The sequence below is a fragment of the Amblyomma americanum genome, chromosome 3, assembly GCF_052857255.1.
Source record: "Amblyomma americanum isolate KBUSLIRL-KWMA chromosome 3, ASM5285725v1, whole genome shotgun sequence".
Classification (NCBI taxonomy): Eukaryota; Metazoa; Arthropoda; class Arachnida; order Ixodida; family Ixodidae; genus Amblyomma; species Amblyomma americanum.
Genome location: NC_135499.1, coordinates 79,454,350 through 79,526,438, shown reverse-complemented (window position 1 = coordinate 79,526,438; position 72,089 = coordinate 79,454,350). Strand labels below are relative to the sequence as shown.

At 46.1% G+C, this 72,089-nt stretch overlaps 1 long non-coding RNA gene across 1 annotated transcript; it reads left to right on the top strand.

Annotated features, from left to right (window-relative positions):
• Positions 1-20,502: 20,502 nt before the first annotated feature.
• On the top strand, positions 20,503-56,649 carry LOC144123100 (uncharacterized). The gene is made up of 4 exons (XR_013313004.1): positions 20,503-20,577; positions 21,606-21,689; positions 55,893-55,998; positions 56,516-56,649. It is a non-coding gene; the product is annotated as an uncharacterized LOC144123100 (long non-coding RNA).
• The last annotated feature ends 15,440 nt before the right edge of the window (positions 56,650-72,089 follow it).

The window sequence follows — 72,089 nt, the reverse complement described above, 5'->3', positions numbered from 1 at the left end:
TCTTAATGAGTGACGTTATCATACGCCCCTTTAACATCTAGAAACAACGCCGCCGCCATGTGCTTCAGATGCTTCTGATGTTGAACGGATGACACCAAGTCAGTGATGCTATCAATAGACAAACGTCCTCCCCAGAACCCGGACATTACATCTGGGTATATGTGGTAGCGCTCCAGATACCACTCAGTTCGCGGAAGTGTCATCCTTTCCATTAGTTTCTCCATGCAACTTGCCTATGCAACTGAACGGTACGATGCTAGGTCCATCGGCGATTCTCCGGGTTTAAGGACTGGAACCAGACGACTTGATTTTCACGCGCCCGGAATTGTACCCGCCCACAATGATGAGTTTAAGTGGTCTATAAGAGCACGTCGAGCTTCGTGACCAAGGTTTGCAAGTGCAGAGTATCTTAATTCATCAGACCCCGTCGATGAAGACCGTCTGCAACCAGTCATGGCGGCGTCTAGTACTGCCATGAAGGAAAAATTATCCATTCGCGATTCCCTTGAGCCCCGCCACGGTGACTCAGTGGTTAGGGCGCTCGACTACTGATCCGGAGTTCCCGGGTTCGAACCCGACCGCGGCGGCTGCGTTTTTATGGAGGAAAAACGCTAAGGCGCCCGAGTGCTGTGCGATGTCAGTGCACGTTAAAGATCCCCAGGTGGTCGAAATTATTCCGGAGCCCTCCACTACGGCACCTATTATTCCTTTCTTCTTTCACTCCCTCCTTTATCCCTTCCCTTACGGCGCGGTTCAGGTGTCCAAAGATATATGAGACAGATACTGCGCCATTTCCTTTCCCCAAAAAACCAATTATTATTATTATTCCCTTGATCCAGCCACTGCGCAGCAATTCAAAGTTGTGCATGCCTTCCTGGGGACTGCTATTATTGAGCAAAAATCACCGATCTCTGCTTCGCTACGTCCTTGGTAAAATGCGCGAGACTTGAATGGTTGGAGCTGCTGAGGAGATATTCGTAGACCACGCACCACACTCCAAATGCGCAAGAGAGGCTTCCCAGGATCCAGCGATCCACAGACAACCTTCCAATAGTAAGCCTGGAAAATTTAAATTCTGAGCTGGAATTTCTTCTGCGTGCACCTTGCAGCCCCTAAGTCGATCAGCGACTTTGTGCGTCTGTATCTTCCTTCTGCTCTTCGTCGAAATGATAGAAGTCTGTGAACTTTTGCATTGGAGCGAAGAAGCCTATCGCGTCTCCCATAGCCTCCTTCATTTGCTCTTCAATACCTGCTGTAATGTCTTCGCTGTATGCATCTGCTATAAGGGTTTTAAACATCGACCAGTGTGTGTTGCAAACTGTTCGCAGCAAGACCAGGAACGATAATATATGTGGGGATGTGGTCACTTCCACGTGTTTCTACATCGACAAACCACCGGGGGTGTCTCGCAAGGCACCGAGAAACGAACACCAAGTCAAGACAGCTGCTGTAAGACAGCCCGCGAATGTAAGTTGGAGAAGCATCGTTAAGGGCATTTTAGGTCGCGGTCAGAAGCGAAACAGACAAGATTTCTTCCTTTCAAATTCATCCGGATGCCTCCCCGCATGGCGTGATGCGCATAAAGTCACCAGGGACGATCTAAGGCCCAGGTGTTACAGCCAGCAAGTCCCTCAGTCAGATGGTGTCAAACCGTGTTGTAGGAGATAAGTACGCGCCCACAAGCGTAAACGTCAGGGTGCGCATTTTTACCGTTAGACAGACGTAATGGTTATTGTTGTGAGGGGGAACCGTATGGTGCACATCAGTAAGCTCCCTTTGGATGTAAACAATGATCTTGCTGTTTCCCCTGTGCGTGTATGATACAAACGCTTTCATAGCCAGAAATTCGGATGGGCTTTTGTATATTGGGCTCACGAATATCAAAAATTGGAAATCTTTATTTATAGACTTATTCGGGAATGTCTGAAATGCGGGAATTGAGTCCACGAGCATTCCACTGGAAACTTGAGGCTTTTCGGACTTGGCTTTCAAATGGAAATGCTAGGATAGCCACTGTGTCTGCTACTGGAAAGCTGCAAGCCTAGGACTAGATTTTGCGCGTCGATTACCTGCAATACATTGTGCTGCTGGCGAGTGAAGGCTAGACAGCATCACACGCATGGCGTTCATAAGGGACCACCTCAAGGTGGTGATCACCTGCGCTTCCTCACCTAGGGCTGGATCTCTGCCTTGGGTTCACTCAGCTGTAGACGTAGGACAGTGGGGCGTGGTGCCTGCTCAGACACCGAGGTCGAGTGCGGCTGCGGCAGCACTCCTTCCGTCTTGAACAGTTAGTGGGTTTACATTAATCGCTGGAGTCGGAGGACAAGTAGCAGGAGCGATGGGGGCTTCTCTGCTGCTGCCAGCCGCTTGTCTAGTAGATCGTCGGCGACGAAAACGGCGCCGACACACCATAGCTGCGGCCTCTCTGTGCGTCGAATGGTCTCTCAAAATTTGCTTCAGCCCCGCCCGTTCTTTCTTCAGGCGGGGACAGACTTTTGAAGAAGCTTCATGAGGGCCATGGCACCTGGCGCACTTCAAGACAGTAGCGCGGCAAATGTCACCGCTTTGTGGCTCAGAGCAGCGCGGGAACGTTATGCTGTTATTAAAAACACCACTGACATGCCCACTTTTCATGCACTTCCGACAATGAAACCGCTTCGGGACGAATGGGCGAAGTGCATGTCGAAAGTGGCCAACCTTCACATGCGATGGAGTAGTGGTATTTAAAATTGAGCTTGACGCACCTTGACTGGCCGAGGCGCTTAACCTTGGTTATTTCGATGCTGTTCGTCGCAGGTTCAACGAGCATCGGCCGGTCTGAGTCAGAGATTGTCTCGTCGACCCGGTAAATGACGCCAGTGGTTCTGCCATTGTTTTCAAGAACAAGAGAGGGGACGGTCTGCGAAATTCTTGATGGCGGCTACATTATCCAAACACTCCGCTCCGTTACATCGATGGCAAAGAGATTTCCTTCAGCTGTTGATCATGAAGTCCTGGATAACCCCTCGGACGCGAGCCTCGAGGAACATCGACGTAGCTTGTCTGTTCAACAGGTGTAGGTTGTCGGTAGGCGTTTCAGGCTCATACAAGGCTGTATGTGCCGATGCACCACGAGTCGTTTTGACGGTAGATGTACTTGATGAGGAAGAGTCCTCATTCTTACGCAGTCTTCTCTTGTACTTCTTGCTCATCCCTGGGGCGAACCCGTCGTCCGCCGAGGAGTCCTCAATTGTAGCTGAGTGCAGCACGGTGGCCTGGCTGCTTGCCTCGCTTGGTTGGTAGAAGCGCTACCTCTGGGCGGCTGCCGCCAACCCACCGGGTTCCAGAGGAGGCCTGACGTCCTCCACTTCCATCACCGTCACGAAGAGAGAGCGGCGCCTTCCTGATTCTGCGAAAAAACGATAAAACTTTAGAGGCAAAGAGATAGCGTTCTGCTCTGGAACGACCTCGCCTTCGTCGTTCATAGGAATAGTTCAGTGACACGTTTATTTGTGATACATCCCAGTACTGATTCAACATTGCTGGTGGCGAATGTTGAGTCACCATTTTAATACCCGCCGCGGTGGCTCAGTGGTTAGGGCGCTCGACTACTGATCCGGAGTTCCCGGGTTCGAACCCGACCGCGACGGCTGCGTTTTTATGGAGGAAAAACGCTAAGGCGCCCGTGTGCTGTGCGATGTCAGTGCACGTTATAGATCCCCAGGTGGTCGAAATTATTCCGGAGCCCTCCACTACGGCACCTATTTCTTCCTTTCTTCTTTCACTCCCTCCTTTATCCCTTCCCATACGGCGCGGTTCAGGTGTCCAACGATATATGAGACAAATACTGCGCCATTTCCTTTCCACAAAAACCAATTATTATTATTATTATCACCATTTTACCGTAATTAGTTCATAATGATGGAGCTTTACGAAGTGATTGATTACAAAATCAGTGGTTACTGAAAGCTTTTCGTTGCCAATTTTCGCCAATGATATACCAACGCTGGCCCGTTATTGGCGTGCTGCTTGGGTATTGTATGTACACAGTAATTTCGGCACGTACATGTTTTGCGCATTATTGATCTTAACAGTATGAAAAAATGGTGTTGTCTGTTCTGAGAATGACACAATTCAACCTCGCGGAAGGCTCGTATCTGGAGGAGGAAAATTTTGCAGTATTGTTGCCCCATATTAAAACCCAATAACACGGGTGGGAATGGAAAAGAGCATAATAAATCACTCATTTTATTCCACTTGGAAGAAATGACGACACCGGTTTATTACCCCCAAAGCCATGCTTAATTTTGATCAAATGTAGTTGCCATGATCATTCAAAGACATATGATCGGAAAAAATCACCCCAAGTGATTTGACACCATTTTCTATGACTACCACATACGGTCCCAAAATAATGGTCTTTGGCACATCAACTGAGTAGCCGCAAGCCCGAAATAGTACGCATTTCGTTTTCCATTCATTCAGAATCAGCGAAATGTTTTGCACCAATGTTGCAGTTTACAACAAAAATCTCATTCTTTTGCTTCAATTTCCCAGAATTCTTTCCGCGAGAAAAAAAAAACGATACAGTCTTCCGCGTAAATAACGAAGGGGCATTTATCGTGTAGTTTTACAATGTCACTCAAACAATACAGAAACAAAATAGGCCGAAGGATACTTCCTTGCGGAACACCTGCTTCTATACGCCTGAGCCGCAATTTGTTAGTACTTATGTCAGCAAGCTGGAACGGTCTTCAAGATAAGAGTGCATCTGTTTTTGAGCAGTTCCTCTAAACCCATATCTCTCATATTTATCTATCAAAACTGTATTATTCACGCAATCGAAGGCATTACCAAAGTCTAGGTATAGTCAAAGAACCAATAATTTGTCTTCAAAGTTTCTTAGTATCATTTCTTTTCACGCCAGCAATGCTATTTTTGTTGTATGGTTCTTTCGAAAGCCCCGAAAAATGGAAGGCACCACAAATAATAATCACAGAGAATCAATGTAATTCATATGCTGATAAGCATTAGTATAAGTTTTCCCCCAGGAGAGAACTGCCGCTGATGGGTTCAGACGGTTCGAGCGAGTGGAATGATACAGTCCTTCAATCACCGCGTGACGTGTCGGGTCCTCTCTCCAGTCTTACCTCCTCTTGAATCAGATTAGCGACCGCGGTGTGGCCCCCGCCACCCTTCCTCTCCCACCTTCTTCTTACTTGTTCCTCGGTGTTCAACCGTGGAAGCGCAGAGAGGAATTTCCCTCTCTACACTTATCCTTCTGCCAACCGAGGCTTAACATGTCAATGCAATCAACAACGCGGGACACGTATTGTTATAACTGGCTTCGTAATTCTTGCGCATTAAAGCTCTTGTCATTCTATTATCCCGATCGGGATTGAGACCAGCTTCGGCGCAAACGTTGCAGCTTCGTTTGCCGATGCTTTAGACTACTTTGCCGCAGCGTCTCTCGCAACGTGTTGCGAGGGGTGGCCTCTCAAGCTGCGTGTTCGAAAACATTGTCTTCCTCATCTTGTATCCACTAATTTTGCGTTTCAGAATGCTGGCGCCTTGGCCAGCGCTGAAGCCTTGAATTTAATCTGGTTGAAGCAAGAGGCAAAAGCAGATGCTTAAGTCACAAACGGTGGCTTTATGTATGAGTGCTCAATGACGTGAAGGAGGCGAATGAGGCGAATCGCATTAATAACGCCAATCAAGAGCGCCTGATTGCTTTGGCATGTCCTACAGCGAAGCTATATATCACACTAGAATACCTTCACCGCTGCACGCGGCGACGCATGAGCACCAAATGCAGCGAAGAAAGAAGAGCGCGCTGTCGAGCTGATAAAAGCGACTGATCGTGGAGGTTCCGCAATAAATGTGGCTATCATACTCGGTGCGAAACCCGAATAGGACCAAACAAAAACGTTGCACGCTTAGGCCTCACTATATCTGACCCTTTACTGGAGAGCGCCTACCATTTATGAGACATCTAAAACGCGCTACTCGTTTCTGCCAATACATATTTAATGTATTCAATGCAATCGAGCTTACATATAACGAATTTGACGGTCTGCCGGACTCTATTCGTTACATTTGAAATTCGTTGTAAGTGGACTTCTCATCTTAGAGGCAACAATACCAAGGAAGAAAAAAAAGGCGTTTGTTTCTTCAATAACTGAACGTTTGCTTGTTTTATTCTTCAAAGCTAGCCCTATCAGTACACTTTCCTAGCTCTTCAGTGTGGTCTGTGCGCTTAACCAGAAGCTTGCTACCCACGAGGTGCCTAATATTGCGATATAAATAACCCTATTCAGAGCGCTGACGATAACCGAGGGTAGGCCGGCCTTCTCCGCCATCATCTTGATCAGATTCACTGTAGTCGCGGAGTGCTTGTATTTCACGTAAACTACATGCCGGGCTCTGTGATGTGTCATCATTTGCACCAATGAAGTCATTTGAGGCAAAATCAGTTCCTACCAGGTTGGAACCAAAGATGCGTTACCACAAATACACAAACGCAGGGTACTGTTAGTGTTGGACGGTGGCTCGTGTCTGGCTCCATACGAGCCATCTTAGCCACAAATTTGTGGGGCACTCCGCACTCGATTCTCTTCGCGCAACCTTAATAATTTTTACAGTGGCGGACAAAGAAATCTGACTCCGGAGACTGGCGTCTGGCCGCTCGATTGATATGAAGATGCCGTGGACTAGGTACCTCAGATTGGAGACCTTGGGCGCGCGAATAATGCCCATGTCCAGTGGCTTGGTCATGAATGTCGCATTCTATGGAAACAAGTTTTCTGCACCTTAGGGAAGTTAATTAACAATGGACATCTTCATTGCCACGCGGGCAGGCTTTCCGTGTCGAAATAGAACAGGTTGGCATACAGTCTGTCGACATACCACCCGGGATAGTAGCCCTTGATATTCGGGCGATAAAGCATCCTTACAGGCTGCAATCCTTGACAAATTTCAAGGATGCAGTGACGGAGATACCAAACCGCACATGCACGGAAAAAGTATCCAACGGCAATGTCTGCGCGCAGAAGCATGGCAGAATGCTGTCGTCCGATCAAGCAGGCGACGGCCACATGACCTGCTACGTCAGCAAAGACTGACGCGTAACTATCATCCGAACTTTTTAAGTCGCTGCCATTGGTGGTTCTGCGACCGCTTGCAGCAGTTTCGCTTTCATTTACCGTTACACGTCTCTCAAGCCAACCACCCATGTCCTGCAACTTTAAACGCTTTGCAGAGCCGGAACCTACTTCCTGAGAGACCTTTAAGCCTTTTCGACACCCCTACGATTAGCCGGTGGATATCAACAGGTTCAATTCACCCTTTTTTAGCGTTCTTTTTTTGTGCGGATGTGGGGAAAGGAAGGCGCTTTCCGACCTCCGCTCGCTTGCGGAAAGTGCGAGTTTATCGATTGGAGGCGAGAGTTTACGGTGCCTCCTCAATCGTGACGACCAAGTGGTGCGGCCGCAAATGTTCGCTTTTTCTGAGACGCAGCGTCATTTGACTAATACATAATTTGACGGTAGCACTGCCTTCGTTCTTAACAACCGATAGCTCGTTGCAGCTGCGGGCGTCATAAGTGGGCTCGCCTGTAACTATAGACAGCGAGCTAGACTGGAAATTTCAAGAAGTGGTAACACGTTGTACGATAAATATGCGAAGGCACACAGCTTTGCGAATGCGTTCCTTGTTAATGCACGCCTGGCGCGGTTTCATTCAGTGCACTCAACGATTCACGACTACCTGTTTACGCCTAGATAAGCCAAAACGATTTCTCTAAAAGACCGCGCACAGAATCTACGACGTGGACAATATCCTGCGGAGAAGCAAATTTATAGCTTATGTAGTTCACACTGGCAAGGTGTGGATTGCCCGCGCCCGCCGCCGGATGGATTTTCATATATATGATACGCCGAAATTCATTCCCTGACAAAATAATAAAATAAAAATGAGCACAAATAAAACATAGAATGAAATAATAAAATAAAAGAAAAAGTAACCAGTAGTCAAGAGAAAATATAAAATAGATAAACAAATAAATTGAATAAACCAGCAAACAAAGAAGCAAAAATAAAATTATAAACCTAAGCATAAATAAAAGTAAAGAATGTCAGAAAGCACTGTGTGAACTGCAGGAAGATTTCTAGCAAGAAATGTAACAAATTGCTGAAAAACTACAGAAAAATTGTGCAAGTAATTGCACATAAGAAGCTTTCGCAATGCAATCAGATTCGGCAGAATTCTGACGAGCCTACGTCAATTATTTTTCATATCAGGTAGCGGAGTCAAAAACTTTAAAGGACACCTAAGATGCGCCTTAATGGTTTGACACTATAGGGTCAATGTGTCCTTTACTATCCTTGGGCGCACTCTGCATATCGTTTCGAACACACATGCACTGTTGTTTCTTTCACCACCACGCTTAACCTACCTTTGAGAGCATTAGAGACCGATAGCATTAGAGATCTCTCCCGTGCAAGAAGTCATTCTTTGTCGCCTATGTTCAGCCTACATGCCCATATACGCGGAATCGGTCAGTTGAATTTTTGCATTCGCAGATCGCGTGCGGTCCCCATGCCAATGCCGGCTCAGTGCTTAAGCGATGCGCCACTGCCCCACTAAGTTGCTATTCAAATGCAGCCCCCGGCGAGGATTGTGATACAAAGGTCGCTCTCCCCGGGCATCCTCTTGCGACCAATCATTAATATATTAGCCACATGACACGGTGAGTGGTTTGCTCACAATCCGGTCACGTGGTTTGGATGGCAGATGGGCTGCCTTCTTTCCTTTGCTCACAATCCGGTGGGCAGGTTCTGATGACGCAAGGAGGTCACATGGCTTAGGTGGCAGGTGGGCTGCCTTCTTTGCTTTGCTCACATCCGGTGGGCAGGTTGTGATGACGCAGGAACGTCACGTGGCTTAGGCGGCAGGTGGGTTGCCTTCTTTGCTTTGCTCACAATCCGGTGGGCAGGTTGTGATGACGCAAGAAGGTCACGTGGCTTAAGTGGCAGGTGGGCTGCCTTCTTTTCTTTGCTCACAATCCGGTGGGCAGGTTGTGATGACGCAAGAAGATCACGTGGCTTAGGTGGCAGGTGGACTGCCTTCTTTCCTTTGCTCACAATCCAGTGGGCAGGTTTTGATGACGCAAGAAGGTCGCATGGCTTAGGTGGCAGGTGGGCTGCCTTCTTTGCTTCGCTCACAATCCGGTGGGCAGGTTGTGATGACGCAAGAAGGTCACATGGCTTAGGTGGCAGGTGGGCTGTCTTCTTTGCTTTGCTCACAATCTGGTGGGCAGGCTGTGATGACGCAAGAAGGTCACGTGGCTTAGGTGGTAGGTGGGCTGCCTTCTTTGCTTTGCTCACAATCCGGTGGGCAGGTTGTGAGGCCGCAAGAAGGTCACGTGCCTTAGGTGGCAGGTTGGCTGCCTTCTTTGCTTCGCTCACAATCCGGTGGGCAGGTTGTGATGACGCAAGAAGGTCACATGGCTTATGTGGCAGGTGGGCTGTCTTCTTTGCTTTGCTCACAATCTGGTGGGCAGGCTGTGATGACGCAAGAAGGTCACGTGGCTTAGGTGGTAGGTGGGCTGCCTTCTTTGCTTTGCTCACAATCCGGTGGGCAGGTTGTGAGGCCGCAAGAAGGTCACGTGCCTTAGGTGGCAGGTTGGCTGCCTTCTTTGCTTCGCTCACAATCCGGTGGGCAGGTTGTGATGACGCAAGAAGGTCGCATGGCTTAGGTGGCAGGTGGGCTGCCTTCTTTGCTTTGCTCACAATCTGGTGGGCAGGCTGTGATGACGCAAGAAGGTCACGTGGCTTAGGTGGCAGGTGGGCTGCCTTCTTTGCTTTGCTCACAATCCGATGGGCAGGTTGTGATGACGCAAGAAGGTCCCATGGCTTAAGTGGCAGGTGGGCTGCCTTCTTTCCTCGACACGCCAACTCTGTGCTGCCGCTGAACAGGATCTTTAACGCTGTCGCGTTAGCAGGATCTCTGACCAACTAGCAGGCGTCATTATCGGCAGCAGTTTCTTTGAGGAGCCTGACAAAGAACAAACGTTGTCCTTGTGTGTCGGCTAGACATGAGAAATGGCCGCAGCGTCTGTACGACGGTTGGCACAAAGGACCACAGTTTCGTTGTACCGCTGATGTACCCGATGGGAACGCTCGGAGACAGCGTCAGTGAAGGCCCAACGCCGGCACAGAAACGAGGCTTGAACTGGCGAGATTATTACTTGCTTCAGGCACCGGTGTAGCTTTTGGGAGCCAGGTGGCTCTGCCCGAATTCCAGTAAGAATACCTTTGCCCCGATAGTTCTTCGGGAGACTTCCTATCACTCGACCAATGAGCTCATGTACAGTGCTACGATGGGCAGGTTGCCCCTGCACCTCGAAGCTGGTGGATTACCCACTTTTTCACGACATTGACGGACGGGCGTCGGCTATGCTCGTTGATGGGCTCTCGAATGCTATTGAAATAAAACCATCTGTGTTGCAAAAGGCCAGCACGGGTGGTGTACACCACTGTAGCGAGTAAACGAACGAGACCTTGGGCTCAGGGGATCGGTCACCGAGAGGTGGTCGCTGAAGCAGGAATGAGTTGAGGCAGAGAAAACAATGATATATGCGCGTGGTTATATAGAAAACTAGGAGGTGTTGATAAAGTAGTGATTACGGCCGTTAATATCGTTGCGGGTAGAATGTATTGAGATATTTACGATTGTACAATGTACAAGGATAGCGTCAGCCGGTATAACCGCGATCAGCGCCCAGGAGAGAGACATGTCCGTCTTCAACGCCCGCCTTCTGATCCTAGTATCTATGTTCGTACTAGTTCACTGCCCGCTGCATAATCCTCAGCAGCAAAGCCGACGTTCCAGTGTTAGGCTGACCATGTATGAGCGACGTGGTAGGCTTTAAGGCGGCTTGCATGAAGGATGTCAGCAACGGGAATGGACTACGGCGAGAAAGCAACAGAAAAAATTTCATAACACTGATCAAGTGCGTAGCACAAGGTAAGGGCCGCTGCAGTGGCAAAGATTCCTAAAGAGATCGACGCGGCGAGAACGAGACCACATGAAGAAAAGTGACCTCAACGAAGGGGAAGTAGACTTTATTGTGTCGGCGGTTGTAGGCGCACTTCTGAGAAGACACGTACGCTGCACCGTCTGTTGGCTATTTGGTAGGTCTGAATGGTGTAGGCGATGCTGTCACGTGCGTGAGCTGTCCTAGGTACTGCAGAAGACGGCATGAGCGTTTAGAAGGAAAAGGCGGTAGACCTACCAAACTAAACATCGGAAGTGGTATAGCCCATTTTATCTTGATTTGAGAAATTTATGCAAATGTCACACAAGCTAAGGCAGTGTTCCCGTCTCGGTTGTCAGGTAAGAGACACATAGACAGCCTGTTAGTGAAAATTCCGTTGTGCCACTAGGCAAGCCTGTAGGTTTTTGAATGATGCACTGTCGTGAGTTCATACTGCATCGAACACGACTGTGGGTAGAAAATAGCGGTCGCAGCCGGCGAGTAATTTTTCTGAGGGTCATGGTAAGGATTGGCGCATTCTTTTAATGCTGTCCTTTGGATTTTGCTTACCACAGCTGTCCAAAATGAGGAAATGGGAAAAAAACCTGCGACATCGCAACTCCATATTTCTCCGGCAAAAATTTTGAAAATTACAAAATTGTAAGAAACTCTTATGCAAATTTTGAACGTAGTGGTCCATTCTTCTGGCATGTATTAAAGTTTTTCTTTTAAATTGTTTCCATCGATTGCATCGAACAGTACAGACTGCCATAAAAAAGCAATAGGGAACACTTTTGACGGCAGCAAAAACGTTATAGATAAGAAATACAAGACTGCCATTTGGGGATCTGGGGATATATTGATTGTTATAGTGAAATTTTACATCATATGAAAAAATTGCGTTCATAAACTGTTTTCCGCTCAAAAATTATTTTCCTCAGAATTGCTGGGTATATTAGCGCAGCTTGTCTACAAAGCCCCGAGTTATAGCGCACCGAGTACGGTATTCAGCTGGGACAGCCATCGATTCGTTGCAGGTTGGAAAGCCACAAAAGCACGAACAAAGGGGAGGCAAAGACGATAAAAAACGTTCCATTAAAAACGTTCCAAGAAGCCGGCAAGCAATGCCTTGTCCTACGCTGACACAGGTCGCGCGTGGACACATAACCTCAGATGGTACAATGTAAAATAGACCAAAAGAAATGAACCGTGACCAACGTGTATGTGCGGGACACTTCGAGATGCCCAGCTGTCGGCAGATCATGCAGTTTTTCATTGAGGAGGAGCATGGCCACTATGAAAAAGACGACCAGTGGCGCAGACCCGTCAGGCCGAAGGCTGCTAAGGCAGAGTATACCGCCCTCAGGAACAATGAATGAACTTCATTTGCAGAACTGAGACCATCAGTGAGGAGTCGTGTTGATATGTGCTTGAGCTGTTTGTCGGGTATGTTCAGCAGAAAAGAGTCAAGAAAGACGGAGGGGACGGTAACAGTTTCGCCAGAGTCAGGCAGCTCGAAAAGGTGGCGACACAGGAAGTCGGTTTTTTGTGGGAGATGCCCAGACTTTTATGGCACGATGTATGAATGCTCATAGGAAGGCAGCGCCCAGTGACCAAGGCGGCCCGTATGGTCCTTCAGTAAAGGAGAGGCAAAAAAACTCGGCCGCCTAGATAAGGCTGAGACATTGGCGCTCAGTTATTGCAACTGCGCTCGGTGATATAAACAAGGCGGATTGGATAAGAATTTAAGTGCTCTTCACTATTTGGCCTTTGGTCCAGCCTGCCACCGAATCCTTAATAGCAGACGCCTCTCAGAACTTCAGCAGGTGGCAGCAGGTCCAAATTGGCGAAAATTGGTGTAGTGGTGAGCAAATAGACCGAGGATGTTTAAGGAGGTCGGGGGAGGCGACGAGCGACGTCGTGCGACAAGTGGAATCTGTGATGAGACGGTGGAAATATGTCCACACGCTTACAAAGCTGTTGAAATCCTTGAACGAGCGTAGAAAAAGAGTTTTTGCGGCTTGAATTCTAGCGGAACCTGTACGTACACCAGAGGAGTCAACGAAGTGTACTAAAGTGGTGCGTTGGTGGCAATCTAACTAGCTTTTGCTAGGTGAGATGGAGCTAGCTCTTGCTAGATAAGATGGAGCTCGGCTGTATGGAACACATCGAAAATACTGGTAAGTCGTTTCAGGTGCCTTGAAAATGTTGCCAAAAGGCCACAGCGTTGACTAGGTGGCCGAACGAGATAGACAATTTAACGATGCGAAGAAGAAAGCATCATCGGTCGAAGCTTAGCTTCCGTGTAATGTAATGGGCGAATGTAATGACTTGACTTTTAGCTGCGATAAGCTGTAAGGTGTGAAAAAGACTTTTTTACTTGGTCCTGGTAAATCGACAGCATTTTTTCCAATACCCGGACCAGAGATCAACTAAAAAGCATGTTTGACTTGATGGAGGTCATCAAGTATAAGTGATAATCGGACGATGATGAGGATAGATGCTTTTTCTAGTGATGCAGTTGAGGTGCCGATGCAGAAGCGCCAGCTTCCCTCTATTTTCACCAGGACGGCTTTGGAGGCTCAGTATCTAGGAGTTTTATTCTAATCTTTTCGACTTCCTGCTATATGACATGACGTTCACTATTGTAAGCTCTTCATAGGCGTCTGTAGAAAGGAGCGGTATCATCGGTGTTACGCGATGCTGAACAAGAATAGTAACTCGCAAACGGCGGCCATCAAAGTGAAAATGTCTCCACAAGAGGCCAAAAGATGGCGCCATTGTTAGAAGTGTCCGTGCTTCCCCTCGCCCATGCTTCGCTGATAGTAAAATCCATTGCTGGGACCGTGGGGGACGCGGACAACACATTTTTCGCCGAACCTCCTTGCAATTGCCACCGCTATAAAATTGCTTGTTTACGTTCTACTGCGCCAAGAACTTTCTGCAACCATGCTAGCAGCTCGCTCTGCGACGTAAGCCCCCGCTACCGGCAGGGAATGAGTCCATGTTCCGGCAAGTAAATGAAGAGTGGCGTGAAGGGAGGTTCCAGTGCAAAGCCAGCGATGTGAATGCAATTGCAGTAGAGGAGGAGCTGGCAGAGCGAACGATAGACACACCGAAAAACCGTTGAACAAAAAACTGAATAGCAAAAAGAAAGAAAGAATGAAAAGCTGAGGACGCTGACTCGTTGTTCCGTTTTGCCAGGCATCGATATTTAGCTTACAAATTTGCTTTTTACGATAAATGGTTCCCACGAGTACCACACACGCTGAGTTGGACAAACGTTTCTATAAAATCTTGAAATCGTTCTTGTTGCTCTTTACTGCCAGGTGTGAAAAGCTGGGGATGCTGACATGTTTTTTTTTTATTACGTACGCCGATATACAACATGCATACATTGGTACACCTTAGGAGCAACTTTAACGCCAGAATAAGAGCTTGGATTGTTATATACTTCTGAACAAATATATAATTTGAGAATAGGCCGCCAAGGGTACAATAACGCGTGCGTACTTACATGTTATGAAAACAAGCTAGGGCGGACAGCTGACCGTCTTACATGTTTTTCATGAAAACCAAAAACGAGACTGATGACATAAATAACATGTGGGACATCGCGGAAGAGTTCGAAAATCAAATAATTGAGCTCATTAGAGAAATTCGTCCATATAAAGTTCTAATTGCTTTCAGAGGAGTTGAAACAGAGGGAAAATCAACGTTTACATTACTAATGCTGCTCATGATATACACGACACAAACTTAAAACATGCTACAATTTGAGATTAATAAACTGCAATCACATGCTGCCGGTGGGGTCCGAACCCACGATCTTCGAATTTCGCGTTCGGTGCCCTACCAACTGAACTACGGCAACGGATGTCCAATCTTCTGTTTTCAGGAGTGTTCCCACCTCTTTCCATTCCGCTGTCTGCTAAGGGTGTCGTATCTAGCAGTCTTGATGCCATAGGCAGTGTAAGAATGTTTTCGCGCAGCTTCCATCCTCAGCGTTTGACCACGTTCCTACATGGCACTCGCGATAACATAGGACATACTACGTCCGCCGCTATGGGCGTGGGTGGCGCTGTTGAACACTCTCAAGGTGCTGATTTATTCAAAGCATTGGGGTTTGAGGACAGTGAAGGAATACAAGATTATAAGCGGGTAGATGTAACCAAGCGAAGGCTAAAATCAAGACAAGAGCAAAATATCACAAGTTATTGCTAGGTGGCTTGAACCATCACCCGATTTAAAGGGTTCAGCCGGATCCATCTATCCATCCATCTATCCACCCATCTATCCGCCCAAATACCCACCCATCCATAGGGGGCGAAAGGTTAGTCACTTTGGGGAGCAACTGATTTGCCTCAACCATTAGTCTTTTTCGGGATGAAGTGCAAAGGGTGCAATTGTTGATCCCCTAGGAAAGGGGTGCAACAGTTGGCCCCCGGAGAAGCCTTTTTGGGAAAAAAAGCAAACGAGGCGCTACTTCTAGCGAAGTTTAGAGCGGGATTGTCCGGGCAGGAGCACTTATTATGTATAGCACTTTCACTTACCCTTGCCACAACTAGAAAGGAAAGTGAAATCAACACATGAAAACACCACGATTTGAACTCACTACCACTGGATCTGTAACCAAGCACGGATATAACCAGGCCACCACAGCGGACTGTCTAGAGTTGAACGTGGACGCCTTATATACGCAGTACACACATTGTTTGGTTTTAACGCTTGTAGTTTAATGAAACGTATTGCTGTTCAGAGCAAAGTATGGTAATTTTGCTGTCATGTCATTTTGAAGCAACCTAAGGTAAGTCTTATGGTATATGCACAGTGGCTTAAATCGCGTTTTTGTCCAGAAAATAAGAGCTGACCATGCAGAACTACCAGCCGTTAATTGACAACCCTAAATCGCTGTGGTTTCTTTGCGGATAACGTGGTGTTATTTGTAGCAACAGGCACCTGCATATTGCAGCCTATTGAAAACTCACACAGAAGGCCGTAGTTCACTTCGTTTTTTATTAGCGGCCAGAGCCGTTGGGGAATAGAATATTTGCAGCTCATGGTTTCGCTGAGTGTCGCCGGTACTTAATCAGCATCAAATAAGCTCGTAAACAGACGGTAACAAAACGAAACTACTTATGCTCGCTTAACGCTAAGCTTTTCAACTCACATTTGGTACGTATTGAACCTCGCAGTACTTGTCTATGCACTTTTCCAGCTGTCAGTCGCTTCGATTCTACGAAGCATTTTTCTCGCGCAAAACAGTCTATCCTCTTCGGCACGGACAGCGGCGGTTTTGTCATTGGCCGTATGGCTCATTCTCCCTTAGGCATATCGGCGACGACAGCGAGCGAAATCCGCCGCCGCTGATATGCTGCCTCGTCCACACTTCTCAGCCACCACATCATCGCTCTTGGCGTGCAGGCATACGGTGAAAAATTGTATAGAGCGACGCTGTTGACGTACCATATGTCTATGCAAGCTTTCGCACGCTAAACGCAGGTATTTTGCGGGAGTTTACGGCATATCTCACAATCCCTTTTTTACTCCAGCGTGTGTAAACAGAAAAGCAACCATAAGCGCAGACTAGCAGCGCCATCAGGTTGCTAGGACGGCGAACATTTTTGTCAACAAACCTACCCACCTCTCAAGCCTAGCAGGGGCAGAATCGTCACCCTAAATAAAAAATAAAGCAAACTTATCCCTCATAAGTTTTTCTATAGACGGAACGAAACGAAGCGAAAACCCGTGCCCCATTTTTATTCAATGCATGCACTGAAGAGGCAGTAACAACGAGAAACTCAGAGTGAAGCGAGGGGTCCTGCTTTGAGGGGCGCCGTCATGTTTGGGGAGCAACGGCGAGGCACAAAGGCAGCAGGTTCTGTCGTTCGTCCTTCAGTTAGTCCTTTTCAGGCCAAGGACTAAGCATTTGATCCATGAAGTCTGCACACAGCACGCACGCGGCCACAGTTTCTCCTTTCGCGCTGCTCACGGGGGCTAACGGGTCGTATTGCTCCCGAGGGACTAATTTTGGCTTAGAGTGTAGGAATTCGGAGGTCGAATTCGGAGGTCGTGGGCTCAGATCCTACTTGTGGTATGTGCTTCTTTGCTGCTTTTAATAACCTCCCGTTGATGAACGCTTCAATTTATGAAACGAGACCCCCCGTTCTCCTTGGTTTCGGAGACTGTTCGTTTCCGTCATGAAGCTATAAGGATGAAAATAACGATTTAATCAATCTTCTGAACTAGATTAGATGGAAGTACTGTGAGGAAGAGCACCTTGGTTTAATGCTTGCAGACTATGTGGCACCCATAACGTACAGCCAAAGAGGTCTTCAGTTCCTCGTAAATATTTCTGAAACCGGTGAGGATGCTCTAGAGCTCTGAGTCTGAAAAAATAAATCATGTTTAATGATATAATCACATGACTGAACATGTACTGTAAGAAGTAGTTCGGCAGATAGCGAGGGTAGGTTAGTACATATTTATTTATTTTTATTTCACTTGGTAGTACTTGAGTCCCGTACATTTTCGCAGGTAACCCGCCTCCAACAGAAACCTGGACTATTTATAAACGACGTTAACATACGCCTGGAAAAGGACGAGAAACTACTAAGACGAAATGAAAGAAAATACCAGAGAAATGACAGGAAACTGTGGTGCTATAAGAGGTACGAGGTGCAGACAAGTATGCGGAGACGAGTAATGGTGCAAGAGGAATTATTTCGGAGATGAAGTGTTCTTCAAACGATTATGTGTGCAATAGAGGCTTGATGTCAGCCAGACACCTCTAAGGAGAATAGCACTTGGCGGTAACTCTAAGGAAGACCTGAGATAGCTCACGTGGACGTGGGATTTACAGTCGCGGACAGAATAAAATGGAGCACGGCTCTTTTTAAAAACCGTGGGCCTGTGCAATCTAGTGGAATTGCCTGGTGTCGAGGCTTTTTCATGCGCATGCGCGCCGTGTCGAGCTTAAATCCTCTCCAAACTGCTTGCTTTTGCTCGGCACGGCCTAATCGTAGCGAGCAGCACGAGATGACGCCGCTGTAGGCGCCGGGGATGATGCGCTGTCAGAATGGCTTTCCACGCGCAATTTCTATTCCGCGTCCAGATCTTGCGGCAGCTTACTGCTGCTGCGTCGGTTCGCAGTAAAAAAATTCACACCTTTAAAGGAAGCATAATTCCATACGCACTCTTACACCCGACAAATTAGGAGTTTCTATTACACATGCTTCCATCCTGCACCTATGCATTTTAGAAGTTTGCATGAACGGGTGCATGTGGCCCTAATACTCCTGGTAGTGCCGTCGAGATGCAAGGGTGTTCTTTTCAAAAAGGGAAAGGTGGCTTCACCTCAGTGCTCCATGTCCGACTAAATGAGGAAGAAAAAGTGAAAAAAAAAAACAGAAAACGAAGCCCTAGCTCATGTGCTATAGGGAAAAAATATGCTAGCGTAGTTCCTTTGACATCACATGCACATATGAAGCAGTCGCATGCATGTTCAGCAGTTTATCCACGTTTTACTAATGCATCGACGCGACAGCAACATTCCACATGGCGGTAAACATAACTAATTATGAAAGCAGTACACACGCTGATGGTGCCGATAGTATGCACTTATTAGAATTTCACTTTGAGGCATGGTTTAAATCTTTCGCAGCCGAGAACATACACGCAGCGGTAAGAAAATTTGGTTCACTTGCAGCCCCCAAGAAATGTCAGTGATTGATTTTATTACAAATTCCAATAAAATTGTTGAAATAATACCTATGCCGTGAAAGTGAAGGCTTATTGGTTTTTTTCATATTAACGTGCTCCTATGCTGAATTCATATCAAGGCAAAGCAATTACGACTGTATCTTAGTGAATAGAGAAATCTTAAAATTCACGAATTTCGACATGTTTCAATCGGAGTACTGTCTGCGCCAAATCATTCTGCTTTACACACCAAATAACGCACAAGAAACAGGACCAAACTTAGCTATTTCTTGAAGCAACTACTGTGTCAACTGAAAGAATGGAAGGTGTGCAGACTTGACGTTAATTAGGTGTACAGAAGAGCTTGAGAAATCTTAAGTGCAAAGTGGACAAAACACAAATTTTACTTTGCGTAGACGTACGTAGCTACCCAAGACTGAACGAATAGCAGGAGGTGCCTTCGCAATCCATAAAAAGTAAATGCTGTGGTCCGAAAGCTAAACCTGAACTATCGGAGACGCTGTAGTAGAAAGCTTCATACTATTTTCGGCAATCCGGGGTCCTTTAATGTGCACTTGCATTGCACAACGCACGTGCGTTTTATGCATTTAATGTTTCTGCTCCTGTTCTGGGCAAACTCGCGAACATGGTCTATGCACCGCAGCGCACCGGGCAGAGAGCAAGAGCTAGAACTGCTAGAACCGGTAGCCAACATTCTTGTCCGCCACTGAATTCGGAACCGGCGCGCTGCTACTAGAAGCACGCTGTGCGGGCCATGATAGCGCCATGGGGAGCCGAAGGTCTACCGGACCGCAGAAACATCTGTCGAGCGTTTCGATGGTTTCGGTCCGACCCTAGAGTCCGCATTCTGCCCGATCTTCGGCATGTGCTGCTCTCAATTGCCGCTGCGTTTTGTTGATACATTTAATTTTATGAAGAGCAATGCTGCAGACCTAGGGACATTATGCTTATCCAAAATATAACACGGCACCCTAAAGCCCCTCTCCCGCCTCTCTAAACAACCTCACCACGAATGCCCTGTCACCGACCCTGCGCGGACCTTCGAAGATTGCACGGGTTACAAGCGCAGCGCGTAGCGCAGCGGTCTCTCCGATCGAAAGCCGCGGCGCCAGGACGACGCGCATGCAGAAGGGAGGCTGAGAAGGCGCGTGCGCCCCGGCTTGCAGTAAACAGCCAACAGACATGACGCATCCATGAGAGTACCTAACACCGCCATGGAGTCCATGCCACAGATTCATGTTACGCGTGTTCGCACAATGCTGCCGTACGACCGCACTACACCTGTTCCGTGTCAACAACACTGCCGCCGATTACGTGTAACTAGTGAAGGAACACCTCCCGCAGGCAACGTCCCAACGTCTTCCGGAACATTCCGGGATATCTGTTCGGGAGGGAGCCGTCCTAGAATGTGCTATTTTTTGCCTGCCATACATTTCATTCTCCCCTCCTCTTTCCACGACATAGGCTACAATTTTTTGTTGTACATTTTGCCACCATCGAAACACAGCTTCTAGAGTGAAATTTAAAAACAATAAAAAAGGGGCGAATTGATGGTAACTTTCCATCTGAAGAAATATAGCCTGTTCAATCGCTCTTATTTTCCATAACTGGCAACTTTTAGCAATGGCTGTGTATGCTGCTCCCATGGTGCAAAAGGATTCCAGCTCCCGTACACATTGCAATTGAAAACTGAAAGCGAAACTAAAGTTCTGCCGCTAGGCGGCCACTGGTACTGTCGGGCCTGTGTCGGCTTTTATTTTTAAGCCTGCTCGTCATTGCGTCGCGGTGTGCGCGCTTGAGCGGTTCACGAGAAAGCGTTTTGGACCACGTTTTTCAAGGTACCGTAGTGAACTGAAGTATTTTAGTGTGTATATATAACTGGAAAAGTGCGTAGGTTCGTTCACTGTTGTCCAAGTGCCGTATGTGACGTATCAGGAGAGAAGCAGCCGCTCTGCCGAATGCATTTCTTTGTTCTAGGTTGGCAGAAAGGGCAGCGCTCCTTCACATTGTACAGATTTGAAGTCAGAAAGCACGGGCGATGTTATTATGTGCGCGTGTTCATGCGCCAGAATGTATTTGCAATGTAGCATTCATTGTCCTGAAGTTGGCGTTAGTGAAAACGACGAGCGTCGCCACGATGTGGAGAAGTAGAGCAGCTCAGCACTACCACGCACCTGCCTCGAATGGAAAGCAATCCTATTTCTTAATGCATGCTGGTTCCCATTTTACAAAGCATATGTTATGGAAGAGCGGTCTCAGGGCGTTCCGTTGCTAAGTACCTAAGTGCCAAGGTCTGCAGTATAACATGCCGCTCTTTGCTTGTATCCTAGGAAGAGAAGCAGCGCCAGATCAGACTTCGCCGGGAATCATTGTTCACAGAACTGTTTTTTTTTTTGACGAGACGAATGTTGCAGAGTACTGACGCATGCTGCTTAAGAGCACTACTATGTGTGTTCTGGCAAATTTAAAGCCGTTTAACGCTATTTCGTCAAATTCCTTGTCCTACGGTTTACTCGTGCGTGGTAATTTTTGCAGCTGTGTGTAGGGACTGTGCCGTATCTCTGCGTAGAATACTTTGCGTAAGCGTGACGTCTGAGATAAACTTTTAATTTCTGTCCGCTGCAGAGGCGCTTACTTCCGTTCGTTTTGTGCATCAGGCCGCTTTGCAATTTGTTGACGTTGCCATCTATTTTGGTTTATAGTTGATTTTAGAACGCCACCCAGATTAAGGAATCCATTGCTGTTCATGCTACGTATGTTCAACTTGCTTTCTCAATTTCTTAAAAGTTCACTGTTCGGCCAGGGTGACCTAATTAATACATTGTCGAGGTCTGTAATCATGATGGTCTTAAATGGTTGTCTGCAGGGGAAACATCCACATCCACATGGGAGCCCACAGCTTTCACCTTGATGCCAGTGGGAAATATTTATGAGCAGTATAGAAGCAAAGGTGCGTCTAAGTTTTTCAGCAAGCTTCTTTTTATGTTGTATGTTAGGTTTTCTTTTGGGCCACTTTTCCTTCTTTTCTTCATCAAGCGACTTCATGAAACCCGGTACATAGCCTAACCGTGACCTCATTTACTTGTACATCCTTGCTAGTTCGTAGTCAGCACAGGATTATTGCAAACCAATTTGTATGCTGTTTAACGTAGTTTTCTGAAACCCTTCATTAAGCAAATAAGTTCCAAATATGTTGATAATGTTTTTACATTTCTGTAATATTCAACAAAAAAACGTTTCCAATACCTTGTGTTTGGCGCATGATGGCCTCAGTTGCCTATGTGCCATAAAATCCAACACAAAAACAAAAGGCAAAAAAGGTGATAAAAATGTTTCAGAGATAAAAAAACTGTAAGGCATGTCAGCAAAAATATTCTATTTTTGGGGCATATTGTGCGACCTGTTGTAAGGTGACATGGTCGTAATTTGTTTACTAATGGCAGTAGGATTTATTTCTATAAGTTTAATTGAAAAAATTTTTGTTTTAAGCGAGAAATAAATTTGCAGTTTACGTCCATGCGTTCTATCCCAGCATTGCACGCTGCACAGGGCTCGAGATGTATGCTCCTTATGTTTTGGCTTTGAAAGGTCCGCTGGTATGTTCATTCACATTTTGTCACTTTCAACTCGAGCATGATATAAGTCCAGCATGCACCATTGAGAGAGAGATAAAGGCTCGATATGGTGAAACTAGCGTATTCCTCTTAATGGTAGTGCTCTTGTAAACCGCCTTGTGAGTTCGCCTCCGCTGCCTTCACTCATTTGTTGGAGCACTTAGAGGGCTACAACACACTTGAACGTTTTTTTTTTTTCACCTATGTAAACAGCTCATAGAGCAGTATTTGACTTTTATATGGCCTTTTAATAGTTTCTTTGTCTGTCAAGGGCCTCACAGTTCCTCCAGTGCAGTCACAAGCACTCTTCGTATGTGACGTGGTGAAAAAGTTCATTCCACTGAAAAATTGAAATCATTTTCATGGTAGTAAAGGTTTTAAACTCTGATTGGTTATACCGCAAAATGTGCTTCCTGGCTCAGTACGGTTTGTGTTGAGGAACAATAGCAGTTCTGCCATCCGGCCACCTTATATTTACTTCTTGTAATAGTACCCTTCAGCAGGCTTCTGTATTGACGAACCTGGTGGCATTGAAGCTCAGCACACCATTGTATTTTGGCATTGGAGTACTGTTTCTGTGTATATTTTCAACCGGCGGCAAAATGTGTTGCAGTGAGAAGGCACCAAAAATGTTAGATGTTGAACGCAGGAACTCAACTTGCAAAAATGTTTTCTCACTTAAAACAAAATGCTTCGATTAAACTTATATAAATAAATGCCATTAAAAGGCAATGTTCAACTTCCTATCTGTCATATTTTAAGATCGCCGCATTATGTATTAGATCTGAATGTCTTAAGAAGCAAATTTTCTCAAGTTTAGAATTCTTTTCCTGACATGCATTATGCTTTTTGCTCTCTGAAACATTTGTGTGGCCTTTTTGCCTTCTTGACAGCTTGGAAAAAAAGTTGGAATAACAGCGGTGAGAATATACAATTTGATACACGATTTGAAAGTTTCATATTTTGTACCTTCTTACATGTTTCGTTTGTACCTTCTTACATGTTTTGTTTAAAACAAAATAAGTTCACTTTAGTGCATATGGAAGCGCAATACTTTTTATTTCTATAAAGTAAGTTTCATAGTCATTCGTAAGAATGTTTTTTTACAATTTTTTTTGCAATGCTAGGTTTGGATACCAATTTGAAACTTGAGATGGCGGTGGCGACACAAAAATCTATTCTGTCAAAAGAAGCTGGCCAAATGTTTGTCATAGTAATGCAATAAGACAATACTTTTTATCAGAAATCGAAGACGGTTGAGTACTATGTCTGGATCATTGGCCTGGAAGGCCCAATGACATTTAAATGCCAACAGTGTGCAAGTATGAAGGAGCTTTTATCATATTTTTGCAGCTCGATTTTTATTGGAGTATAGGTAGAACGCAATTTTTCTGCTTGCATAATTGTAATGGTTTCATACCATGCAGTTAGTTTGCTTTGCCTCTTTTACGCAAATTTGTATTGCTTTGCACCTAATTTTTGATGCAGGCATTAGCCTCATATGGATACTGCTGCTTCTGAGCAGTATACTCAACTGGACAAGTGGAGTGGTATGACTGTATGTACCTTTAATTTTCGAGAAACTTTTATTCATTCACCTGGCTGCTTGGTATTTTCATGTTTCATATGTAACGGCAGATGAAATGCAGGTCTGTCCTAAGGATGAATGTGGCCATTTGTTAACGCCATTTTACACAAGCGATGTTTGCGAAATCATTTATTATATTTATCTAGTTTGAACTAATGTTCACTACATCTGGATGTATGCCTTAAAAAAAGGGAACCAGAACTCGTGGAGTAAGAAATTTGCTTGGCTTGTTGAGAACATTTCGATGCTACAGCTTGCATTGGGTGATCTCCAAAGGCACAAGTTTATGTGTATGTATTTCTTCAAAAGTGGTTGCAGAAACAAACATCTCCTTGGAATCCCTTGTGGTCGCTTTCCGGATCTAGACGTAATCTTTTAAAATTGTGTGACAGTATTTTAATCTTGGCAAAACAGCATGCTGGCTAACAGGACACAAGCAAGACACAGATAAAACGCTAACTGAGGAATTTATTGCATTGCTCAAAATAAAGACTGGAAGCGTCATCCAAAATGAGGAGGAGGAAAGTCACGGAATCGTCATTTTGTCACATATGCTGTGATTATTTATCCAGATAGTCAATTCCTTTTTTCATTAACAATACTGACGATGTGCTTACGCAGGTTGAACAAATCTCATGTATGATGTTCGTCTGGTTTATCCCGCGCATGAGCTATCCATTATATTTCCTCATAGTTTTACATTATCAAAAATGTCGAATGCACTCATAGTCCGACAAGTGCCTGCTACTATGCTGTCATGTCCTGTCTGTATTGCCGACATGTTGCTTTAGATCTATTTTGACATACCGACCTTATTTCTCAATATATGACGCTCCTCATGACAGAAGGGTCTTGTACACTAAGCCAATGTCGCTTACTGTGCATTTGTCTCTGCTTCATTTTGCACGGGGCGGTCTTTGAAGCGTGTTGCATATTAATTTTAGCTATTTTCTGCGAAAACAAATGAAGCCATTGTAAACAAATTCTACAAGCTGCAAAAGAATGTCAAGTGCCAAACGTTGAAGAACGAAGCCAAAAAACTTGTGTGAAGCAAACAACTTGATCAAAGTAGGACCTGCTGTGAAGGGTGAGGACCTATGCCTTCTTTACGGCAGAAACACACAAATATAACTGCCCTTTTTATGTAATTGTCTCTGAACAGGGATCAGGGAGCAGCCCTTAGGGCGTTATCTGCCAGAATTGCTCTCCTTCCTCACCGTGGAAGATCTTTTCCTGGCAAAGAAGCCAGAAATGCCTGCATTCCTGTCGAACAGCTGTCTAGAAGTGTCTACTCTATTGTAATTAAGGAGTTACGTACATTACACGCCGCCACATACCGCCTTGTTTGAGATGGTAAGAGAAGCCATTGGTTCCATGTGAGCAGTACGATTCCAGGTCCAATGCGGAGTTAAGGCAGATGGATTCGTGGACTTGTTAACCATACATTTGCGTTCTACCTAATTTAAAGTTGAATGATGATCTGTACACTCAGTGGCAAGGAGTTTGCACCAATTACTGCGTTGCACCAATTCTCAGTGACCTTCTGCTGACTTGCTTGTCATGATCGCCTACTAATAGAAGCTTTTCGTGGCACGAATATGATAACGGCCTTCCGATTTCTGTACAACTTCCTAGTAATCCACAAGCTAACCAAGGGAAAAACAAAAGCATTGTTGACATCTTTAAGACCTTCGAAGTTCTTGCCAACTTTGAGCTGACCATACGAATGCCATTGCAGGAACAGGTTCAGTTTTTCTATCTATGACTGTACATCACCGGTGCCCATCAATGTTTGTGTTGTCTTCCGCAGTGGAAAAAAAGCTATGGCTACAGACACAATGAAAAATGCCCCAAACAGATTTTATATTGACCGTCAGCAGGAAAGTGTCGAGGCCCGACTGAAATGGTTACGTGAAGCTAGTTTCCTGATGACCTCATCTGTAGTCTTGACTTCAATTTAATGAAAGAAATTTGCCGATCTACCCCAACGAGGCTTCAGTAAGAAGACGGAAGTTAGCTGTCATGTCTTAGGTGCACAATATCAGCCACGCGCTAAAGAAAGTGGTCGGACGAACTGCTGTGAACTTAGTACGCAATGCACCCAGCAAAAATGCTTCAAAGGCCGCCCGGTGTAAGACGAAGCAAGGAGACAAATTCACAGCATGCGACCGTGACTTCGTTCACAAAATCTCTTTGTAAACCAAGATAATGATGAAGATGATTATATGTTGCAGAACATCATAAGTTGGGAAAAATTGCCGCCGTGTCAACATTCATCTAACGGAGCATTTCGGCAACACAGATAGGACATGGCAGCAAGCAAGCAAGACACGTGTTGTACAGTGAATGCATTCCGCGCTTTCGATGTTGTAAAATTCTGAGGAAATATAATCGATAGCTCTTGCGCGAGATATGTGAGGTGTACATATTATATACGAATTCGTCAACCTGCGTAAGCACATCATCCCTAATTTTAATGCAAAAGAATTTGACTGGGTATGTAATCCAGTCACGATATAATCCGTGATTATATCTGGGTAAATAACCACGAGAGATGTCACAAAATGATGATTCCATGACCTTTGTTCTCGGTATTTTGGATGATGCTTCCTGTATTTACTGCGCAAAGCAATGAGTTCGTCAGTTAGCGCTGTATCTGTGTCATCTTGCCGGTGTCCTTTTACCCTGCGCGGTTTTGCCAAGAACCATGCACCAACTGGCCCGGTGGCTTTCTGTGAAGTAGTTTAGTGACCTCGTGCAAATTTTTATTAATGGCTTTTGAGTTTACTGGCTGCATACACGGAAGATATGTTAACTTGGCACTGTTGCCTGCCTCTGAAGATGTCACATACTTAGTATAATAATGAATGCGTGCTTTGTGTTGCGTTGAAGCCGACCACTATCATGGAAGTGGTTGCATCACTGATTGTGACACGGATATGATATTGTCTTATGTCACAGTGAATGTTACATCGGAATTGTCGTTGGTGTCATAGTAAAGCATTACGAAGTGTGCTTTATTTTCGTTTGTTGTCGTGATAGTTTGGTCCTTTTATTGTCAGTCCACTCTCCAGCAATGCCAGTGGTTTGCACTAGCTTGTAGAAATTCGTGCAGAATTGCATCGTCTGATTACCTTCACTCCATTTACTAACAGGTAGCTTTGTAGCTCATACATTGTTTTTATAATGCCGTTTAGAGCTATTTTCGCTGAAACCACAATGCCCTCATTAGAATGGTTTAGGGAATAACAGCTGCCGGTTGCTTGCCATATGGGCAAATTTTATTCTCTCTGTTAGCGTTAGCATGCATAATAACACACATTAATGAGAAGTATGTAGACATTTCATGAGGATCATTGAGCAATGTGAACTGTTATAAAATGTATTGTTGTGTAAAATGCGAACTCGCACCATGCATGCCGTTCTGCGAAGGAAATCTTGAGGTGGCTGAGAACCTATTCGTTGAGGGCGGATGACTACTCAGCAGGCTCACAACGGCGGTTCACTCTAAAACTGCCGTAATGTCAAGATAATGGATGTTCAGCATAATCTACCTTATGTTTTCGTACAAGCTATTCCTGGGAGTTAATGTCTGTTGCGAGTTAGTAGCGCGTCCCCCACGTTCGAAGGGGAACGCTATCGCGTGTAGACTCCAAAAAGAAAACAGAGATCAAACAAAACAAAACTAGGCCGTATTTATATATTAAAGGAAAAAGGGCCAATAAAAACGCACACGCCAACAAGAAAAACACAAACTCAACAAGCGTCCAACACTACAGAATTTCTTTAAAAGACAGAGTTCGCCAGATGTGGAGCGTCCCATGTGAAGCGGGGATGCATTGCAGATAGGGCGAACGCGGGTCGATGGAGTGTGACGCGTCGTTGACGATGCGTCGAAGGAAGCGACGGAAGGGAGCCAAGTTGTAGTAGGAGCGGAGAAGAGCGCAGGGAGACGCTGGTGGTCTCCCGTCAAGAGCCCGAAGAACTTGGCAGCAGCAGGAGGATCGTAGCCAGATCCTGTTGACGGTGGCCCGAAACGCCATAGGCTTAAAACTGGCTATTCAAGGGTACCTTTAAACAGAACGGACCCTTAATCCACCGGCTGCCACTTCCACACTTGCCAAGAGCGCAGGAGGCTTACGTCGGTGATCCAAGAGAGGTCACGGCAGCACGGACCCAATGTCCTACGGCTGCCACCTCCACGCTTGCATGACAAGACCTTCGCTGCGCTGTCTTAACATCCCTGTTTTCTGACCGTTAGCTCTCTGCTCCTCGTACTTGCCACGCTCTTTGTCACCTCGCACACACCCTTCTCACGCGAGCACGCGCAACGCTGGGATGGCACGCGCAGCGCTCCACTGTCCGACGCCCCGCTGTCGACGCAGCGCGTTCACAGATCCTCCGACGATCTTTTTGTGCACCTCACATATGCCCCCCCCCCCCCCCCCCTTCAGAAAACGTTTTTTTTCACATACAAAAACTACCGCTGGTGGACACAACACTTATGTTCATGTGGTAAACAGACAAGTTAAACACTGTCAAAATCACCGAAGGCACTTTACACAGTGACACATGGATGCGCATAGAAACGTGGACAGGGGAAACTTGTGGTCAAACATAATAAATCTAGAAAAAGAGAAAATAAAAATATTACGAAACATCAAACAAGGACTTTAAACCTGTCTTCATCATAAAGGCGAAAATTTTCATACTGAGGAATACTTAACCGGAAAACCAAGAGAAATAAACAACTTTTCGACACTCCCAGACTACATTTGCACAGGTAACCATTGCAAGCACACCAGATAGCAGCACTTTACATTGGGCATTACCCTCCGTTAATTTATAAACTACTCATGCAATCAGCGCATTACGACAAAAGAAGACGCCTGCATGGTCTCTTGGGACGCACGCTCTTCGTACCGTTTAAGCATATTGATGTGGAAAAGCTTCTTAGTGTGGCCCAAGCCGATCCAATAATCCACGTCGTTCTTTTTTCCACAAACCACAAATGGACCTTTCCACTGCAATAGCAGTTTATTGTGGCTGCTTGGCAAAAAAAAAAATGAGGGCACGACCTCCAACCCTTAAATGCCGCTTGTTTCTGTTCCTGTCATAGTATTTCTTGTGAGACTTGGGCACGCAACAGATTTTGATGTGCCGCTCTCAAAGTTTGCTCCTGACGTTCCCTTAGATTGAGAACGTAACCATAGGTCGTCTTGCTGTCTTCTCCAAGTTCTTACCTTGTCCAGAGCTCTCTGAGGGCAGCGAGCGGTCCTCGCACGTGACGTCCAAATATCAACTCAAATAGAGAAAACCCCAGACTCACCTGCGGTACCTCTCTGTACGCCAGCAGCAGCAGAGCGATATAATGATCGAAAGTTTTGGACTGCTCCTGACTCAGCTTCTGTAGCATCTGCTTGAGTGTGCCTTTAAATTTGTCCGCCACTTCGTTGTACATTGGATGGTAAGGGCTCGTGCTGAGATGTTTCACCGCTAAGAGATCATTGAGCTCTCTCATCATCTCGGAAGTAATACAGGAGCCCTGATCACAGAGGATCTCTCTCAGGAAACCTATTCTTGAAAACATCTCGACCAAACATGTCGCGGTTGCTGAATCTATCTTTAGCAGAGCCAAGGAATCGGGACTCCGCGTGGCAAAATCAAGCAGAGCAAGATTATATCTACTCCCTTTCATCGAGGTGGGCGACAGCAGACCGACAATATTGACAGCAACCCGATCAAATGGAGTGTCGATAGGAGGCATGCGTCCCAACGGAGTTTTCTCTACTTTAACTTTTGGGCACGTCTTTTGGCAGGTGTCACACTGCCGGACATACCTCTTAATCTCCTCCTGCACTCCCGGCCAGTAAAATTCTTGCAAAACTCGATCTGTGGTCTTCTTAATGCCCTGATGCCCCTCCAACGTGCTATCGTGGGCAGGCCTCAACACCTGTGATTGGCAAGACTTGGGAAGTACTACCTGTCGAACCTCTCTGCCAGAGGCGAGATGATAGAGGCGGTACAGCAAACCCTATTCAACAGAATACGAGTGCGAAGTGCCGTGCTTGCCATGGAACACCTTGCCTATTTTCACCCAACATGCATTCAATGATACATCGTCTCTTTGCTCCGCTTCTAGCATTTCCTTAGTGAACCTCCTGGGATCAACGTTTAAAACAGTATTTTCCCTCCTTTCCAACCAACATCACTTCTGTGCCTTCGCCCTCGACATTTTAACTGGCGACCTTGTCATTGACTATGCCAGGACATAATTTAGCAACGCCCTCCAATTTCTTCCAAACAAAGTATGGATTTAACGGCTCGCTGGCCTCCGGTATATTTACAAATATGATATCGTACAAGGCTGTCTCCATGCATTTCACCAGCGCCGTGCCAGTGAAATAAAGGGAAGCGATATAGACTTCTGCCTCGCGAACTTGCAGACTACTGCCATCAATAAGGAACACCGTAGATGTCGAGCCAGTGAGAGCTGAGCCAGGAACTAGGGCCCTCCGCACTACCACTGTATTGCTCCCCGTGTTCTGTAAAACACGTCGGGGAGATTTCGGAGCTCTTCCTCTAGGACAGGCATGTTGTTTGAGTCTGCCGGCTTTCCCCGTACAAGCTCAGCCACCATCAAATCCTCAGCTGGTTGAAGCCTGAAGCCTATCTGCCATTGTGGACACAGTTTCAGACGCAAAACTCTATCTTTGGACACAAGGGGACGATTGCTTCTGGTTTTCGTGCTTTCTTGAGCAGGAACTTACTTCATGCCCTGTTTTTTGACCGTAAACCCAATAAACCTGTTTTGGCTTAGAGCGACAGTCTGCAGCCTTAGGTCCCAGTCGGTTACAAATGAGGCACCTTCCTGACTGTCTACTTGATGGTACATCATTCTATCTCGGAATGCCCACCTCGAACGATTCTTTGAATGAAGACAAGCTTCGTTGCCGCTGGGCCTCTCGAAAGTTGTCTGCTGCATCAGCCATTTTGTCCAGCGTCTTCCACTCTCTTTCTCTAAGTAAAATCGCCAGACTACTATGACAGTCCCTAATGAACTGTTCGGCCACCACCAAGTCACGTTAATCATTGTACGTTGTGGCCGTTCCCGTCATCTCGACCCATCGATCGAAAAAACTGAGCAAACGCGCTGCGAATTGCTTGCCTGTTTCTTTATCAAGCGGCTTACATTCGCGAAACCTTTCGCGATTACCTTTTGCTGTAAACCGAAAATGTTGGATCAGGGCTACTTTCGCCTTATCATAATCTATAGAATCTGTGGGAGACAATCGACCGTACACACGGAGAGCCTCCACAGTCAAAGACATACTAAGGGCTGTCGCCCATTTTTCCTTGGGCCAGGTGTGCCCTTCTGCGATACGATCAAAACGTTTGAGGTATGCGTCCAAATCATCCCTGCGATCGTCGAAAGGCGGGATCAATTTGTGTGTGCAAACCGCTGCTGAGGGCCCCGATGAGGGTTCACGACTATCCCCTCCAGCTTCTTCGAGCCTTAACTGAACCTGCAATCTATGCTCTTTAGCTTCTGCTAACAACTTTGCATGCTCGCATGCGACTTCCGCTAACAATTTTGCATACTCGAGCGCCTTTTCACGCTCGCGTTAGGCCTCGCGTTCGGCTTCACGTGCGCACATTCCTTCTCTTGCTCGGCAGACACTCACGTGTGCAGCTCGGCGTCTTTCAACCCCCACTCTTTCCCTAACTCAACTATCTCCTTTAGCGTGCTCATCGTTTCCTTATACTTTAAAACCCACGGCTTTGTCCTGTCGCGCGGACGCCAATCTGTGGCGAATTGGTAGCGCGTCCCCGACTTTCCGCAGGGGAACGCTATCGCGTTCAGGTTCGAATGAGAGAACAATGAGATCAAACAAAATGAAGCCGTATTTACAATTAAAAGGAAAACGGACCAATAAGAAACGCACATGCCAACAAGAAAAACACTCACTCAACAAGCGTACAACACTACAGTATAAAAGAAAGAGTTCACCAGATGTGGAGCATCCCATGTGAAGCGGGGATGCATTGCAGACAGGGCGTACGCGGGTGGTTGCCGTGCGACGCGTCGCTGGCGCTGCGTCGAAGGAAGCGACGGAAGGAAGCCAGGCGGTATTAGGAGCGGAGAGGAACACAGGGAGACGCCGGTGATCTCCCGTCAAGAGCCCGAAAAACTTGGCAGCAGCAGGAGAATCGTAGCCACACACTGTCGACAGCGGCCCGAAAAGCCAGAGCTTTAAAATAGGCTAACCGAGAGTACGTTTAAGCAGTACGGACCCGCAATCCATCAGCTGCCACCTCCACACTTGCAATGCATGCAGGAGGCTTACCTCGGTGATACAAGGGAGGTCACGGCAGCACGGACCCAACGTCCGACGGCTGCCACCTCCACGCTTGAATGACGCGATCTCCGCTGCGCTGCCTTCCATTAAACTTCGGTTTTCTTACACGTCAGCTCTCGTGCTCGCCACGCTCTTTGTCGTCGTCGCCTCGCGCACACCCTTCGCACGCGCACACGCGCAACGATCCGCTCTCCGACGCACTGCTGTCGACGCACCGCGTTCACAAATCCTCCGAGGATCTTTTGTGCACATCGCAGTGTCACAGCCGAAGCCTTCATCAAGCTGGTTCATAATGATGCACAGGCATGAATTTTTTATTGTTTCATCTGAAAAATTTAGGAGGTAGATGGAACTGGAATTGAATCTTATTTTTGCAGCACCATAACGCCAAAAAAGCAAGCATGTGGCTCTACCGCTGAGCGCTAGAAATTATGAGGCTTTCCAAATAAAAAGTGCTTTGCCTTGAAGATTTTCGGTGGCTTGTCAGTGCGACGTGCAAGCATAGGAGGATCCGTTACGAGAGCTCTTAAACCTTATTTTTCGCCGTTTGCAAGAGAATATTAGGCCTCAGATATCAGCGCACAATTTCAAAAAAGTAAAAGTTGGTGATGTCGCCAGCAATATGCTACCGGACTACTAGACTACTCATGCACTACAGCAGAGTGCGTGTTTTTCTAAAACACTATGCATGTTTTGCTCAGCTGTATTGATAAACAAAGACGGCTACCACTCTCTGTGATCAACCCGTTATATGGACTTCTTTGGTTGTCCTTATCTCATGTGCCATTGCTAAGGAAGGCGTCCTACTGATCAATGGGGGCGACGGATAAAGCGCACTTGCTTGCGGCTGTTTATTTGTTTACCAAAATACCATAAATGCCCTCTGGCAGAAGTTATTGCATATTATTCGCCCTAGAAGAAAATCATCTAGAATTGCTAGCCAGCGACACTTTCTTTGTATGCTGCATATTCAGTAACGTACCGTGTTTCTTTCTGCAGCCAGAACTTCTGCAACGTTGACAGAGAATGCAAATTCGGCTCTGAAAACATGTTTTCTCTAATTTTCGATGGCCCCCTCAACCACTTGCTTTGCGTATTCTAGCCTTGATCCTTGCAATTCTGTGAGTAGGGGCTTCTGGTAAGAGATGTGGTTATGCAGTGCAGCTTGTTGAAGCCTCCTCTGAATGGTTTTGTATGATACGTGGAGGTGCAGTGCCTCTATGATACCTCTTGCAGAATGATGGGGGTCTGCCACGGCTGTGGCAACTATCAGCTGATCCGTTTTCGTTTTTTTGTTTGCCCTTTACGGCATGCATCTCTGAATCTGGCTTCGTGTCGGTACGCTTGAGATATGCGATTTACACCGGCTCTTGTTCTTCCTGTAAGCCTAAAGATTTCCCTCTGGATTATACCTTCGATGTAAAGTCACACGATGAATCTTTTCCTCAAGACGCTCTTGAGCCGGCATATCAGGTCAAGTTTAAATTCGTTGTTATCATCTTTTGCTCATCGCAGGCCAACAGGCGGCTTGCGATCTAGTGCTCGCGTTATGTGAAAAGCATCTCATCATTATGAACTAAGTGTGGCCCAGAACATTGGTACGTCGTTCCTACTACCGGCGAAATACAGATAAGTTAGTGTCATGTACCGCTGCTGCCACACTTAGTTCATTTTAAGGATGCGTCAAGTTTGCGCCGGCTCAGCAGCAGTCTGCGTTTCGCTGTGCACTGTAAGCAACCTCTCACGATAAAGCGCCCGGATTCGAACACCAGGCCCGTAGCGTGGGGAACTGCCGGCTTTCGTTTTTTTCTGTTTACTGCTCTCAAAGTTTCTTTCACCTCATTTATCTGGACGCTGGAAGCGCTGCTGTTGGCGCAGCTTAAGCGAAAGTCCTCAGCGCGAGAGCACAGGGCGTTGAACGATCTGGGCGGCAAGCAATTCCGACAGCGTACTAGCAGCGGCGTGTACAGCAGCGTCATCTCGCGCTTGTCGCTACGATTAAAGAGCGCACAAAGCAACACTGTGATTTGGACAGGCTGCGAGCTAAGATGGCGGACATGGTCACGTAGACGTATTGACACCAGGCAGCATTTCCACCAGATGGTGCTGACCCGCTATTTTGAACCGGAGGCGTAATTCATTTTGTCCTGTCCACGACTGCACACACTAATGCGATTTGATGGCTATCACTTCAGGGCTCACTTAATCAGATTTAACTGCTCTAACACGGTTTATTTTCTTAAGCGCTGAAAAGAATACATAATTTGACCGAGCAGAAAATTTCCTCATTCCTGCACTGTCAAGTTTTCTACGAAATAAGTGGCCGTCACGGCAAGAAAACTTTGGGGGTTCGCTTTACCCGGAACGAAAGTGATAACCATCAAATGGCGATAAACTGCGCGTCATTTGAATCTCGGGAAGCACAAAGTAAAATCTTGTCGCTATGAAAAATGGACTGAAACGAATGGGCAAGTATGATATTCATGTATGCACAGAAAGAGGATGGGCTCTTAGTGGTCGAAAAAGACCGGAAAAGTAACCAAAAGGCAAGCAGAAAACCGTAATAGGATATTAAAGAGCACTAAAAGCGGGCGCAATGCGGCAATGGGAATGATGAATTCGATGAAAAAAAAAACTTGGGCCGCACACGGAAAGAAAGCAAGGAGCAAAGGGGAACCAAAAAAAATTGTTTGATTGTAATTTAACCATCAGTACTGCGTCATTTCGAGCGATCTTATGGTGCCTTAGAAAGCGCAGTCCAGAGAAGTATCGCCATATTAATTATTCATGTGCCGTACGTGGTATCTCTGAAGAAATGATAAAGTATATTTTGTTGGAATGTAACATGGTCGATTCAGATGGTTAATATACAGCGCGATGCACAACACAATGAACAGAAGGAGAAAAGACACACGAGCGCTTTCACTGCTTCTGTTCCTTCTATTTTGCTTTGCGCTGTATATTCACGATGCAAAACCAACTATCCCGTCAACTCGTTCTTGAAAATCCATTAAGATGCCGATGCTGGAACAGTCGATATCCCGGACGTCTAAGTTGAAGGTGAACAGAGGAAATGTAAACTGATATTTGGTAGACGCGACTAAAAAACGACTACAGGACTGGCGGCATGAAAGCAGTGAAATTATCTAAGGAGAGGATTTCAGAAGTCATATCCCGTGCAGCCACCAACTAATTGAAATTTGTTGTTTAAAGAAAATGTCAGAAAAAGATAACACAATGTTCTATGCCTTCTCTGTGCTCCTACGTTACAGTTTAAAAGGGTTGTTATTATCCATGCATTTATCCATCCACCTACCTTTGTGCCAAATTAGGGCTTCATTTTAGTTTATACGCCACTATTAATCTTGAATATATCTGCATGAGGCAATCAGTTTGATTTTTACCATTCACAGAAAATATGGCACAGCCACTTATCAGTCTGTTTCTCACGGAAAAATTTGGTGTCATTCATAGTGGCTTCGCATAAAACAATGCCGCTCTGAAAGCACCGTAGGCATATACAGGTGTGGTGTGAAGCCGGTGTGATAATATATTGAACGAAAAATGGCACCACTCGTTTCTTTTTAAGAATCATTTTTGGCTCTCGAATCACTTTTGGTTGACAATTTTTTTAAATTTCTCCGAAGAATGACAAGGAGAATAATTACACTGAAAGCGCGAGAATTCGATTTTATTTTAGAGGACTGTGGTTCAACTTTTTTTAAAACGTTTTGAAAGCGAGATGCGTACATTGACGCGGACTTGGTAGCATATCACGATACTTTGCTGCTAAAAGGCCGAAAGCCATTAAAGTGCCATTTCTTGTTTTGAAACCGTGCCATCATTTATGCCGTGCCTTGAGCACTGGTTACGAGGCAGCCGTTCCCTACAACGGGAAGACTACGCATGCGCCCTTCATATCATGTACTGGCCAACAAACGTGGCATTCCCGTTCTACTCAAGCACGCGATACAATCGGGCTTCGCCTGCCAGTATTCCGCCTCCAGCGGGCTCGTAATGCGGCATCATCAAGCAAAGAACTTGCACCGCGGAAACCACTAAAGCTCTGACGCTTGCCAGCATGGAATCTGGCCAAGATACATGCTCGCTCCTGTCTTTGCCGAAAGAGTTGATCGTCCACATTTTAAGGTTCCTTGGTCCCGAAGAGTTGATGGTCGTCGAAAGAACTTCTCGCGAGTTGTCAACGCTGACTCGGGTCTCCTACGTGCTGCGAGCCACGAAGTTTCTCCCAAGCCACTCAGCAGATTCCTTCCGGGACTACCTCGACGAGAGTCGGGCGATGGCGATATCTGAACTCGACTTGAACGACTTCCTGGCCGCTGGCTCGAGAACCATGGAGAGGTGCGTACACAGCTGCGTGAACCTGACCACACTGCGCTGCGTGAATACCCGCCTGCTGCCGACGGTGATGATTCGCCTCCTTCGAGACAGGCTTCGTCACCTGCAGATCCTGGAATGGTCAATCCTAGGAAGTGCAAGGCACACAAAAAATTTGCGCAGCTGTTTATGGAGGCTGCTCGACAATGACAGCACGGCCGTTGTACCTAAAACCTTGCACGACATGTACGTCGAGGTGGTACCGACACTACACAACATTAATTTCTTGCGCATCATTCTTGAGCGTGGCTACAGCCTTCGCAACTTGCATTTCCACGAGAGGAGGCTTCACAGGGAGGTTAAAACAGCCGCGCAGAGTGTGCTCGAGAGCTTCCATGACGGCACGGCTGGGAAGTTTGAGACGTTCACCTTCACGGATGACTATGGCGCTGCAAAAAACGAAGCTGCAAGAACGACCGGTTTGCCCAGAACCCTTCACGACGTGCTTGAGGGAAGCCTGAAGATGTCTTCGAGCATTATCGTAAGGCTGAAGCCAAGACCGACTACGAACTGCGCAGTCTTGAACGTGAGGACGGCACATCTAGTCCCGGTAGACTTTTCGAACCACTTTATTGCCATTGAAGATGATCCACTAACAACCCTTGAAGCAGCAGCTAGTTGCCATTGGCAACGAAACGTTCGAGAGTTGACGTTGGAGGCTTCGCCTTCCGCATCTGCCACAGATTCCACGTCCTTCCTGAACTTCCTCAGAGGATGCTACAACCTGAGAGAGCTTAATCTTGCGTCATTTCATTTCGAGGTAAACTTCGATTGTTGCTCTGTTCTTGCCGACGCCGGACTCATTAGTCTGCGTGCACTAGCCCTCGCCCCGTGCGCGTTGTGTTGGCGCGGGTCCCTCGAACAGCTGGCCAGGGCGCGCTTCAGGCTTGACGAGATAGACGTGCGCATGGCTCCGAATTCGCGGCGGTTAACTTGCACCGTTTGCAACGGTCCTTCCACGTGTACCGAACAAGTGTTCCAGTCGATGCAGCTGCTGTGTCCCCTTGGGCGCCTCACCTTGTGCGACCTGCCTAACGTACGCGACCTGCGCTTCCTCGAGGGCTGCGTGGTTTCTGAGCTTAGACTTCGAAATCTCGGCATCGACGGCTTTGCGGGTGAAGAGACCGCAACGGTCCTTTCAAAGGTAAGTACTAGTAGACACACTCCCAGACTAAGCCCACAGTGTTTGTGTGATGGCATTAGCCTGTTAAATTTCGCGAATGGCTTTTGATTTATAGTTTCTTTGCGTTCGTGCTATTGCGTCCAGAAAGATTAATCTTTCACATGTTCTAGCAGATAAAGCTTGATTATTAAATGTGTCGATCATACCGAATAAATTTAAGCGCCAAGCTGTGCTTGCTAAATTCTTCAATCTTTTGAACCTATCTAATAGACGATGTCTAATTTTATACAATAAACGCTTTGCATAAATGCTGAGAGAACTGGTTAATTCGGGTCAATGAAGTCCAGTTATACAGTACAGGAACTGAAAAAAGTGCTGGAGGATTAGCATATTTAACCAGGAAATAATGTGCGCAAGCAGGTTTCTGCAAGTGCACATGCACACAACCTAGCTGAAAACGCGAATGAAAGCGTCATTCCTTTCCTTTCGCAATTGCGCACATATGGAAGCCGATGAAGACGACGACGAGCCATGTGCATCGCGGAAGTGTGTTGCAGCTTAACACGATGAGTGACCGGCTGCGACAATAGCGCACAGGGCTCTTGAACAGTGGGCGGCGAAGCTGATTGTGTTTGTGTCACCGACTGTTGAAACCGACTCGCAAAAATGTTTATTTTCTTTCGGCAAGTTGGCCAAGGTCATCCTCATTGAAAGTGCCGTTTATTTCTCGCCATTTTCTGGTATCGCGTGAGAATCTTCAGCCGCTTCACTACACAGCCGCATTTTCTAGGTTAATATTGCTTTCGCCGTATTGACCTCACAAGGGAACAGAAGTTCTCAATTGGTAGTAAGGTGCTGGAAGTGATAAGAGAATATTTCTACATAGGGCAAGTAGCGGCCGCCGATACGGATCATGAGAGGGAAATCACTAGAAGAACAATAATGAGGTGGAGCGCATATCGTAGGTTCTCTCATATCATGAATGGCAGTTTACCAATATACCTCAAGAGAAAAAATGCACAATATCCCTATCTTACCCACACTCGCCCATGGGGCACAACATGGAGGCGAACAAAAAGTGTCCAGCTTTTAAGTTCACGACAACGCAGCGAATTATGGGAAAAAAATGTTAGGTGTAATGTTAAAAGACGGGAAGCGGGCAGAAAGTGGGGGAGGAAACTAACACGGGTCAATGCCTTTCTAGTTGAAATCAAAAAGAAATGGGCTTGGGCAGGGCATGTGGTGCGAAGGCAAGAAAAACAGCTTGTCCTTAAAGGTAACGCAGTGGATTCAAAGAGAAGGCAAGCGGAGCACTGAGGGCTGAAAGTTAGGCGGACGGGTGAGATTGTTGGGATACGGTGGCAGGAGCTGGCAAAGAACAGGGTTAATTATAGAGACATGGCAGAGGCGCTTTTTCCGTGCAATGGGCGTAGTCAGGCTGATAAGTGCTTTCTCTTTAAGATACCCATTCGCACCGATACTGACCCTGTATGAGTTAGCTCATGAAGGCGATTGTTGTAAGCTGTATGTCGTAGCAAAAGAAGTTTCTTCATTTCTTTCCGAAAGCTGAGTATGTCGACCCAGGCCATCGTCGCGATGTTTCACGAAGCATTGAAGTTACTTAGGCATACCACGCCTTCAGCCACGGGGTTGTAAACTTGTGCAAAATCCTCAGCAAAATGTGGTGCAATACCTGTACTAGAACTCTCCGCATTGATCATTACAGGTGACGGAGCAGGTGAAAAGCCTGAAACTAGAGAGCAGCATTGTTCCCTTGGACTGGTCCTTCGTCAAGCGAGGACCGAGGCACGCTCCACAGCTGCGCCGGCTCTGCGTAACTTCAACCGGTGTGATGTCGAGACAGTCGGAACACCTAATTCGCACTCTGACCCGCGTCTTTCCGGCCCCCGAATACATACACCTTCACACATGGCAAACTGGCTTGGAGCTGGAACCCGTTACACTCGTCGTGCCTCCCACCATCGCACCGGACGGCGACAACGGGACATGGTACATTGAACCCATGCTGTCCTCCGACTTTGTTGTGCTCTGCAAAGCGCACAACCTTGTTTCTGTCCCGAGGCCACGCAACTGCGGACCACATCGGTTTTGAGCCCTCCTGCCTCTTTTACGTCACTGTCCAAAGCCCTGAATCTGGTCCTGAACGACGCCATCATGCCGAGCACTTCGAATACAATCGGCTTCTGTTTTTAAATAGTGAACAAAAACAAAACTCTTGAGCATGCAGATTGGTAGATCTGCTGAACGGTTGCGGCATTTTTATCCCTTTTTAAGCGCAAGGCTTAATCAAGGCTTCTCCTACGTCCCTTTAAGGTACCGCTAATTGCTGGACAACGAACATTAATAGTCGGTTCTGATCTTTATGCATTCTAGAATGCTCTACGAAATGCCGAGGCGCAGCTCTGACCGTAATATGCTTACTTTACACTTTACTAAGTCCATTACTGCTAAATATGCATTGTATGCATATTTAGAATTTTTTTAATATTTTGTATGCACTGTAGAAAGATAGGTGGGCGGATTAGATTAAGAAGTTGGCAGAGATATCATAGTGGCAGCTGTCAAAAGAGAGTGTTATTTGGATAGACATGGGAGAGGCCTTTTTGCCTTGCAGTGGGCGTTTTCAGGCTGATCATGATGATGACGCATTGTATTTATCCTTCACGCTGATCGTTTTGTCACCTCATCTGGCCGCAGTAAATATATCCTTCTTAGGTACCCAAATTTGTGTTGGCCGGGGCATAGCAAATGTCGGTGGAGGGCTTGAAACACCAGCAATAATGTTGTGACGCTTTTGAATGTGTCAGAGCAGAAAATATTTGGGTTTTGAATGCCCAACCCGGCACCTTCTTAGCCTAAGCTGCTTGGTGACCAGAAAAAATTGAACCTTTCATATTCTGGAGTCCTTACCCTTCGAGATGACTGTCAGCCGCAACAGTCGAGTAGAATGCACGTGTCAATTGCTTTCTGGCGGCGATACGAGCGAGAATAGAAACAAGTGTTTTCCGTTTGAGCCTGGCATCAACATTCCTTTGCCTCGAACGGTTCGCTTAACGCTGTAAAATAACGAAATTTTATATGCGCGAGAACTGTGCATGAACTGTGTATCTGGGTAACGACTGTCAAATTAATACACCTGCAGCGAAAGTTGCTAACATTGAAATGTCCTGCATTGGTACTTTGGTATAAACCCTCTGTGCAGCATTAACGATATGTAATACCATAGTTGAAATCATAACATTTAAGTACAATGCATTGATTATGAGAAAGAGGAATCGCTTATGAACGAATTGAATGACATTGCTTGAAAACTGGAAGTTGCACCTCCTGTATTCCCTCTTCTCAGGTTTCAATCAAGCAGTAATAAACCACCAGTCCTAATCATTTATTTTATTCGGAAGTCAACTAGAGACAAAGGGACGGAAGGCTTTGTCACTGAGTCAGTTAATTTTATGTTGAAAAATATGGCGGCACGAAACCCACCGTTCGTGAACACTGCAAAGTAGTGGAAACGTGTGAATAAATTTATTTCGCCTTGGCACCAAAATGGTAAACTACCTCTGAGGGAATAAGAAGGCGAGAGCGTATGCCTAACAAAATGCGTCGCCTATACAACCACGTAGTGAGATTCAAAAAGTGGCTCATATCTTCACAATATAATCATATTATTAGTGTGATTTTGTTTCTTGTTTTATGTTTGCCTAAGGAAAGAAAAATATGATAAGCGTATGTTATCTTGACAAAGGTGCGGACTGACAAAGGTGGCTGCTCGCCTCGGTTACGCGCTTCTATAGCGTGTGCTTGCATTCATCAATAAACAGTTGGATGTCTGCGCCCCTGGTGTCGTTTCCGTACCTATGTCTTCTGACTTTGTCTAATTCGTGAAGTACTACCTCTTAATTAACTCAAGGTTGTCTATATTATTCGCAGAGGTTCACTACGGTGTCCTTCTTAGCCTGAGTTGCTTCGATATGTTAAACCCCAGCACCCAACCAACCAGCATTTATAGCTAAGTGCAATATTTTATGCGATTCGGGAGTGTCTCACCCGAGGCACTTCCCCAGAGGCACTCTTCTTTTCCAAAACAGCGGCCTCCTGAAGAAAAATGCTTCACAGAAACGAGCGATGCTTAAGTTCAAGGAAAACACTTCCATGAAATCCCCGTAGGCCTCCGCGCTTCACCGAAGAAACACCACTCTGAATACTTCACATCGCAGTGCTAGTGCAGTGCGCATGCTCGGCGTGAACGCAAGCAAGTGCAGCTATTTGTAATGCAAATCATTACACAACAGGATGGCAGTTTAATTCGTTCATGACAGGCGAGCGTTCAACGTACCTCGCACCGTAAAATTTCTTTCGAACGAAAATTTTGTGCAGTGTGCAGCGGCTGTGAGGACTGTTGCAGCGTTTACTGCGCTGCGCCATCTCCGATGCGGCAGAGATCGGTCAATTACTGGACAGTTCAAGAACTACATTTCACGAAATATGCGCTGCAAGTAGGATTGAGTATGTTTGAACATATTTTTACCCAGTAACAACACCGCTAATTAAAGCGGTATAGTCAAGAAGTACCGCGGCTGGCTCGCGACGCTCGATCGGTATGATCGCACTCTCGGCTGCCCCTTCTTTTTCAAGAAGTTTCCTATTAGAAGGAGTATGACCCCTCCTGTGGAGGATGCGCGCTGCGCTCTGGACGGATGAAGTGGGGCAATCCTGGCGTGTAATGATTGGAATATGGAACTTGCGTATGGAGGAAAAACGCTAAGGCGCCCGTGTGCTGTGCGATGTCAGTGCACGTTAAAGATCCCCAGGTGGTCGAAATTATTCCGGAGCCCTCCACTACGGCCCCTCTTCTTCCTTTCTTGTTTCATTCCCTCCTTTATCCCTTCCCTCACGGCGCGGTTCAGGTGTCCAACGATATATGAGACAGATACTGCGCCATTTCCTTTCCCCCAAAACCAATTATTATTATTAGTATATTATATAAAAAAGGTGTTCCCAACACTCTTTCATATCTGTGACTGTGATTCTAAAAACCCAGCTTCTTGTCGCTGAGTTCTGCAGACGATGTATTGATACCCGTGCGCCATGGATTCTGCACGTAGTAGGCCTCAGTGATTTCTGTTCCTATTCGTTCGTTACTTTCGGTGTCAAAATTTGCTGTTTCAAAGGTAGGGTTACATTTCTGAGTGCACTGCTACAGCCTGAAAGGCGCCATCTTGGATCATTTTTCAACGGGTGATTGTGCTCACGCGCTCTCTGGTTAATGCACCTGCCAGTATGGCCATATTATAGGGAGTGTCTTGTGACTCACTTCGTGCTTGAAGTACGTAAACTGCGCCTGATGTTTCGTAGCGCCTTTTTGATGTCATGTTGTAACCATAGTGCATAAATATCCAATTTTAGCGGGGTGGAAAAAAATTGGGGGTCACTCAAGCTCCTTCTTTAAAGGCTAGGATGGGATAGCGTAACGTGGTCCCGTCAGTGACTCCATTTGACCTCATTTGCATATTAGTTCGCGTGCTCTACTAGTGTTACCAGATAAGATAGCCCATACAGTAAAAGAAAATAACCCATTTGGGGGTTATCATTATTCAGAACACACTGACGCCCTCCGTGATGGGTGTACTACCGTCTGAAATCACCTCTGGAATATTCAAAGGTTGTAACGGGCCGCGCGTATGCCTTAGGTTGTTAAAGCCCAACTATATGTCTTACGTTTTACGCAGCATTTTTAACAACATATATAATGTCAGTCCAATGAACGCACTCGAGCGTTCGAGTTAAGTTTGTTGCCTACGGTACAAGCATGGTCTCTACGCGTTGCACTATTAAAACTGGCAAATAAGAAAATGGCTAGAAACTGACTCGTGGCGCCAAGGCAGGGAGGAAGCGAGAGCGTAATCAGCGATGGCGTTCGGTCTTTCACGCGAAAGCTCGAGAACAACGTTGTTCAGCAACGTATTATCTGTATGCATGGAGACAGACTGCAGCGAACTACGGAGATTATACTCCCGACGCGCATTTCAGCCCCGCCTGTCTTGCTGCCAATCGACCATTTTAAGGAACTGCGTCGCCACGTTTTTACGACGACGAACACTCTACGACAACTACGTTGGGGACTTTGTTAAGCCTGGCTTATCTCACGTCACTAGAAAATAAAACTCTCTCACACAAACAGCGCCAAATATTGGCGTGAACATATTCAAAACAGCGATGTAAACACGCCAGGTGATCGAAAAATGAGCAAAGGTCGGATGCATTCCCAAAGGCAACAATTTTGGAAACCGGCGTCTTTTGACACCATGGTACGGGTGAAGGAGGTAAAGAAACTTTTTTTCTCATCCTCAACCTCATCCGACAGGGTTCAGAAAAATGACACAGAAACTATCTTTTTCTTGTGCCTGTTAGAACATCACTGTGTTTCGTTCTTAGTTCTCTTTCATGCAAACTCAGTGCTTCTAACATTCTTTAAATTACTGATGTTGCAGCACAATTAAATTTTGAAATGTAAATACAGAATGTAGCAATTAGCTTTCATTTCAATTCATGCTTACAATCGAGATTTAAATTTGTTAGAGCTTTCGTAGTTTCATCCAAAACAAGCATTTCAAAGAGTAATGTTTTTATTTCATAAAGATGGTATAAAGTACAATTTTAGTCATTGCACAAAGGGCGCTAAAGTAAAAAATACGCACATTTTTAAAGTGTTCCTTCTTCTATTCTAACCATAACTATGCATGCGCGCAGCTCTTTTGTTCGATAAAATGCGGCTTGAAGAAAGCAAGCTAGACAAAAGTGGACAACAGATCAAAGAGCTGGAAGAAATCTCATCATGACTCACACCACAACATACTAGACGAATATGCCGCTATCAAAGCAGTACGACATGCACAGTTAATGCAGTAGTTATTTCTATACACGGTTTTGTCGGACGTTTTTTTTTTTGTTCTGGCAACAATGGGATTTAGCCCCAGAACGCTTCCGGTTTGAATACGAGCTTTTCTCGAGCATTAAATTACACCAAGAAAATACACCAGCATCTAAAACTGACGCGTCACCTGCACCGGCGACTTTTCAAACACTGCGCGGAATTCGTCCGGCGCCACGCGGCCTTACAAAGCCACTTTCAAGTGACTCCAGAACATACCTATTAAGGATACGGTGTGATTTAAGCGGGTATACAGTTCAACCACAAACAAGCAGAGACAAGCATATTCACCACTTGATACGCATTTGGCCCCTGCAAGGAAAAGTGACGCTGCTTATGACACTGACAGAGCAGAAAAAATGATGCGTTAGATAACAAAAATAAAAATCCTTCTTCCCCGTTGTCAAGCCCCGCAGACTTTATCTAAAAAATGGAGATTAAGACCCTTCAGCAGTGCTGTATCTTGAAGAAGAGAATTAAGTTGGCGAAAACGATGGCACGCTAACATTGACTACCACTCTATCTATAGCCGCGTTTACATGAATACGACCGAGGCGCATTGTATTGCTTAGTGTGTTTGGCGGGGAGGACACGCCATTGTTGCATGGACCACATCAAGTCAAGCCTAACAGTGGCCTCTTTCCCAGAGCACGCGGTGGGGAAAGGGGGGACCTGGCCAGCCGCTCTCGTCTTGAGCATGAGCAGCTTTGTTATTCATCTGAGGGGGTGTTATGTAGGCGCCCAGGGAGTAGGAAGTGGGCCCCGAAAGCTAGGGTGCTTCGATGTGCGGCGGGGAGAAAGGGGGGGAGGGATGGGGGTAAGGGCGCTGGTGAGCGAGTCGACTTGCACTTGTCCATCTGCCCCCCTGCCTGGGGGATTTGTGCATATTCCTGGCGCGTTTTTCTTTTTTACATGAGTGGAAAAGACCAGAAAGTTTGCTACATTCATGTCAGCGCGGCTTGTCAGCCGCCCTAGTGCAATGCTCTTTCCTCTCAGTTTATTTGATACTTCTACCCACTAACATTCACAATTTGATACAGTAGAATTGAAATTTTTTTACCCTGTAAATACTTTCGCGTAAATAAAAACGCGGGCAACTCAACAATTAAGATATTTTTCAACTGCATCGTCTGGGATAGCAAGGTACAGAAAAAAAACGGCTATTAAAAAACTGCGGTCACTACATCGTCTCGTGCGCAGCTTAAACGTATACCATAAACATTATACAAAGTCACTACCTGAAGCCAGCAGTAGTTCATCGCAAAGTTCACAGATACCGTCGGCAGCCCATTTCAAAGTTTAAGAGTTAAGAGTGTGTTAAAAAATTGCTGCGTGGTGTTTATGATCACGCTTAATTATTCTCAGCCTGAAAAGACATGAAATTTGCTTTTAGCTGCAATTCTCGGGAAATACAGAGACAAAAACGTTCGCGATAAAAAGCCTCAGCCTAGACAAAAAACAAACAACTCGCTATTTCCTTTACTACAATTTACCTAGGTCACAAATATAAGCATGACGCTTTTTATAGACGAAACGACCTGATAAAAGCGTGATTTTGGTTATATCACAAATAAACAACAGCGGACGTGAACAACTTGCTGCACTTCTAATCCGTGATAATTCAGGGGTCAAGAAAGAAAATGGAGCTATTGCTTAGATTTAAAAAAATTAAAAGAAATCACCTCTGCCTCCTCAAGCCGCGAAGCTAAGGTGGCTAGCATTTTAATGTCGTAATTCGCACACAAAACGGCGCAAAATACGGGCCCAAAAGGGACACATGCATGACAGGACCAGCGCCTACTTACAGCTGAATTTTATTTCGCGTCAAACCTCCCTTTATTATTCCAGCACGTCGTAATATCCATGCAATCACGCATTTGCATAGTCACGAACCTAACAAACGCAGCACAACAGATCATTTAAAGAGATCTAATACATGATGCACAACAAGTAATCACGTAACATATTTTATCATAGTCGTCCTGAAGAAGAAACCTAAACAACGTCCAGAAAAAAATATAACAAACTGGCCTACAACAGCATCAAAATCAAACGATAATCACCAAGCAAACTATTAACAACCGGAAACGGTAAAACTTCACGTGGAGTGATACCAGATGACCAAGAAGAAAGGTGAAAAAAAAAAGGTGGAGAATAAGTATTTAAGACCACCCTTGCTCTCGGAGCCTGTTTTTAACTTTTTTTCTAATTTTTTTTTCATGTTTTTTGTTCCTCATCGCGTATCATTCATATATTTGCTGGTTGACCGGTTCCGGTTGTTAAAAGTTTCCGCACTCATCACGGCTTTCACCAGTTGTACCTTTCAGGCGACTTTGGTCTCAGATATTCATTCTTTACCTTTTTTTCACGTTTCTTGCTGGTCATCTGGTATCGCTTCTCATGCTGTTGTATCGTTTTCGGTTGTTAAGGGTTTGCTTGCTCATGATCGTCTGATTTTCATGCTGATGTAGATCTGTTACCGTTTTCCTTGACGTTTGGGTTTTGTCGCGGGAGCTACACTGGGATACCAGTCGATCATTTCGAGGTGCATGGGAGAGACCAGTTGTGAGCATGCGCCGTTATCGTGGCAACCGGAGAGGAGCAAGGTGCGGCGTGCGCTTCGCCGTCGCCGTGGCCGCGCGCCCGCTCCACCGTCAACGCCGAGCGTGACATCACGCGGATGGGCAGTTGTGGGCATGCGCCGATACCATGGTAACCAGACAGGACCCACCGCTGCACCACGCTCTTCGTCGCCGCCACGCCGCATGCCGCTCTGTCACCCGAACCGCGCGTCGCATGCGGACCATTGCGTATAAAAGGTGGAGATGTAATCGGCGTCTGTATCACAACGTTTGATGTGCATGCAGAGGAGAATCCGCCACTGATAAATGGCGGTATAGGAAAGAGAATAACTCTTCCGCTCTTGAGGCTGTCACCTGGCTCTTTGCTACTCAATAAAGAGAGAATGAGCGTCAGAAGGCAAATAGAGCAGCGGAGACGCCCGAACAGACAGAGGATCGCCTTGCCAAACGGAGATGCCAGACTGCCGAGCGTAATAGACTGCGCATAGCCGCCCAGATGGAGCCTATGGAAGGCGTCACTCAGTGGGAACTAACAGAAGAGGATGTAAACGCCCGTCGTGCGACTGATCACAGCATTCGAGTTTCCTAAAAACAAGCTCAGCCAGGGGAAGGTACCTCTCGCTACGTATAACCTGGCATAGCCGAGCTAAGCCACTGCCAGTTATTTTCTTCCGGACAGCCATGATAAAATATGTTACGTGTTGCCTTATCTTGCGTCATGTATTAAATCTCTTTCAGTTATCTTTGGTACTGCTTGTGTTGCCTTCGTGATTTTGCGAATGCGCGATTGTCGGATATTAGAGTGTTTTGGCTAACAAAAGGCCGGTTTGTCGCAAAATAAAATTCTGTTGTAAGTTGGCGCTGGTCCTGTCGTGATGTTTCTCTTCTGTCCCCTTATTTCACTCAGTTTTTTTTTGTAAATCATGAACTAACTAGCCCGAACGAGAGTTCTTTAATGTCGTAAATCGTTCTGTTATTTACTGCGCTTTTGGGTATTCTGTAATCACGGCTTTTGCATATGATTTTTGCTTATGAGCATGGCCTTTATTTATTAAATGTTCGGAAGTTTTCGCCAGTCGTAATTGTACTCGTTTTTGATTGCTTTTTCTCTGCACGAAGCTTTAGCACCAATGAGCCGTAAATGGTGCATTGCTGAGTAGCGCGTCGCGTCATTTCGAGCTAACGCAGACACGCACTGTCGGGCCACATGACTATCGCGCTAATGTTTGGAGCCGATTCGGCGAAATCGATTACCAGGTTCCACGATTTCCGCTTCTAACGTTTGGGGCGCCGAACATGAGAATCGATGTTCATTATTGCTTTTGCTCTTGCATGAAGATAATTGTTTGTGATTTTCGTGGCGTGGTTTCCTTGCGCCTTATAATCTTGTCAACTGTCTAAGATGCATTATCCATGCATTCCGGAATCCTTTCTTTCCTTTGACCGCTCTCCTCTCCTTCAAGTCTCCTTCAAGGCCTTTTGCACCGGCCAAGTCTCTTTCTTGGTACTACTTTGGCCACCGCCATGTTAGGCGTTAATTTTTTGTGATTTTAGGTTTTCTTGTCGCGAATTGGTAGCGCGTCCCCGACTTTCCGAAGCGGAACGCTATCACGTGCTGGTTCGAATGAGAGAAGGACATCAAAAAAAAACGGAGCCTTATATATAATTTAAAGGAAAAAGGCCCAATAAGAAACGGACAAGAACACAAGAAAAAAACGCACCAACACGCGTACAACAATAAAGAAATAAAGGAAAGAGCTCACCAGGTACTGAGCGTCCCAGGTGAAGCGGGGATGCCTTTTTGACAGGACGGAAAGCTGGTTCGATGTAGTGCGATGCGTCGCTGGTGTTTCGTCGACGGAAGCGCGAAAGAGAGTCAGGTGGTATTGGGAGCGGAGAAGACTGCAGGAAGACGCTGGTGGTCTCCAGTCAACAGCCCGAAGAACTTGAGAGCGGCAGGAAACACGTAGCCAGGTCTCGTAGACGACGTCACGAAACGTTGGAGGCTTAAAGCAGGCTATCCACCAGTGCCTTTCCGCAGCACAGACCTTGAGTCCATCGGCTGCCACATCCACGCTTGCAAGGAACACAGTAGACTTGCGTCCGTGATCCGAGGGTGGTTACGGCCGCACGGACCCCACGTCTGACGGCTGCCACCTCCACGATTGAATGACCCGATCTCCGCTGCGCTGTCTTTCTTTACGCCTCGGTTTTCTGACACGTCAGCTCTCCGCTCCTCGTGCTCGCCACGTCCTCTTTCGCCGTAGCCTCGCACACGCGCAACGCTGGGCTGGCACGCGCAGCGCTCCACTGTCCGAGGCACCACTGTCGACGCACCGCTTTCACAAATCCTGCGAGGATCTTTTGTGCACCTCACATTAGCCCCCCCCCCCCCCCCCCCCACCTTCAAAAACGTTTTTTTCCACATAGCAAAAACTGCTGTTGGTGCACACAACACCAATTCTCACGTAGTAAACGGACAAATTAGAGGCCGTTGAACTCACCGAATGCGCTTTACAGCGTGACACATGGAGGCACATAGTGACGCACGCAGGGAGAACATGGGGCCTAACATTACACATCTGGCACAAGAGAAAATAAAAAGTATAAAATATCAAACACGAACTTTAAACATGTCTGTACCATCGATTAAGGTGAATATGCACACATGGAAGAACCGAAAACCGGAGAACGAGTGAAAACAATAACGCACACGCACTTCCAGGCTACATGTGCCCAGGCAACAACTGCAAACACCGAATGATAGCACTGTACGTCGGGCATCCCCCCCCCCCCCCCCGGTAAATTATAAACGACTTGTGCAATCCACCCCTACGTTTTCCAAGCCTGTCACCATCTTCAAGTACGACATAAGATGCCTGCACAGTCTCTTGTGACGCACGCTCTTCGTATTTTATCAGTATATTGATGTGGAATGGCTTCTTAGTGTGGCTCAAGTACAACCAATAATCCACGTCGATTTTTCCACAAACCACAAATGGGGCTTTCCACTGCAATAACAGTTTATTGTGGCTGCTCGGCAAAAGAATGATGGCACGATCTCCAACCCTCAAATGCCTCTTCTTGCTGTTTCTGTTAGCATCTCTTCTGAGACTGTTTGGCACGCACCAAATTTTTATGCGCCGCACTCTCAGTTTGCTGAAGACGTTCTCTTGGATCGAGAGCGTAACCATATGTCGTATTCGTGTCTTCTCCCAGCTTTTCTCTTGTCCAGAGCTGTCTGAGGACTGCGAGTTGTCCTCGCACGTGTCGTCCAAATATCAACTCAAGCGGAGAAAACCCCAGAATCGCCTGCGGCACCTCGCTATATGCGGAAAGAAGCGGTGCGATATAATATTCCCATGTTCCGGGCTGCTCCTGACTGAGCTTCCGCAGCATCTGCTTGAGTGTGCCGGTAAATTTCTCCACCATCCCATTGCACATTGGATGGTAAGGAATCGTGCTCAGATGTTTCACCGCCAAGAGATCATTGAGCTCTCTCATCATTCCGGAAGTGAACCAGGAGCATTAGCCAGAAGAATCTGTCACAAAAACCTTTCGTGGAAACATGTCTACCAAACCTTCTGCCACGGTTACTGAATTAACTTTTGCAGAGCCACGGCGTCGGGATACCTTGTGGCAAAATCGGCGAGAGTGAGAATATATGTATTCCCTTTCACTGACGTGGGAGACAGCGGACCGATAATATCGATAGCGACCCGATCAAATGGAGTGTCGATAAGAGGCATACGTCCCAATAGAGCTTTCCCTACTTTACTTTTCGGCAGGTGTCGCACTATCTTACATACCTGTTAATCTCCTTCTGAACTCTTGGCCAGTAGAATTCCTCCAGAACTCGATCTGTAGTCTTCTTAAATCTCAGATGCCCCGCAAACGGGCTATCATGGGCAAGCCTTAACACATGCGATCTGCAAGACTCGGAAGTACTACCTGTTGAACCTCTCTTCCAACGGTGAGATGATAGAGGCGCTGCACCAAACTCTTTTCGAGAGAATACGAGTGCGAAGTGCCGTGCTTGCCCTGGAATACCTTTCCTACTTTCATCCTACACGCCTTCCATGACTCATCGTGCCCTTGCTCTGTTTCTAGCATTTCTTTGGTGAACCTCATGGGACCAACGCTTAAAGTAGAGCTGTCCCTCCTTCGTCCGGAAAGTTTCTTTCCAGCCAACACCACTTTTGAGCCCTCGCCCTCACCATTTTCACTGGCAACCTCGTCATTGGCTATGCCAGGCCATAATTTACCAATGCCCTCCGTTGGTTTTCAATTAATATCTGGATTTGAAGGCTCACGGGCCTCTCGTATATTTCCAGTTATGACATCGTACAATGGTGTCTCCATGCACTTTACCAGGGCCGTGCCACTGATATAAGAGGAAGCGATAAAGTCTTCTGCCTCGGGAACTTGAATATTACTGCTATCAACCAGGAACACTGTAGATCTCGAACCGATGAGAGCTGAGTAAGAAACTTGGGCCCTCCGCACAACCACTTTATTGCTCCCCGTTTCCAGTAAAACACGTACGGGTAGGCCTCGGAGCTCGCCCTCTAGTACAGGCATGTGTTCGGCGTCTGCAGGCTCTTTCCGGACAAGTCCGACCACCACGTTATCCTTAGCTGGTTCAAGCCTGTCTTCTGTTGTGGACGCAGTTTCAGGCGCAGTCTATGGCTAAACACAATAGGACAACTGCTTCTGGTTTTCATGCTTTCTTGAGCAGGAGCTCACATCATGCCCTTTTTTTCGATAATAAACGCAATAAAGCTGTTTTGGCTTAGAGCGACAGTCGGCAGCCTTAAGCCCAGGTCGGTTACAAATGAGGCACCTTCCTGACTGTCTACTTGATGAAACATCCTTTTCTTTCGAAATGCACACTTCTAACGATTCTTTGAACGAATACAAGTTTCTTGGCAGCTGGGCCCCTAGAAAGTCGTCTGCTGCGTCAACCATTTTGCCCAGCGTCTTGCACTCTCTTTCTCGAAGTAAAATCGCTGAATGGCTAAGAAATTCCTCATGAACTGTTCGGCCACCAACAAGTCACGTAGATCATTCATTGTGCGTTGTGGCCGTTCCCGACATCTCGCCCCATCGATCAAAAATACTGAGCAAGCGTACTGCGTATTGGCTGGCTCTTTCTTTACCAAGCGGCTTACTTTTACGAAACGTTTCGCGATAAACTTCTGCTGTAAACCGAAAGTGTCGGAGCATGACTAGCTTTGCCTTATCATAATCCATTGAATCATATTCACACTATCAATCAGGTGATAGAGAAATGCGCAGAATATAACCAATTTCTATATATAGCTTTAATTGATTACGAGAAAGCATTCGACTCAGTGGAAACCTCAGCCGTCATAGAGGCATTGCGTAATCAGGGGGTAGAAGAGCTTATGTCAAAATACTGGAAGATATATATAGCAACTGCACAGCTACTATAGTCCTTCATAAAGTCAGCAATAAAATTCCAATGAGGAAGGGCGTCAGCCAAGGAGACACGATCTCGCCAATGCTGTTCACCGCATGTTTACAGGAGGTATTTCGAGGCTTGAATTGGGAACAGTTGGGAAAAAGAATAAATAGAGAATACCTAAATAATCTGTGATTTGCTGATGGCATTGCCTTGCTGAGTCACTCAGGAGGTGAACTGCAAATCATGATCAATGAGTTAGACAGGCAGAGCAGATCGATGGGTCTAAAATTAACATGCAGAAAGCCAAGGTAATGTTCAACAGCCTAGCAAGGAAACAACAGTTCACTATCGGCAGCGAGAGCCTAGGAATTGTGACGGAATACGTCTACTTAGGGCAGGTAGTGACAGCTGTTCCGGATCATGAGAGGGAGATAACTAGAAGGATATGAATGGGGTGGAGCGCATATGGCAAACTCTCTCAGATCATGAGTGGCAGTTTACCAATTTCCCTCAAGAGGAAAGTGTACAACAGCACAACCTTACCGGTACTCACCTACGGGGCAGAAACGTGGAGGCTAACGAAAAGAGTTCAACTTAAGTTAAGGACAACGCAGCGAGCCATGGAAAGAAAAATGATAGGTGTAACGTTAAGAGATCGCAAGCGGGCAGAGTGGGTGAGGGAACAAACACGGGTTAATGACATCCTAGTTGAAATCAAGAGAAAGAAATGGGCTTGGGCAGGGCATGTAATGCGAAGGCAAGATAACCGCTGGTCCTTGAGGGTAACGGAGTGGATTCCAAGAGAAAGTAAGCGGAGCAGGGGGCGGCAGAAGGTTAGGTGGGCGGATGAGATTGAGAAGTTTGCAGGCAAAGGATAGGGTTAATTGGAGAGACATGGGAGAGGCCATTGCCCCGCAGTGGGTGTAGTAAGGCTGATGATGATGATGATGATGAATCCATTGAATAATTGGGAGACAATCGACCAAACACACAGAGAGCATCCCCAGTCAATGACATATTGAGTGCTGCAGCCAACTTTTACTTGGGCTAGCTGTGCCCGAGGTATGCGTCTAAGTCATCTTTGCAATCGTCGAAAGATGGGATAATTATTTGTGGGCTAACCGCTGCTAAGAGTCCCGGTGCGAGCCCTCGATTGCCTCCACAAGCTTCTGCGAGCCTTAATTGGAGCTGCTGTCTACGTTTTTCAGCCTCTACTAGCTAATGCGCATGCTTTCGTTCGTCTTGTGCTTTACGCTCTTCAGCCTCTGCATGCGCTTTTGCATACTCGTGTTCGGCTTCTGCTTGGTCCTTGGCATGTCCACGTTCGGCTGCACGTGCTGCGCGTTTTTTCTCTTGTTCGGCGGCAACCCACGAGCGCAGATCGACGTGTTTCAAGCCCAACTCTTTGCCTAATTGAATTAACTTCTTTAGCGTGCTCATTTTTCTTTTTACAGAACCACATAGGTAAAAAAACCACGGCTTCGTTCTGTCGCGCGGACGCCAACTGTAGCGAATTGGTAGCGCGTCCCCTACCTTCTGAACGGAAACGTTATTGCGTGCAGGTTCGAACAAGAGAAGAAAGAGTTCAAGCAAAACAAAACGAAGCCTTATTTATAATTTAAAGAAAAAGGTGCCAATAAGAAAAGGATAAGAAAACAAGAAAAAACCACTCAACAAGCCTACAACACCACAGAATGAAAGGAAAGAGGTCATCAGGTACTGAGCGTTCCAGGTGAAGCGGGGATGCCTTCCAGACAGGGAGGAACGCTGGTTGGAAGTAGCGCGAGGCGTCGTTGGCGTTTCGTCAACGGAAGCGGCGAAAGAGATCCAGGTGGCATTAGGAGCGGAGAAAACTGCAGGAAGACGCCGGTGGTCTACAGTCAACAGCCCGCAGAATTTGGCAGCGGCAGCAAACCCGTAGCCAAGTCTCGTCGGCGGCGTCGCGCAACGTCGGAGGCTTAAAGCAGGCTATCCAAGATGCCTTTCGGCAGCACGGACCCTCAGTCCATCTGCTGGCACCTCCAGGCTTGCGATGAACGCAGTAGACTCTCGTCGGTGATCCATGGGGGTCACGGCAGCACGGAACCAACGTCCGACGGCTGCCACCTCCACGCTTCAATGACCCGATCTCCGCTGCGCTGTCTTCCTTCACACCTCGATTTTCTGTCACGTCAGGTCTCCGCTCCTCGTGCTCGACACGCTCTTTGTCGCCGTCGCCTCGCACATGCGCAACGCTGGGCTGGCACGCGCAGCGCACCGCTGTCCGACGCACCACTATGGACGCACCGCGTCCGATGATCTTTTGTGCACCTCACAATACTGACCTTCTCTAACCAGTTTTCCTCTCGGGCCGAGCTACGCGCCGCTCCGCTCATTAACCCTCCCTGTATTTTCCTCGACCCCCTTTTTAGCTGAAATTTCTGCTGCGACATCAAATTCTCTGGAAAATACATCGAGCCTGTCCCATCTTCGTCTCCTCCTCTTCTCGACACTGGGTCAATGAGTATCGCCTATAGCCGGAAGGCAGCGAAAATCCTACACATCCAGCGCACCGAGAAAGCAAGCACGCTTAAACTGACGCCGTTCGAAGTCTCTGCTTTAGAAAATCCACATGTGATACGTTTTGAAAGCTATTACGTAATTTATTAGCCGGGCTTTCAAGATTCAATTTGTGGTTCTCAACGTACGTTTATATGGAAATGCGTCCGGAAAAGATTATGAATCTTGGAGTAATTGCTGCTTTGAGTAAGCGGCGATCATTTTTTCTCCCGCAGGAAAAGAGAAATCGACAAAGCATTGGGAGGACTTCTGTGTGCCAACTATCATTGCGAATTGTCTAGTTTAGTGTCGTGCGTGAAGGAGTGCAGCCAGAATGCAGAGAACTTTATTTTTTGTATTTCATGAAATCGATTTAGCGAACTCTAACTTCCGTTTCAATCAACGAGGTGGTGTGTCAATGGCCCGACTGATGTTGCATTCAAAAAAACATTGGTCGTGTATTGTTTTTCTAAGATAATTATCAGAATCGCTTATGCTTCCACTGCAGCAGGTCTGTGACGGTGTGTGCTTTATTTCCGTATCTTGTCTTTTTGTCTTGGTCGTTTGCAGGCGTACCAGAAAATGCGGAATTCCCGGTTCCAGCGGATTTTCCCCATGGTGTCTCCGAATTAATCACCCATGAACTCTCAGAAGCCTGCTGTTGTGTGGTTTTCAAGTAAGAGTTCCGTCCACGATATTACATGCATGCGAAGCGACTTCGATAAGCTGCTTACGTTACGTTTATGATAAACTGCTTAAGCGTTCAACGGATTTCGCAAGAGTGCAGATCATCTTTGCATGTAATATTTTATTCCATATAAAAAACTTTGTTCATAGTTGTAGTGACGTCCATAGCGAGGTGATGCAACCATCTGTGCGATAACGTTGCCTAAATAAAACGGCAAGAAAACAGCTCGTAATTTAGAGACGTATTAACGGTCTAAATCTAAAAACTGGTTCCTTTGTATTAAACATTCTATCTATCTTATTTTGTGATTTTATGTGTATTTCAGAGTGCGAAATGGCAAATTAGAAATAGAATTCGACCATTCGGTGGAAGACAAATTTGGTTTGTTCGCATCTACGTTTCGAAATCTCCTCGCACACTGTGCGCGACAAGTCCACTGTGTTTTTTTTGGTATTGTATTTTTCCTGCGATAGTCGCACTTACGCTGATGATCCCAACTTTGCAGCTTCGACGTATGTGAGGTCATCGTGCAAGAGCTTGGCGAGGAATTTGCTTCAAGGCAGTGCAACAGTTCTCCTCAATAGGAGTGCAACGATTAGTGCCTATATGACTCGTCAGTTCAGTAGCTTCAGCGCCGTGCATATCACGATGTACTGGCAGCATAGCTCAATAAATTTCGTACCGTTCTATTTTTGCATGTTCGCTGGCTCCTTATATGTAAAAGATTACACATACAAGCTCCAGCTGGTGGAAAATAAGATCAGTCTGCACAGCAATGTTAGACCAGGGTCGAAAAACTGGCTTGGGAGCCCGGTTCTGGCACGAACGCAGGGCTGTTATTCATACACTGGCTTAACATTAGCATAGTCCTGGAGCGAACGTCGGGCCATTATTTATAGACAGGCATAATGTGGGCATAATGTCGGAGCGAATGTCCAGCCATTATTAGTAGCATGGCTGAATATGACCATAGTCTTGGCACGAACGTCGGGCCATTGTGCATAGATTGTCTCCACAAGCGCATAGTCTTGGCACGAACGTCGGGCCATTTTTGACAGACTGGCTGAACATAGGCCCACCCCGAGAGTGGGCAATGGGCTACTGCCGATAGTGAGGCTGGGTGATCGTGGGCACTCTCTTGACAATAATGATGGGCAATTGCTGGAAAAAGTTTCGGATTCCCGAAAAGCTGATGTAGTATAGATTTTCGGGCCAATTTTCGCCACCGTTATGCTGATGTCAAGCCATTTATTTTGTGCTGCTTGGGCATGTGGTCTTCAATCGCAGCTAGCAACAATAAGCGCATTTCTACGAGTTGCAATTGCTGGCAATTGGAAAAATTTCTTCACGCACCAATGGGGCCGAATATTCAGTTATAGCACTAAAAGTAAAGTAAAAATTTGGAAATTGTGTTTTTCAGAACAAAACTGAAACAGGAACTAGACGCCACCTCCAGGAGGCGGCAGAGCTATTTTCCGAAGCTAATGCTCACTTGAGAAACCGAAAATTCGCGTACGCGACTTGCAGCATGAAAAACAACAGCTGGGTTTGGCACTTCACTGCCAAGGTGCGGCCGTCTCATAACTACGCTGTCGATGTAACCAACTTAACTATGGACTGCTCTTTGAGGAGTTACTCTTTCGAGGGACATGGCGTTAACCGAGCCGCGCGCTCTCCGCGGACCGAAGCTTGGCGGAGAAGAAAGGTGAGAAAACGGAAATGACAGAGGAGGGTAGGTGACGCAACTTCTGGGTCCGAGGCGGTTTCGCAAAAACTGACGTCATGTCCTTTCATTAGTTCTTTTCTTTCTCCGTGTTATGCACTAACCCTCGTAGCAGTTCGGCCAGTGCAACGCACTTCGACGTTTATAAGAACGCGTTTATAATAAACTGCATATCTCCAACCAAAAAAAATTAATATTAAGACTAATGTTTCGAAGCCGACTCGGCTCCTTCATTAGGGGTCACTGAGGGCAGTAGCTAGGGTCTTTAAGTATGAAGGGGAGGGCGGGGTCAAAGGAACGAAAGCTGTGATGCGAAAGGTGTGGGGGAGGGGGTTTAAGGCTGTGAGTCACGTTGTCGAACTGTGGGGAGGCGGTCAATGGCAACTTTTTTTTCGTTGAGTTGCAGAGCGAAGTCCCTTGGCATACACTGGTACACTGGGGGTATGTTTCCTTTTGTGCAGTTATTTTGTTCGGGGTGGTTTGTATCTGCCAGGATTCGAGGAGGAGCTTTTCATGGCAATTTGTTTCCGTTCCGAGGATGCTGGTTTCTTCGAAGTTGATTCTGTGGTTTGAGTCCTTGGAATTTTTGGCTACAGTTTTGCGCTCTTTTGCGAAGTTGCAGACGTGGTTTTTATGTTGCCGAATTCTTTCTTTGAGATTTTTGGTTTCGCTGATGTAGCTTGTGCCGCAGTCGGCGCAGGGAATTTTGTACACGATGCATTGGGCTCTTTCTCTCCGCGGCTGGTCTTTGGGAGCAGGTAGGCAAAGCGCAACAGTGACAGGAAAGCAAAAGTGAGATTGACGTATGATTAAGTTCTAATTAATGATTGTCTTTTCTTCTGGGACAATGATAGCAACGACATCGTTGAACAAGACCTAAAAACGAAGAGAGCGAAGTAGAGTACACTATGGGGCCACGAGACACTCGGTCAAGGTGCCGGAAACCTTGATCAATCTTGACGTGCTCAGCCTTATCAACGAATATGATGGTCTAGAAGGCTACAATCAAGTCACCATGAATGAAGTAAAATGTATCAAAATATAAACAAACACGTATTTTCGTTGCCTCTATGTGAATGTGGGGTCTGCTGTGAATAAAACTGCTGATCTTCAGTACCTGTTTAATGAACTAGAAAGTTTGGTGTTTATGATTACGGAAGCCTGGTACTCCTGTCATGATGTAATTGATATGCCCGGGTACAACTCGTTCTTCATGACATATCCTTAAATCATGGTGGCGGTGCTAGTGCTTTAGTAAAAAAGTGTATAAATTGTGACGTGGTACCAAGATTTTCTTGTGTCACTTCTGGCAACGAAATGGTTTGCATAAATTTTGACCGTACTGCTATTGCAGTTTGTTACCGCCCTCCTGATGGCCACAGTTCAGAATTATTTTCTTTCGTTGACATATTTTTGAATTTTGTGAACTCTAACAACTTCAGTGTCATTCTAAGCGGTGATTTTAATGTAAAGATCCTCTCCGATAGCAGCCCAGCAAGAGATTTTATCTTGCTGCTCTCCGCAAATGGCTTCATTAACAAAATTGATACGCCTACAAGAGTTACTATGCATACAGAATCACTCATTGAACTCTTTATTACTAATTTTGATGGAAATAACACTGTGTCCACTCTTTCATTACGACCTTAGTGACCATTCCTCAATACTGGCCGGGGTGAAATCGGGTATCAAGAAAAAAGCCGGCATGTGCATGCTTTCGTCAAGCGATAACTGAGAAAAACCTTGCTTCTTCCATAACGCCTGTTTAAGATATAACATGGTGTGACATGCTCTCAATGACAGACGTGTAAGCCGCTTATAATATCTTTCTTGATAAATAATCTAAAGAAAAATTGTACCAAGACTTCATTAACATACGCAATCTCGAACTATTAACAAGATACAAAGCCCTCAGAACTAAGCTAAACAAAATGTTAAGGCGTGCTAGAGATTAGTGTTACTACTGCAAATTCGTATCATGCCACGGTGATTCCCGAAAGTTATGGAACCAGATTAACAACGTTGTTTTACGCACAGCGCATACTAGCTCTCCTCAAGAGGCACTTATTCAAGGACGAAGTGTAAATGGACAGGAACTAGCAGAGGTGTTTAATCAATATTTCCTTACCTGAGAATACCAAAGCTCGTCAAACATATCGTGAGATGCTTGCATCCGGCAAAGCAGCGATTCTATGTATTCTAAGTCCAGCTACATGGTCCGAAGTATTCACTGTATTCATGAACATGAAGAAGAGCAGATGCCACGATGCGGATGATTTACAGATACGGCCTGTGAAGCATGTGCTAGATATTCTAGCCACAATTTTAGCACATATATTTAATTGAAGTTTTGAGTAAGGAGTGTTCCCACGGCGCTTGCGAATTGCTAAATTGACAGCTTTGTATAGGAAAGGTAATTAGGTTATTGTTTCAAATTATAGGCCACTTTCTGTGCTGCCAGTCTATACTAAAGGACTTGAAAAAACTATCCACTCGAGAATATCATGCTTTTGTGAAAAACACCAAATAATAACAGATTCGCAGTTTGGTTTTATGAAACATAAATCAACCGAGATAGTATTACTAAGCGAAAAAGAGTATATCTTACAGTGTTTCGAGGAAAGGAAACTTGCCCTTGGTGTTATAATTTGTCGCCGGCTTTCGACTACATCAGTCATAATATGCTTTTGGCAAAACTTCGACTATGGCTAGAGGGGTCGTGTTCATGGGCTTCTTGCGTCATATCTTGCACACCGCTTTCAGTTTTGTAAGTATTAATAGCTGTCAATCCTCAGTAAAAAAGTAACTGGTGGCGTACCTCAGGGAAGTATCCTTGGACCGCTTCTTCTCTCTATATATATAAATGATATCGTTAATCAATACCTGCATGCGAAGTGTGTTATCTATGAAGATGACGTTTCACTGGTCTTCTCATCAAGCAGATGTGAAGATGTGATAAACAAGCAAATAGGACCATAAGTGCACTCCATCAATGGTCCCTTAATAATCACATGAAAATTAGTGTAACTAAAGCTAAAGCTATTATATGGAAATAAAAAATTATAATACTACTTCACAATGCAATCTTAGATTAGGGGTACATTTCAACATCCAACTAAGCTGGGGCAATCACGTTGACGCTGTCATCGGTAAGCTTTCTCGTGTCACAGGTATCATTAACCGGCATCGTCATTTAATTCCATGCAAAGTTAAATTTCTGCTGTATAATTCGCTCTTTATGTCCCAAGAAAACCGTACTCCCATAGTTTGGGGAAAAACTACAGGTACCAATAAAAGTAAGATTTACGTTTTACAGTAGAAGGCTCTGCATGCAATACTAAACATCAGTGCTGATATAAACACATGCGATTTATTCTGCCAGTTCAATGCTGTAAATGTATCTGAAATGTATAATGTCAGGCTGGCTGAAAGATATAAGAACAACATTAAAAAATTTGAATTACTTGTGTGATACAGCGCACCTGTCGCTAAATTCACAAGATAACCCTGGCAGAGGCAGCGAAATGAAGTATATTCCAACGTGCGGCACAATATATGGTACATATAGCCTAGCAAACACGTTTTCCCGCCTTTTAAATAAGTATCATGCTGGAAACGTTGATGTGTCAACAGCATGCCGCGAAGATATACAGGGTGTGTGTGTGTGTGTTGTTGTTGTTGTTGTTAGCCTATCAAAAGATGGCACATACCCACACTGGGGGATCGGCCAAGAATCGGGTGGCTATTCACCTGAACGCAGTTAACAAAAAGGAAAAGCACGTGGGAGCATAACACTGGTGAATTTTTCGTCATGAACAGAAAAGGGATGAGTGTTTTGATTTTAAAATTTTAAGAATAATAATAAAGAGAGTGATTAAATATTAATGAGGGTGTGTGTGTGTTACTTTTTAGATTTAACCATGCTTTCACTGCTTCTTTATCTTTAGTTCCACAAAGTGTTGACCTGATTCGAATAACCAAAAGACCTGTTTTTCTATGATGTATATTTTTTTCTGTTGAATTTTTTGGTTTCTCATTTCTGTGTGCACTTCATTCCTTATTGCTTTTTCTAATGATGCGCCAACCGTTCTTGCCAACCATTGTTTGCATTTTTCCGATGTTACTTGTGTATGTAATTTCGATGTTGCCTGCTGCCCTGCAATGTAGGAGCCGAGGGGCATGTCAAGCCACTAGTTATGGCTTTTTTCCCTCTACCCTCACTATGTGTGCATGCAAAAATAAATTGAAATTCACGAATCGTGTTGTTGCTTGCTTGCGTTTTTGCTAAGTTCGAAATAAGGCCTGAATGATTTTGCTCTGCATGACTGCGTGGTAGAGTGCACCGGTTAAGCAGCACTGGTGCCTAACTCGCACAGGTTGGCGCCGTGCCGGCGATACGAAGAGAAACAGCGTTGTGCAAGAATACGCTATCTTCTCTAAAGTTAAGCAATACTCTTGTGCCTATAGCGAAGCACATAAATATAATGCGGGAACGCTCACCTATTGTTGCTACACTCTTCGTCTTTAGAAATCTAAAAAGTCTTGAAGGCGCTCGTTTTCGGCTGGCAGCCATTGTCGTCGCGGCGAGTTCCTGAGCTGAGAATTGCTGCAGAAATCATGTTGCAAGGACACAGGTCTCCACCGTACATGTTTTGGCAAAAGAAGCCCTACCGTATTGGCTTGCTTTTCGTGCTTTTAACAAGTGAAGGAGCTTGATCGGGGGTTTTTTTCGCTCTTGAGCGTTGCTTTGTCTACGTCTGTGCCTTGTTCTACCTGTTTCTACTCGTGGTAGTTCGCACCACTTGTATGTAAAATGTATGATTGGCGTTAGCACTTTGAGCACAAGGGAATTCAAAGCGCTTTATATTCACCGTGGTGGCTTGAGCGCCACGCTGTCACACCCTAGGTCGCGGGTTGGATGCTTACCACAGTGGCCGCATTTTGAAATAGGCTAAATGCAAAAAACGGCCTTGTGCTGCGTGATGCCAGGGCACATAAAGAAATTCTAGCGGTATAATTAATCCGGAGCCTACCACTACCGTCAATGCCCATTTGCCGCGTGTGAGCGTCAAACCCCACAGTATACAAAGCGCTGTCAGGTTGCAATTACCTACGAAATTAAATTTCCCACCATCACAAATTGATTTTTATACTATATGTGAACTTTGTAATTTATGTTTCCGATCGCTTTTCTGGTTAACTACATATACATTCTTGCATCTTGATTATTATTCTGTTTTTATTATGCTGTTTGCTCACAATTCCGAACTGTCGTTGGCAGATTTATTTTCTTTTTCGCAGTGCTCTTTTTTATTATGCTAGAGAAACTAATGAGTTTTAAAAGCGTAGTTTTTCTTATTTTTGTACATACAAGTAAGGTACAGTGTTTGGCCAAGCTAGCTAGTTTCTACAGTTCTGTCTTCAATAGTAGCGATAACCTGGAATCGATGGCTGCAGGTGGCGCATCTACCTTCAAGCACGAGCCGATTGATGCATTTTGGGGCAACCGTATGGAATCTAAAGCTGCGCCGTAAGTTGTTGCTGCATTGTTGCTGTGTTTTTGTATTTGTCATCAATATGTTCGGTTGTTTCGTTGCTCGTTTCCTCGCTATTCCTTGGAGCAGTTTTAATAGCCTTTGCCTCGTGTTGTTTTTACCTATTCATATTAGTTGGTCGTCAGAACTGGCCCGTTTCAAGCCAGTTGAAGTTTCATGTCTAATGTTGCTGTTCTTTTAAGCATTCCATTCTGTGCATGAAGTGCCAAATGTGTGCATGATTTTCACTAGATTTTTTATTTTGTTCTAACAATAAATATTGAAATTATGATATATGCATGTAATGTTGTGTCTCTAAATTATCCAAAAATGAAATGTGACTACACTCATCGGAGCTCGAAGATAGATGTATGAAAATTTTACAAGTGAGATAACTGGTTTTATTGGAGTTGCCCCTTCAGTGATAAAGAAGGACTTCTGATGTCTCTTTTGTGTGACATGATTTTAGTAAAGGAAAGTGGCTACTCGTGTACTGATATTTGTTTCCATTTGATGAAGCTTCAAGTTAACCCTGAGTCTGACAGCATGTTTCATGGGTGCTTTCTTGAGAAAAATAATTATTGATTAATTATTTCACTCCATTAACCATTACTCCTCGTGGTGTCTGATCTTATTGATAAGCGCGAGCTTTCTAGTGCCCGCGGTTTGGGTGACAGGTATTAGAGATACCGTAAGCTACTAAGTATATACGAATCCAAATTTTACCAATAAAGTTTAGCCAATCCATTTCTACTTGTTCAATTCCTGACAACTTGAAGCTAACCAAAGTAGTGCCATTTTTTAAGGTTGGAAACTGTTCTGATCTCAAACTATTCTCTTATTTTATTGATGTGCATTGCGTATAAACTATTAGAGCCCAAAATGTTTCCGCATATCACTTCCCACCATAATTCTAACCTGTTTTTTTTTTATCAATCACCATGGATTTCTTTCCTGTTATTCGTGCGAAATCCAACTTTCTTAATTCAACATAGATTTTCATCTAAATTTAGGTATTTCATTTCGGGCCAACGGCATCGACTTAATATCACGAACGTTTTCTAGCATATTACTCATTATTACCTTTTTTTCTACACTCTCATGTTTTAGCCTTGATTTTCTGATATTAGCTTGGATTCACTGCTTCCTCTTAGATCGCTTCACTCGCTACTAAAAGAAGGCACACTATTTATCGTGACCTTCCTCTCAACACTTTGTCATCTATTTATCTTTTTGTTAGCTGCATCTTGTACTGCGACAGAACATCTTATTAATCACTTATTATTACCCGTTGTTGCTCCAAAATAATTTGAACTCACTTGAAAACTGTTGTACTGCTTGTGTTATGAAGACCAGCGTATGAAAATGCAAAATCAAACTAATCAAATCAATCCCCTGTCTTTGGGACCCAAATATGTTGTCTCTATGACTACAATATTCTGAAGAATGCACCATCTAGATCATCTACTCCCACTGTATTGACGCTCTTTCCCAAGTCTAGTGTTACCGGTATGGAGAAATGTTAATAAGAAAGAGCCTGATATGCTTTGTGCATGCTACGAAACTTGCTGGAGAGACCACTAAGTCACTCTGTTTTAAGGGACGCCTTTGTCTCTATGCTATTTCTATGCGCAGTTTATGTAGAACACGTAAATTCATTCCAAACTGAAATATGCTTTTGGTGTTTCAAACTTGCACCAAACTTACCTCATAAAAGTCTAGAAGCTCTTTGCAAGTATGCAGACGACGAAGTGCATGCTTGTGGAACGCTTTCAGTCAGTCTCCAGCTGTTTCTGTGTTTTTGTGTGTGTACTGCGGGGACGCCGTCCCCCATCATACGGCAATGGATCTGAATCCTACGGGGCATCCGAATGGACTGGCCGCTTCCTCCTCGAGCTCGTCGAGGAAGCGGTGCAGCCGTCCGAGCGACCCGACAGCGATGACACCAACGAGTAGCTCAGCGAGGCCAGCAGTGAGGACAACTTTGAGACTTACCTCAGCAGGAGGACCAAGAGAAGACTGCTAAGAGCCGGATAGTCATCCAGTGAGTCCACTGTAAAAACAAGTGGCAACAGACCAGCACACACCATCCTCATCCTTCCTGTGCAGCCAACCGACAACATGAGGCGGCTTAACAGTCAAGTCGTCTCTGTAGCACTCGAGGTCCTCATGCCTAACGAAATCAAAGACGTTCGAGTGACTGCGCGGGAGAACATTGTAGCCGTTGATGTCCACCATGCGGCTGCGTTGGAACCACTGCGGGCCATAACTCAGCTCGGCGGATTATCAGTACGTACTGTTATCCCCCTCGGCGGGAACGAGTCATCTTCTAGCGTAATTTATGATGTCGACGAGGCTATCACGCGAGATGATTTGCCCATACTCGTGAGGCCGGCAAATGATAGCGTCGTAATTCTACGGGTACCACGTTTGGGCTATTCTCGTTGTGTGAAGGTTTTGTTCCAAGGCGACAGCCTTCCATCACACGTGAAGGTGGGCCATTTCCGTCATGCCGTGCGGCCATTTATTCCGAAATCCCTGCAGTGCCACAAATGTTTGAAACTGGCTCAAGTGAGCGGGGTCTGCGACAACACGAGAGTGCTCTCGTTGTGCCGGAGCTCACAGCGCTGAGTCATGTAATGCACAAGTGCTTAAGTGTTCCAACTGCAACGGGCCTCATGACGCCTACTCTAAGAATTGTCCGCGCTTAATAAAAACGAGCGTGCCGTTCTAAAGCAAATGGTTCGGGACAGTTCTACGCACCGTGAAGCTGCCGCGACTGTTTCGAAAAGGCGTTCTCGCCGCCACGTACAATTGTGTCCAGTCAGCAAAATACCGCCAAATGTAATAAGATTTCTTCGTGTGCGGATGCTTGGCCAGTGCTTCCACCGTTAGGTCCTGCTGAGCCTCATCAGCGCCAGCTCCCATCGCCGAGCTGACCTGTCGTTAGAGAAGGGCTCCCAGAGCAAGATCGCCAAGCCCTCGTGGACCTCAGGACGGTGGTCAACGCCATTCGCCCTTTGATACAGGCCCTGCAATCGTCAACCGCCCAAAGCGTCTTACTGGTGAAAAACTCTCTGGTTCCAGCACTACAGGATCTTTAAAACATAATGGCCGGCCAGCTTCCCAAGTTTCGTGGGAAGTCAGGGGCGCTGCGGTCTTCCAGTGGAACGCAAGAGGGCTAAAGTCACGAATCGCAAGTCTTCGGCGATATGTTTTCAACAACCACTTCCTGATATTAGTCATATGTAAACCAAACTTATCCCAAGCAATCAGGCTTTCCGTGTACGAGCCCTTCTTTGCTGCGGCATGCGGGGAGCGCTGCAAAGTTCTGGTCTACATCCGCACAGGCATAACGTACGTTTCCTGCCCAGTTAAATCCCACAATGACAATCAGTACGTGTGTTTCATAGTAAAAAAAAAGGATCCATAGAGTTCACAGTTATTGCGGCGTACCTCTCCCCCTTCTCTCAATTAGTCTGCGAGAGGTTAAAGGTAAATATGGAGGCAACCCGGGCACCTTGGATTATTAGCGGAGATTTCAACGCCCACCACCAACTGTGGGGAAGTTCTATAGTCAACGCCAGAGGGCGGAATCTGGCCTTATTTGCTTCAGAAAAGGAGCTTTCCGTAATGAATGACGGCAGCCTGACGTCGGGCTGCCGTAATTCATTACGGAAAGCTCCCTGCGAGGCAGCTCATACAGCAGTTGCCTAGACCTGACGCTAGTTTCGCGGTCTCTGCGCCGGCGTGTCCAGTTGTTTTGTGATGTGGAGACCCACGGGAGTGACCACATACCCACCTACCTTAAGATTCTATGTCTGGGGGTGTCCGGCCCAACTAAACACGCGTACATTGATTGGACGGCATTTAAAACTCGAATGGAAGAGGCGTGTAAAGAAGCTTTCACATCCAGTTTGGAGGACATTATAGCAACAGCAATGAAGGCTGCTAGAGGCTTCCTCACGTCAACTAGAATGAGCACCGAATTTGGTGTTTAATTAGACCGCCTACGTGCTATTCGTCGGCGTGCACAAAGACATTACAGACGGACCGAATGCGTAAGGGACCTCAGAGAGGCCCGTCGTGTGCAGAGGAAAATCAAGCGACGAATGGACACGCTGGCGTAACAGCGCTGGAAGTCCTGCCAATCTCTGGATCCTTGAAAGCTCATGTCCCTCATTTGGCGGACAGTGCGGGGGCTTCGAACGCTTCCACAGCAAAGACAGCCTTTCTATGCGTTGGCTCTACATCTAAACCATCATGAGATTGAAGTTGCAACTGACTTCTGCAGGACGATCGCGGGCGCAGTGACTACTTCGGGTTCCCATCGTGTTCCTCCTGCATCACAGGATTCATCGATGGATGTTGTCTTTACTCGTGGGGAACTTGATGCTACCCTTGCAGAATGTAAGCGTTCGTCTGCACCAGGTCCAGAAGGCATTACATATGCTGCGCTGCGCCACCTTGGCCACGACGCGCGTAGAGAGCTACTCGGCCTTTACAACCACTCGTGACAAGACGGAGTTGTCCCTCCCCAGTGGAAATCCAGTCGCATGATACCATTACTAAAACGAGGGAAATCCCCGCTCGACCTGTCATCATACAGGCCAATAGCTTTGGCCAGTTGTGTGGGAAGAGTCATAGAAAGAATGCTTCTCGCGTTTCTTGAGTGGTACTTTGATCACAATAACGTGTGTCCTAATGCCACGGCGGGTTTCCGACGGTGTCGATCCCCTATAGGCAACGTTATTGATCTCGTGTCCACGGTACAGCAACAGACACGCCAGAAGCGCATGTGCGCGGCACTTCTTGTTGACATCAAAGGTGCATACGATAACGTGACACATGAGGCCATCCTAGATGCGCTAGAGGCTGTTGAAATCGGTGGACGGATGTATAGATGGATCCAAAGCTATCTGACCAAAAAGAATTTTTTTATTATGTGTGAAGATGGATCCACACCCGTGCATTACACCTACCGCGGCATGCCCCAGGGCGGAGTGCTCAGTCCTATAAGACTCCAGGAGTACCTACCTAATACCGTCCTTATCTCTATGTGTGCCGATGACATCTGCATTAGGGCCTCCTCTGTGACGCGTCTCCAGGCGCGAGCAAGACTTCAGAGGGCAGCAAACATAACTTCCTCCTATCTCTGAGAGCATGGTCTGAGCGTGTCAGCCGAGAAGAGCACTATAGTGGCATTCACGCGCAATAGTATGACTCGTTATCCGCTAACTATTGACGGCCACGTCATTGCCTAGCGTGCATCTCATCATTTTTTGGAATTGTTATAGATCGGAACTTATCATGGAGCCCGCATTGCAGCATTGTAAAGAAAAAACTAATCTTCATCACACACCTGCTAAGATTTCTTGGCGGCAAAACATGGGGATTGTCGATTCTATCCATGCTGAAACTCTACAAAGCACTCTTTTTGGGATTTTTGCGGTATAATAACCAGTGCTTTCAAGCACAGGCAAGACGAATTTGCGTGCCCTTCAAGCTATACAAGGTCAGGCACTTCGCACATGCCAATCTCCCTCGCAACGCACCGGCATTTGCTACCATTGCAATCGCCCAGAACTACCCACTCTCCGGATCCACATACGGCATCTAACAAGGATTCCACAGCACCGCCTTGTGTCAGTGGCGAATCAAAGAGCACACGCAGCGTTTTCAAAGGTTATAGCAGCCAACCAGTCGTCCATCCCATCGCAGTTCAACCCGGCAGCACGTCCTGCCTCTTCGCTGTGGTGTCTGCGGCAGCCATGCGTGCGCCTTACAATTCCGCGCATAACCAAAAAATCGAACTTGTCGACACCGGCCATTAAACAGTTGACACTCTGCCTACTCCACGCCGCATATAGTGACCGCACGCATGTGTATACAGATGATTCGGTCTCTGGTACAAGTTCAACCTACGCCGTGGTCATTCCTGCGAGACGGACCAGTATTCTTCAGCAAACTTCGCATCGGACAACCTGCACCGGGTCAGAATTGGCCGCTCTTCGTGCGGCTGTGCAGTACATCGGTGCACAAACACCCCACAAAAGGTTTGTGTTCTGTGACTCAAAAGCAGCCTTACAGTGCCTTAATTCTGCTTTACGCCATGGCGATCACGATCAACTCGTAGCTGAATTAAGACATCTCCAACACCAGGCGCAGGAAGAGGGTCATGACATCGTCTTCCAGTGGATACCGGGAGACTCTGGCATTGTTGGAAACGACGCTTCTGACGCTGCAGCTCGAGAGGCTCACGGCAGTGCCAACATTGTCTAGATACCCTTGACAAGAGCCGACGCAGCAAGGCATCTGCGAAGGCTTAGCCGAAGAGGGCTTTTAGCGTCATGGTCCTCTGCTAGCAACTCCACATGCCGTCTGCGCCACCTAGACCCCTTACTCCGACTCAGTACTCCGTCTGGCCTCTCGCGCTGCGATGCTACGCTGTTGTGTCGCCTGTGGCTGGGAGTGGCGTTAAAAAAGGCCTACTCCCACTTAATAGCAATGGCAGACTCTCCTGCGTGTGAGATGTGTGGGTGCGACGAAAGTATAGAACACCTTCTTTGTAACTGCCCTCCGTTTCAGCGTGAGCGTGCACTCCTGGCTGCAACCCTCCGCCGTTTAGATCCTCGGCCCCTTCCTTACTAAAGCCAAGATTCTGAGTCCTTGCAGTAAGCCTTTATCGCAGAGGACAGCTTTGAAGGCACTTTTCATGTTCTTGATGGACTCAAGACTGAGTGCAAGATTGTGAGCAATCAGTGTGTGCCCTGTGTACCGTGCAAGTAACGGCCAACGGACACGTGAAGTAATCATATCCCTTTGTTCTCTACCTTTTCTGCCTCTCTCTCCGTTCCCCTTCCCACCTGTAGGGTAGCATACCTGGCGCTGCCTAATTAACCTCCCTGCCTTTCCTTCTTTCTTTCTCTCTCTCTCTTTGCAAGTACGCTGGCAGGTAAATTTGATGCACCGGTGACACGCGCGGTACAGCATTATGTGTCATAAATCATCTCACTTGACCGCCAGAGATCAGTGCGTAGAAGAAAAATCTTGAAATGTTGTATTCCATATACTCTAAAATACTTTTCCTCCCCTTTGTTAACTAGTGCTCTCGCGCCTCAGAACAGGACGCCGCCACCACTACGTTAATTTTTTTTTTGCGGAAATTGAAGAATAAATTCGCTGCATAACCACCTTCCATTACATGTGGTGCCTGAAAGTTCAGGCAATACAGCATTTACCCCAGTCTAAAGAGCACCCGGTAAACCTTACAAAAAACTCCAAGCCGGCCTGCACTTGAATAATCTGATTTTAACACCTCTTTTCCCTGACAAAAGCTGCTCATTAGAATTGGATAACGACAGAAGTAATACCTCACTTGTAGCATGACACTCGTCAGTTTTTCGTTTCTTTTGCTTCTATTTTTTCCACCTCAATTTCGACGGCGTAAATGCCCCTTTTCTATCTTAGTCTACTGTCTACGACATCTCAGAGGCACTACTACTGCCTCATTTCTCAGGTTACCTTCATCATCATCATCAGCCTGACTACACCCGCTGATGGGCAAATGCTTCTCCTATGTTTCTACAATTAACCCTGTCCTTTGCAGCTGCGCCCACCCTATGCCTGCAAACTTCTTAATCTCACCCACCCGCCTGACATTCTGTCGCTCCCTGCTACGCTTGCCTTCTCTTGGAATCCACTCCGCTACCCTTAAAGACCAGCACTTATCTTGCCTTCGCATTGCATGCCCTTCCCAAGCCCATTTCTTGCATTTGATTTCAACAAGGATGTCGTTAACCCGCGTTTGTTCACTAACGCACTCTGTCCGCTTCCGGTCTCTTAACATTACACCTGTCATTTTTCTTTTCATGGATCGCTGCGTTGTCCTTAACTTAAGCTAAACCCCTTTCGTTAGCCTCCCCATTTCTGCCCCTTAGGCTAGTACAGGTAAGACATAGCGCTTATACACTTTTCTGCTTTGGGATATTGGTGAACTGCCATTCCTGATCTGAGAGAACTTGCCATATGCGCTCAAGCCCATTCTTCTCCTTCTGGGTATTTCCCTTTCTTGATCCGGATCAGCTGTCACTACCTGCCCGAAGTAGGCCTATTCGTTTACCACTTCCAGCGCCTTGCATCCAATTGTGAACTGCTGTTCTCCTTGCTAGGCTGTTGAACATAAATTTGGTTTTCTGCATGTTCATTTTTAGACCCACCGTTATGCGCTGCCTGACTAGCTCATTGATCATGGTTTGCAGTTTACCTCCTTAGTGACTCACCAAGGCAATGGCATCAGCGAATCACAGACTATTTAGGTACTCTTCATAAACGCTTATCCCCAACTGTTCCCAATCCAGGCCTTTGAACGCCTTCTGTAAACTGGTGGGGACCAGTATTGGCGGCATCATGTCTTCCTGCCTGACATGCTTTCTTATTGGAATTTTATTGCTGACTTCGTGAAGGGCTATGACAGCTATGAAGTTGCTCTATATATCATTCAGTAATTTAACATAAGGCTCTTCTACAAACTGATTCCGCAATGCCTCTATGACTGCCGAAGTTTCCACTGAGTCCAATGCTTTCTCGTAATGAATGAAGGCTATATATAGGGGTTCGCTATATTATGCGCATTTCTCATCACTTAATTGATAGTGTGAATATGATCTGTTGTAGAAATTCTTTACGAAACCAAGCCTGATCATTTGCTTCATTAAAGTCTAAGGTTGCCCGGATTCTATTACCGATTCCCTTACTAAATACCTTGTAAGCATTGAACAGTAAGCTGATCAGTCTGAAATTTTTCGTGTTTTTGGCGTCTC